At 38.7% G+C, this 72,089-nt stretch overlaps 1 protein-coding gene, 1 non-coding gene and 1 pseudogene across 2 annotated transcripts; 1 reads left to right on the top strand and 2 right to left on the bottom strand.

Moving 5' to 3' along the window:
• Positions 1 to 41,841: 41,841 nt before the first annotated feature.
• On the top strand, positions 41,842 to 48,921 carry LOC133818417 (protein SPA1-RELATED 2-like; annotated as a pseudogene).
• An 892-nt stretch (positions 48,922 to 49,813) lies between these two features.
• Positions 49,814 to 49,920, bottom strand: LOC133820657 (small nucleolar RNA R71). The gene has a single exon (XR_009887060.1). It is a non-coding gene; the product is annotated as a small nucleolar RNA R71 (small nucleolar RNA).
• Positions 49,921 to 68,312: 18,392 nt separating this feature from the next.
• LOC133814662 (uncharacterized) lies at positions 68,313 to 68,771 on the bottom strand. Its single transcript, XM_062247594.1, has one exon. The coding sequence runs from the start codon at positions 68,769 to 68,771 to the stop codon at positions 68,313 to 68,315; it is 459 nt and encodes a 152-aa protein (XP_062103578.1).
• Between the last annotated feature and the right edge of the window lie 3,318 nt (positions 68,772 to 72,089).

Below are 72,089 nucleotides of genomic sequence, written 5' to 3'. Positions count from 1 at the left end.
ATTACTTCTGAAGTTTTAAATGCCTTGTAAACACCCATTTTGGGATCCCATGTATAGACTCAAACTTTTTAATGAAATCAACTAGTGCTATGATCAAAATATTTAAACCCTAATCCATTAATTATCCTTAGTTACATGTTTATATCCAAATGACTTGATTAGCAAGTGCAGCACTATTTAAAATACACAGTGTATGGTCTTGGCTATCTAGGGTGTTACAACTAGGTATCATAGTAGTCTAGGTATAAGGGTTCATGAAGACTAGATGGGCATGTACACTCGCTGCTAAAGACAAGCTCGACTCAGCATTTGGTAACTATATGTGGTTATGTGTTTAACTGGTCAAATGAAATATAAATGCCTTATCTGGCGGTTTATTAGGGAGCATGAGATATACTGATAGGGCATAACCCTTGACTATTATGTGTACATGAAAAAGAATTCTTATTAGCATTGCTACTATATGTTAGTGCTATTGGAATGCCTGTTAGCGTTGTGATTGCATAGTTTTGCTTGATTGTTGGCATTAGACCGTGTGGTGACTTAAAAAACCTGTTATCATTGCCTAATCATTTGAGTCGCTGATTGCAGATATACATGGAGAGTTATGCCTCCAAGGCTACCAATTCTACTAGCCGATATTGAGATCAAGGCTAGAGATGATAACTGCTAAAGGCTGAGTTGTTGATGAGCCCAACTACCTCCATCCTGGATTTTAGAATGGTGGTAGGTAATGACAGAGTTGCTTGTGCCACCTTTATATTATGGGATGATACCCGTATATGGTGGGATTAGGCATCCCAGACTCGAGAGGTTTCTACCACTACAACAAAATAGAGGTTTTATGACTTTAATTGGGAGACATTGGAAGTCTACATTGTCTCCCAATTGGGGAGACGTTGTTGCTAGGGTCATTGTAGGTATATATCCTACGTCTCCCACTGGGAGAGGTGGGAAGTGAGGCACGTCTCCCAATGGGAGACGTGGGAAGTCCCTAGGAGACATCCCACGTCTCCCATTGGGAGAGGTGAGTCACTTCCCACGTCTCCCAATGGGAGACATTGAAAGTCTCCCACATTTAAAAAAAATATATTAAATAAATTTATAATTAATATTATTTTAATTTGATTTAATAATTAATTAAATTGAAATAATATTAATTTAAATTGAAATTATTTTAATCTAAATTTAAATTGAAATTATTTTACTAATCAATTAAATTGAAAGAAAATAATATATTTGTTAGACATATACAAGAAATACAATATTTGTTAGAAATATTCAAAATGAACAAATATTGCATTGTATATGAAGAAAGAGTTAAAAAATAAAAAAAAAACCTATCAACGAGGTCGGTAACTTTGGATTATCGGCAACATATATGTCGCCCATTCTTGTCGCAACTCATCAATTTGTGCCTCTGTATATGATGTGCTTGTTAGCTGCAAGAAATGTAAAGTAAAATATATTAATTAATTATTTGATTACATTTATAGTTTCAAAAATAATTTGTAAATTTTAATTAATAATACCGTTCTCAAGTAATGCCAGGGACTCGCATGTTCAATTAAATCCTTCAACATCCTCATTAAGTAGTATCCACATGCCACATTGTCCGGTTGCATTAGAATATGACAATCGTGAGATTTCATGCCAGTCAGAATACAACTTTTCATGTCTACCAATGACCTTATATTTGAGGAATATCCGTCTGGAACTTTTATATTAAACAAACATCTGCAAATTTCCATTATTTCCTCTTTAGTAAGAGTGTAAGCTGCAGGAGGAAAATATGTTCGTCTCTTATCAAAATCGTAAACTTTCTGTTCATACACAACCATGGGGGTAGATTGTAAATAACAAGCATAACAGGCCAACAACTATACTTACTGCTAAGGGATGCGTGTGGATTAAACCCGTTAGTCAAAGGACCTAGACGAATACTACGAGATTCATTTCCAAAAGAAGGCCACTTCAAATCAACTCTCTTCCAAGCAAGGGTGTCAGCTGGATGTCTTAATTTACCATCCTTTATTCTTTCATTAGCATGCCACGACAAACTTTTAGCATGTTCGGCATTTCTAAACAATCGGATGAAACAAGGAATTGGCGGAAGGTACCACAAAACTTTGGCAGGTACTCCTTCCTTGACATCGTCACCATTTCTTTTCTTTTGCCATCGTGACTCACCACAAGTAGGACACGATTTTGCGTCTGCAAAACTATTTCGATATAATATGCAATCATTAGGACATGCATGAATTTTTTCGTACTGCATGCCTAATGAGCATAACGTCTTCTTTGCCTCATAAAATGAAATTGGAATTTCATTATCTTCAGGCAATAACTCCTTCAAGAAACCAAATAACTCAGTAATGCTTTTATCACTCCAGCCATGTTTAGCTTTTAGATTGTACAACCTAAGAAGCGCAGATAATTTTGTAAATCTTGTACAACCAGGGTAAATTGGTTTCTCGGCATCATTAAGGAGTGTCTCAAACTTATTTGGGTCTACTCCTGATCCATAATGTGCGTCATCAATCATTTCATCTAATGGATCCCAGTTCTCCTCCACTATATTCCTCCTCACTCCTTTTGGTCTACTTGGCAGAGTTTGAGCAATCGGAGCTATCTCCCCATGGTAATACCAAATTGTGTAACTCTTGTCGATCCCATTGAAATATAAGTGTTCTTTAATCTTTTTAAGATCCATCTTTTTAACATTTCCACACTTAAGACATGGACAATAAGTAAAATTTGGGTCTTTCACATTTTCCAAACAAAACCTTAAGAACAAATCGACCCCGTTCCTATATTCCGTAGATAACCTATTCGCTGACATCCACTGTTTATCCATATATTCTCCTATGTCTATGGAAAAGAAAAGAAACAACACTAAATAAGCACGTGATAAAGTTGTATGTCTATATAAAACTAATTTGTTATTATCCTAAATAAAATCGGGCAGCATTTCCCCTATAATAGTGACCTAACCATCTGCATGTGAATATCAAAACAAACAATTCAAACAACATACAATAAGTTTCTTCCTTATAGAATGTCTATATAAAACTAATTGTTTATTATCCTAGATAAAATCGGGCAGCATTTCCCCTATAATAGTGACCTAACCATCTGCATGTGAATAGCAAAACAAACAATTCAAACAACATACACTAAGTTTCTTCCTTATAGCTCCGCAGCACACAGTCAAATTTCTCAGAACCTACTTCACTAATACACACAAGTTCTCAATCTTCCGTTATCACCACAGCACACAATTTTAATCTCAGAACCTACTTCACCGCAGCACACATGGCACGTCTCCCAGTGGGAGACGTTGGATGTGCATGGGACTACATCCAACGTCTCCCACTGGGAGACGTGCCACGTGTCCCACGTCTCCCAGTGGGAGACGTTGGATGTACCCATAAACACTACCCCAGCCTATTTCCAACAACTTCCACCATTTTTAATGTCTTCCAATTGTAGCCATTAATATACACTTTCAATGTCTTACACCATTAGACATTTAAAACCCCTGATAAGTTTTAATGTCTTACACCAATGGTGTAAGACATTGTAGGGAGTCATTGTATATCAAATTTGTTGTAGTGTACCATGATTTGGGATGAGTTGAGAGATCTGTTAAACCAGAAGTATTACAGTAATACGGTTCGAGCAGCGAAGGTGAACGAGTTTACCATTTTGGTGCAGGGCAGCATGACAGTCACTGAGTATGCTCTGAAATTCGACAGACTAGCTAAGTTTGCACCTAACCTAGTGCCTATAGATGCAGCCACGCAAGATAGATTTGTTCGGGGGCTGATTGTAACGCCCTAATTTCTTATAAATTATCGAGAACACAACGTTGTATCATAAAAATAAATGATGCTCTTTCATTGAATGAGGATCTAAGATAAATAAATTAATCCATGATTTTACAAAATTAAAATAATAGTCTTTAACATATTAAAATTAGAAAAATTAAATAAAACCTTAAAAGAAACTATTCTTTAATAAAAATAAAGATGCCTGCTTGATCTTCCTCGACTATATGGTCCTCATGAGTAAATCACGAAGCTCCTAGTTCCCACTCATCACCGACCATTCTATCTTCAATTGTTTGAAACAACAACATCATAAGGGGTGAGCTTCTAAGCCCAGTAAGGAAAATTCAAACAAGAGTTAGTCATATAATCATTTAATCAAACATATCATAGCCTAAGTCATAATCATAAATGATAATCTAAATCATAGTTCATAGTCATAAGTCATAGTTAATAAGTCATAATCATAACTATAGGTCATGGGTTATAATAACAAGTCAGATATAATAAAAAGAAAAGTGCTTATACATGGGTGGCAATTAAGCCCTGGAAATTAACTTAGGTCCATCATAAAATTTTGGCGAACCGAGCCTACTAGACATAAGTTCGTCATACATCATTGGACACCTTAGGTCCAGACACACTTACCCATTTATTGTACCTGAAATGTTAGGTCATACAAAAACATAAACTAGGTCATAAACTAAACTACCTCATTTTCCTTACCAAATCTGGGATATTGAAGACAAGTGCAAGATCAGAAACTCCTTAAACCAAACATAAAGAAACCATAAGTCTTCTAGAGAAAAGAAGATGAAGAGAAGATCTAAACCATAGGAATAAAGACTTACGAAAAAAAACCTTACTTCTCAAAGAAATCAAACACCTAACCAAAAGTCATTATAACGAGTTAGGTTTTGAAATAAAAAGAAAGAATAAGAAGCATGGAAATGGACTAAACCTGAAGATTAAAAGTACCTTAGATAGCTTAGAGCTTCGATCTATACCTCAAACACCAAAATCACACAAAATCTTACTTCCCAAGTGTTTAGAAAATCTTTAGATTTGAAAGCTTTAACCCCAAAACCCTAGTGTTTCTCTCTGGAATGAAAATATGAGCCTGAAGGCTCTGAAAAGTGTTTGAAAGATGATGAAAATGGCTGAGTGAAGGGTCCTATTTATAGAGTTCAAGGAGTGAAACTAACTCTCATTTCAATGAATAAATAAATTATTAAAAACAACATTTTTCGCTCAACAGATGCCCAGAACTCTGTAAAAAACGTTCAAGACCAAGTCCAAGTTATTGAGGGTTATTTCTAGCTCGAATTCCATGGACTTTAAAAAATGGCCGAGGGAGCCAATATATCGCCCCCTATAGGCGATATATCGCATGCCCCATATTCCCGAGCCTCTATGGTTTCGTTCGTGCGAAGTCGACGTGTTTTTCGTATCATCATAAGCGATATATCGACCCTTATAGCTGTGATATATCTGCTTACGCTGATATATTAAACACGTTTTTTCACACTTGAAGTTGTTTAAACTACTTTGACTGAGTAATACGAGATCCTAATAGCTGAGGGAAGGTTCTAGACTTCCTAGACTTATCCATGATTATTTATATTCATCCAAAACCTTAAATATTTAATAAACATACATGTGACAAATGTCACATTCTTAATTATTGTATCTAAACCTTAGGATATAATAAATAATATTCCTAGAACTATTTTCATTAATCAAACCTTATGATAAAACTAATATTTCTAAACTATAGGCTAAAATTATAAAATTCACAACTAGCTCTACGAGTTTCTAACTAAATCCCAACTTTGAACCAATATCCACGAAAACTAAAATACTACAGCGTAAGATAACAATATTTAACTAAGTAAAAATCTAAGGTTCTACATGAATGCTATGATAGCCTTGTATGTGTGGATTACATCAGTACCTGGGGCGACTACTTATGCCCAGGTAGTTGAGACGGCCCTCACAACTTAGGAGGCAAAGAACAATATATGGAAGGAGTGTGCTGCAAGATGGGATATTCAGAGGGCAGTGCCTCCATTTGTGGGATCTAGCTGGGGCAGAGGCCCTAGTGATCAGAACAGGAAGACCCCTAACACCTCGATCACTACAGGTCCTGATAGAAGGGGTCGGGGTGTACAGGGCAGTCACCAAAGTGGCCGTGAGACTTGGAGGAGTTACCTAGTTTGTGCCAGGCTCAGGAAGCACCATTTGGGAGAATTTCGTGCGAAGGCTGCTATCTGTTCGGGGTGGTTGGACATCACAAGAAAGACTACCCGAATTTGAAGAAAGAAGAACCAAGGAAGGCGGACAGCTTGACTCCAGTTCGAGTGTTCGCCCTAACTCAGGGAGAGGGTGAGGCTAGTCCCTCGGTGGAGACAAGTCAATATTCTAGTGTTGGCACTCCATATATTTATTGATTGATTTTTGTGCTACACATTCAATTGTTTCTAGCATAGTGATTTATGGATTATGTAGGCCTTGTGATTATTATACTGCGGGGTTTGGGACTTTATTGCCTACGAGGGAGCTAGTAGTTTCTAGGAGATAGGTTAGGTCATTGCTAGTGATGATGGACAATAGGGAACTATCAGTGCAATTGATTGAGTTGGGTATGCATGATTTTGGGAATGGATTGGTTGGTCAGGTATGGGGCGACTATAGACTGCAAGAAGAAGATGGTGACTTTTGAGCCTGAGGGTGAGGACCCCTTCATTTTTTTTATACTGTGCATGGACCCCCTATTCCCATGATATTAGCATTAAAGGCTAGATACCTATTACAAGGATGTTGTATAGGATTCCTAGCTAGTGTAGTGGAAACCACTAAGGACATGTCGGTGGGACCAGAGGAGACTAGGTTGGTGTGTGATTTCTTGGATGTGTTCCTTGAGGACTTACCGGGACTTCCGCCGCACCGGAATATTGATTTCATCATTGAGTTGGCACCAAGTATAGAACAAGTGTCGAGGGCACCATAGAGAATGGCTCCGGCAGAGCTAAAGGAGTTGAAGGTACAGTTATAGGAATTATTGGATCTGGGATTTATTAGACCTAGCTTCTCACCGTGGGGTGCTCCAGTTTTTTTCGTGAAGAAGAATGATGGGCTTCTGAGGATGTGTATATATTATAGGGAGTTGAACAAGCTGACTATCAAGAACAAATACCCACTCCCTAGGATAGATGATCTGTTTGACCAGTTGTAGGGAAAGACATTGTTTTCATCTATTGATCTTCGATCTGGTTATCACCAGCTGAGGATCAAGGGTGATGATATTTTGAAGATGGCCTTTCACACGAGGTACGGGCATTACGAGTTTCTAGTCATATCATTTGGGTTGACTAATGCCTCAACATCATTTATGGATCTGATGAACAGGGTGTTCAAGGATAATTTGGATCAGTTCGTAATTGTTTTTATTGATGACATCCTTGTTTACTCTCGTTTAGAGGCAGAGCATGAGCAGCATCTCTAGTTAGTATTACAGAGACTATGGGAGCATCAGTTGTATGCCAAGTTTAAGAAGTTCGAGTTTTGGTTACCGCATGTGACATTCCTTGGACAGATTAGTAGTGGAGACAGGATTAAGGTAGATCCGGCCAAGGTGGAAGAAATTAGGGATTAGCCAAGGCCAAGGAATGGATTCTCAAAGACTGCTACATCTTTGACAGAGTTAACATGGAAGAACTTGAAGTTCGTGTGGTTAGACAAATGTTAGAATAGTTTCCAAGAGTTGAAGCGACGGTTGATTATTGCTCTGGTGCTAAGTCTAAATTCAGATAGGGATAAGTTTGTGGTATATTGCGATGCCTCGAGACTTGGGTTAGGATGTGTGTTGATGAAGACTGGGAAGGTCATTGCCTACGCGTAGCGACAGCTGAAGGAATATGAGCAACGTTACCTTACTCATGATTTGGAGTTAGATGCAGTGTTATTTGCACTAAAAGTGTGGCGACACTATTTCTATGAAGAAAAGTGGGAGATATACATTGATTATAAGAGCTTGAAGTATTTCTTCACCCAGAAGGACTTAAACATGAGATAGAGACATTGGCTAGAGTTGGTAAAGGATTATGACTATGAGATTCTTTATCATCCAGGGAAAGCCAATGTAGTGGCATACGCTTTGAGTTGGAGGTCCCAGGATAGTTGTTTAGTTCAAAGCAGATATCAAAGGAATTGGTAGAAGACATGACCAAAGCAAAGATAGAGTTTGTAGTTGGATGGTTGGCCAATATCACTTTGTAGTCTACTCTCTTGGAGAGAATAGAGGAGGGCCAGATGAGTGATTCTCAATTGATGAAGCTTAGAGAAGACGTCCTAGCTGGTGTTGCTAAGGATTATTCCATTACAGAGGCGGGTTCGCTGAGATACCAGGATCAGATTTGTGTTTCCTTGGACATGGGTATCAGATGAGAGATCCTTGAAGAATCTCATACCACATCGTATTCATTACATATAGGCACCATGAAGATGTATCAGGATCTAAGGTCATTGTCTTGGTGGCCTGTGATGGAGAAGGGCGTGGTCGACTATTTGGCAAAGTGTCTAACCTGTCAGCAGGTGAAGATTGAACATGAGCGGCCACCGAGGTTGTTACAGCCTTTAGGTATTCCCGGGTGGAAATGGAAAGATATTATTATGCACTTTGTAGGAGGCTTGCCCAGGACAGTGGGGCAACATGACTCGACATAGGTGATAGTAGACAAGTTAGCTCATTTTCTTCTAGTGAGGACAAACTATACTGTGGACCAGTATGCAGAGTTGTATGTGAGGGAGATTGTACATCTCCATGGGGTTCAAAAATCTATAGTATCAGGTCAGGATCTTATTTTTACCTCCAAGTTTTGGGGAAGCTTGCAGAAGGCTATGGGGAGTCAGTTGAAGTTCAGTACAACCTATCATCCTCAGAAAGACGGGCATTCTGATAGGACAATTCAGATATTGGAGGACATACTCAGAGCATGCGTGCTATATTTCTAGGGGTCTTGGAGTAAGTATCTTCAGTTGATTGCGTTTTCATACAATAACAGCTATCAATCAACGATTGGAGTAGCTTCATCTGAGAAGATTTATGGAAGGAAGTGTAGGTCACCAATTTGTTGGGATGAGATGGGAGAAAGGAAGTATTTGGGTTTAGAGATGGTTCAAAGGACTAATAAGGGTATTGAGAAGATTCAAGCTCGAATGTTCGCCTCACAGAGTAGACAGAAAAAGCTACACTGACCCTAAGAATAGGGATGTGGAGTTCCAGGTAGGGGACCACGTATTTCTGCGAGTTTCACCACTGTATAGAGTAAAATGATTTGGAAAGAAAGGAAAGTTGAGCCCTAGGTTTGTAGGACCTTTCGAGATTCTGGAAAGGATCGGATAGGTAGCCTATAGATTGGCTCTGCCCCCGTCATTATCAGGAGTTCATGATGTGTTTCACATCTCAATGCTTTGTAAGTATGTGTTAGATATGACCCATGTATTTTGATATGAGCATCTGGAGCTACAAACGGTTTTCTCATATGAGGGGCAACCAATTCAGATCCTATATAGAAAGGACAAGGTTTTAAGGAACAAAACGATTCCTCTATTTAAAGTTTTATGGAAGTATAACAAGGTCGAGGAAGTGACCTGGGAGATAGAGTCGATTATCTGGGATCAGCATTCTGCATTGTTCAGGTAAATTTTGAGGACGAAAATTTCAATAGGAGGGGATAGTTGTAACATTCCAAAATTTGTTAATAAGGGTTAGTGCCTTGATTATTATGCTGAGAGGGCTTAATTAGATTTATAAGTGAATTTAATTGAATATATGTGTGGTTAGGTGGCATACATGATTTATATGGTGATATTAATATTTATGCATGTCTATGCGTATAAAATATGCATGTGGGTCCGTTTTAGTTAATAAGGGAATATTTGTAATTTTGACCCATTGAAGGTATAAATGTAATTATATTTGTTATGTGATTAAGACCAGATTATTATGTGGATGTATTTGTGATATTCAGCTTGAGAAGTTCCTAGTGAGTGAGTTAGTAGAAAAGTCACAACACGGTCAAATACTTGGCTTGGGGGTGAGCCTAGGGGTATTTTAGGAAACTTAGTGTGTAGTCGGGATTTATCGGGTGATGGGTAGTCTTGGACTGTCTTAGCCTCTTAGAGACTTAGGAAGCCTTGAGAAAGAACTAGAAAACACAAACACTCTCAGCCATTCTCTCTCCCTCATTTTCTCTCTCTCACTCCCATTTTTGAGACTTTGAAAAATTGAAAGGGGAAGGCACCGATTCTCTGAATTTTGGGGCACGGATTGCTGGGAATTGAAGCTCAGTTGGAGCTGGGAGCTTCTAAGCTTAAGGGAGCAGCTAGGAATGATTCAAATAGAGGTAATTTGAAGTTTTAGGTTCTAAGATTTTAAATTTTTGATGTTTTAAAGTTCCTTCTGAATTCTTAGTTTCTATGAGGTTTTTGTTAAATCTTTAGGTGTTTGTGCTGCTCTGAGTAAAGTATTGAGGCGTAGGGGTTCAATTTTTGCTTTTCTTCTTATTTAGGGTGAATTTTATAGATTTTGGCTAGGGGAAAACACAAGAAAAATGTTGGAAATTTGGGGTTTGTAGGGTCGCGCCGCAGCGCGATTCCTGGAGTGCCACGACCTGCATGAACTCAGAGGCCTAAGGGGGTTCAATCGCGACGTTGGGTGGGTTGCATCACGGCGTGTGTCTAGGAAATTTTGGAAATTTTCTCTCTGACTTGTTAAGGACCATGGCGCTTATGGGGGGCGCCACAGATCAAATAGGGCATTTTAGCCAAATAGAGTTTTTAAGCTCGCGAACTTAAATCTAAAGGCTCGGAAAGGATTCTACTACCTGGTTTAGTGGAATTCGAGATCCAGAAGACTAGGAATTTACACGGAAGCTCTTAAATAGTCTAAGCGATTGATGTTTGTTCGTTATTGCATTGTGAATAGGTTATACCATTGGGGCTCAGGAATAAGGATCGTGCTCGAGATCGCCATACATTCTCTGCTCTGGACTCGAGGTACGAAAACCTCACTCATTTTAATGGATATGATTGTTGTTATAATGTCATTATTCGATTAGGAATTCTTGTATATGCTGCATCTGATTGTGTATTATGCAATCTATATGTTTGATTATATCTAATTTGAAAGCCCGACCTAAGGGACCCAGGGCCGACATCAAGCGGGTGGAACGCAGCTCGGCCTAAGAGAGGCAGACCTGAAAGTCACCTAAATATTCATAGCTAATGATCGCACTTGTCTAACTCATTGATTCTTAAATTGAATTATGTGTTTGCTTGAGCAGATTTTTACTGTTGACCTTATTATTTATATAATGTTTCTTATTTGATTATGTTGATTTAAGTTTTCTTTCCAAGCCTTAGCTCACAGGTGCTTTATGGTGCAAGTAAGGGAAAGGGAAAGTTGGACTAGCCATGAATTGTAAAACTTTAGGGGCGGCGTGTACATTTGCAGTTGCTCAACCACCACAACTGAGGGATCAATAGGGACTAGAAATAAATCTTTATTTTTCCGCTTAGGTCGGCTTATGTTGTAATTATTTTTGAAGTTGTAAATGCCTTGTAAACACCCATTTTGGGATCCCATGTACATACTGAGACTTTTGAATGAAAACAACTATTCCTATGATCAACATCTTTAAACCCTAATCCATTAGTTATCCTTAGTTACAGTTCATATCCAAATGACTTGATTAGCAAGTCCAGCACTATTTAGAATACACAGTGTAATGGTCTTGGCTATCCAGGGCGTTACAACCATGCTTATGACAACCTAAAATCAAACTAATATTTTTTTTTAAAATGACACTAGAAACAACTAAACAACAACATGCAACTAAACAACTAAAAATAACTAAACAACTAAAAAAAATAACTATTAAATAAATGAAAAATAAAAATAAAACAAGCATCTTTCCCTTCCCCACACTTAATTTACGCATTGTCCCCAAGGAATATACTAAATAAAAATCAATCCAAAATAAAAAGATAAGGGTAAGAAAAACTCCCGCAAGTTTGCTTTGTTTAACATCGTTTAGTTCTATTGAATGATGTGGTCATAATTGTTATGGTGGGTCATTTAACAGAACATTTTTCCTATTGTACTTATCAGTAGAATTCAGCATATCAAATTGTATAAATTCACCATCGAACTTCACTTATAGTGCCCATACTTTGACATCCAGCTTTGTACTTCTAATAAGTCGGAATGATCTCCTAAATTGAACCTACACCAAAACATCTTCAACTACCCTTAGGGAATAAACATTAGTGCGATTAGCCTATATTTAAAGAAGCAAAAATAAAATAAGACATAACATTAATAGGTACTCCTAAATCTATCATACAATGATCAAACCTGATTTTACTAATGATGCATGGATTTGTAAACATCCCGAGGTCTTGACACTTGGGTAGCAGCTTCCTTTGAAGAATAGAAGAAACATTCTACCCCCACACTTCTTTTTTTATCAACTCTAAACTTTCTTTTGTTATGTTAGTACACAACCATTTCAAGAAGTTAACAAAGCGAGGTACTTGCTTGAATGCATCTATGAGTGGAATTTTAACCTCTACTTTACGGAACGTTTTAATTACCTTCTTATTGGCCTCCTCTTTGTTAGACTTTTTCAATCTATTCAGAAAGGGCAGAAAAGATACATAGGATGTGACAGTTGGTTTGTATGACTTTTTCTGTAATTATGGACCAACTAAAGTGAGAGTGTCAACCTCCTGTGGAGAGGATCCTTCTTGGGTGAATTGTTGACTTCTTGAGTTGGAATTGGATCAAATATTTTGTCTGGGTGAGGTGATGACTCAAATTATGTACCACTTTGGAAAGAAAGGGTACTATCATTCTCTATTAAATTACTCTCCGTTTCTGTTCGTAATTCTCCAAAATTCTCAACCTTAAGATTATTCAATTATAACAAATTTTCCCATTGTACTCTCTAAATTTTGAAAATATTTTAGATTACTCTAAATAATTACTTGGTTCTATATATTTGATGCCACCAATGTTTTTAGCATATTTGAAATTGATGGTTCCTGATCTTGTTGCATTCATGTAGGAGGTTGTTTAGGAAGAGGCACGTAAGCCTGCTGTGACATCTGTTGAAGTTGGAGATTGTTGGCATCTAATGCATTAATGAGATCTTGAATTGATGGATCTGAATATTGTGGTACAAACTCATTATATTATGATTGAGAGTAGTAATTTGACTCAACATATTGATTTCAATCATAGAAATTATTAGAATATTCCTCCCATTGTGAATTATAATTGTTATAACAGGGGTCGTATCTATTCATTTTGTGAATCATAGCAGGGTTGATAGTGTTGGGGTTTTATGCCCTAATTAAAACCCAAATTCTTTGTAATCTCATTTTATTATCAATAAAAGAATAGAAATCATTTTTTGACTTGGTCAATAACTTTGCTCACATGTTTTATTTTCATGATTATTTGTTTAATATAAACTTCTATTAAATCCCGAGCATATAGCTAATCTTATTTATAGTGACGTAATCACAGTGGAATATAAATATGATTATATGTTCAAAATAAGTTAGTCCTAAGATTAGTCAGTGCACCGGATTTACACTGACTTGCCAATCTACGATATGATCTACTTACACATTACAGTGTTATGTTCTTTCCAGAACATTAGCAAAGTAGATAAGATCGGATGTATATGTTACATCGAACAAGATCGATATTGACAGTTGATAAGATAAGTAAACATGTCGTTATTATCTATTCTAGTCATGTCATATAGTTGACCATAGGTCAATTCAATCTCAATTCTGAGTGGTTAGTATTCTAACTGATTGTGTTATTTGAGTTCTTTGACTTGTTCGTTACCAGCTTACCCTACGGACTAGCCCATACTTACATCTTGGGAACTCGGTAGTATAATTGAGTGGGAGTGTTAATCATAGATATGAACATCTATAGCTTCTGATGAAGAAGTGAAACGATGGTTTCCTTTTAGTTTGGTTCAAGGTGTTAAATGATAGAGATCTCATTTCAGTAATTAAATTAGTTTACTGAAATATCATTTACAAGGAACTAAGTGTTTTAAGGATAAAATACAATGAGGGGTAAAACGGTATTTTAGTCCTATCTCATTGTAGACCGTCTATAGAGGATTGAGTGACAATTATGGTTGTAATAATGGATAATTAATAGCGTATCTATATTTGTTATAGAGCGCTCTATGAATTCAAGAGTGCAATTCCAAGTCTATAGTGGAGTCACGAGTAATTAATAAGTTAGTAAATTTATTTGTTAGATTTATGATAACTTATTGAAGCATGATTTCATAGGCCCATGGTCCCCATTGTACCTTGGATAAAATCATCTAGATAGTCTCAATTAATTGATTTAATCATCAATTAGAATTATCAAAGTTGACCAGGTCAATTTTGGATAGTTTCACAGAGTTGTATAATTTTGAGAAGAAAAGAGAAATTATGGCAGATTTATTAATTAAAATAAATTAGTATCTAAATTAATAAATAAGTTTAAATCAAGGTCCAAATTATAAATAATTAATTTGATAAAGGATTTAAATAATTATTTAATTAATTAAATCGATATAAAATAATACAGGCCTTGATTTTAAGTCCAATGGGCTTATAATCAAATGGGAAATTTCACGGGCCTATAGCCCATGATAATTTCGACCTAGGGCTTCAAAATGGCTGTTATTTTATTGATTTTTTAATTAAATTAAATGGCCTAATTGAGTCTATAAAAGGAGTGCTTAGAGAGAAGATTTTAGAGACGACAGATAAGTCACAAGTCAGATTTTCTGATAGTTTTATATTCTCTCTAAACACAAGTCCTTTTCTAAGCCACTTTGTTATTTTCTCTTCTTCTCTCTATATCTAGCTCATGTGTTGAGAATTGCCCACACTAGTCTAGGTGGTTCTAAGGATACATTGGAAGATCGTGAAGAAAATAGAAGATCGGTTCAGTTTCTTGATAATACTCTGCGACAGAAAGGATACAAGAGTTAGAGAAACTAAAGGAAGGACTCTTAATTCCGCTGCGTATACTGTAAGTATTATATTATTTGTTTCTCTTTGAATTCAATTTTAGAAACATGTTTTAGGCTATCTTGTATTAATTTGTTTAATATTAGATATACATGAAAATAAATAAAGATCCTGTATAAGTTTATCTAACAGATAGTACATTGCCATGTCTCAAACCAAGTTCAATGCAAGCCCTAAAAATATGAACCACAACTAATATATCAAGTTAGTAAAAAGGAAAAAAATGAATAACAAATTAAATAAAATAGTCCTCGGCAATAGTGCCAAAAATTTGATGCGTGTCGTATGCCGTACCAAATTTAATAATATTTATTCCTTATTATTAACTAAATTATTAGTAAAGTGGTAGTAAGGGTTGAACCCACAAGGACTATAATTCAATTTATCATTAAAAAAAACATGAATTAAATAGGGGATTTTGTTTTAAGATTTAATAACATAAAATCAATTAATAAACAAAGGAAAATGGATAATACGATTTTAAAGAAAAAGTTATGAATTATTCTCCACCTTAGACAATCAATCTATCAACAGTGATGAATAATATTCCCTATTACCAATTAAACTATTAACCCCACAGATAACATTTAAGCAGTCAATTATCTCAATCTCCTTATTATAATTAATTAAAGCTAAGTTCTCTTAATTAGTCCTTTTTACCAAGAAATAAATCCATTAAGCATGCAATCTGTTCACCCCAAGAAAAGCATTACATTTAATGGAAACAAGTTAATCTAAGGAACAAATTCATTAAGCATGCAATTCATTTAACCTAGGTTCTATTCTTCATCACAATTAACCCTATCCCCTTTAATTTCCCTTTTAAAAGTACATCTAAAATTTAAAAATTAAGGAAAAATAAATCGCCGGTCACAGCCAGTGTTTTTTGGTGGCCACGACCAATGGAACATTTATTTTCCAGAAAATCGAGTTCCGGCCCAATAAAGGACCTCGAGGACATTCAGTGATAGTTTTGATCGAGGATATCGAAGAGAGAGTTTTCAAGGTCGAGGATGAGAACAACCTAAGAATTGGAGAAGACCAGGATGATCTTGGCCCAATAGAGTAGATCTAGGAAATTCAACTCAATGATAAGGATACCACCAAATTGGTGAAGATTGGGAAGAACCTCAGTAAGGAAGCGAGATAGAAATTAATATGCTTTCTGAGGGAAAATCAGGATGTTTTTGCGTGGTCCCATTAAGATATGATTGAGATTAGTCCCAACATAATTATCCATGCATTAAATATAGATAAGAGATTACCCTCGAAACAACAAAATAGAAGACTCCTTGATGATGAAAGGAAACAAGCTCTGAAAGAAGAGGTTGATATATTAAAGGCAAATCGCTTCATAAGAGATGTGTTTTACCCAAACTGGATAGCCAATCCTGTTTGAGCCCCCAAACCGAATAAAAAGTGGCTAATCTGCATTGATTATACAGACTTGAATAAGGAATGCCCGAAGGATTGTTTCCAATTACCTCGAATTGATCAGCTCATTGACGCGACCTCGAGGCACGATATCATGGCATTCATGGAGGTTACTCTGGATATAACTAGATAGAAATGCAAACTCTCATCTCAGAATACACGAGCTTTTGACAGATAAAGGACTATATTGTTATAGTGTGATGCCATTTGAGCTAAAGAATTGAAGAGCTACATACCAGAGATTAGTAAATCACATGTTAACCAAAAAAATTGGAAACAACATTGAAGTGTATGTGGATGATATGCTAGTAAAATCCAAACACAATAACAACCAAGTTGTCGACCTCACGGAGTGTTTCACTATACTTCGAAAGTATAATAGGATAATTAACCCACAAAAGTGTTCCTTCGGGGTATCTTTAGGAAAGCTCGGGGTATCATCGAAAGTATAGTGAATGCTCGAGGTATCGAGGCAAATCCAGACAAGATAGGGGCACTAATAGATATGCCTTCACCACGAAAGCATAAAGGTTTCTAGAGCTTAACTAGACGAATGGCGGATTTAAATAGGTTCATCTCAAAATCCACTGATAAATGTCTGCATTGTTTAATCTTTTGAGAGGGGGCAAGAAATTTGAATGGATAGAGGAGTGCAAGGTTTCCTTTCATGCTCTTAAAAAATACCTCATGGAACCACCTATCTTATCTAAACATGTCATGGGAGAAATACTGTAATTATATCTCGCCACAACCGAGCATGAAATTAGTGTTGCGTTAGTTTGGGAGGACAAAAAAGTAGAAAGGCCAATCTATTACATCAGTAAATGACTCTTAGGAGATGAATCATGGTACTCTCTAATGGAAAAGCTCATGTTGTGCCTAGTGCATGCATCTTGAATGTTGCGACCTTACTTTCAAGCGCACCCTATACATGTGCTAACCGATCAACCATGGAGGCAAATACTGTCAAAGCTTGAAGCATCAGGTTGGCTACTGAAATGGGTCATTGAATTCGAGTAGTTCGAGGTCACATATCACCCTAGAATAACGACAAAGGGCCAGGCACTACCGATTTCATAGTAGAATGCGCAGGAATATCCAAGGAATAAGTAATAACCCCAGCACGAGAGTTGTGGAAACTTTATGTTGATGGATAATCTAATGAAAATTGACCTAGGACTCGTATTATACTAATAACCCCTTCAGAACACACATTTCATTCAACATTGAGATTTGGATTTTAAGCATCCAACAACGAGGTTGAATATTAAGCGCTACTAGTAGAGCTCCAGGTGGCTTCCGAGCTAAAAGCCAAAGCTATACACTATTACAGTGATTCATAACTAGTGGTCAACAAGGTATAGGGTGAGTACGAGAATCGAGGGGCTAAAATGGCAGCATACATGGAAAAGGTCAAAACAACATTTGAACTGTTCAAATAGGTCCCAAGGGAACATAACTCGAGTGATGATGCCTTAGCACGACTTGCAACAACTAAAGAAGCCAACAAACTCAATGTGTTCCTGGTAGAATTTATACCACAACCAAGTATCATCGAGCTGAAAATAAACGAGGTTGCCATGATTAATTCAGAACCAACATGGATGACACCTATAATCAACTACCTCGAAACCAGGAATCTCCCTAAAGACTAGAATGAGGCTCGAAAGTTAATGTACAAGACTCCAAGATATACTATCTTAGAAGGAAAATTTTACCAAAGAGGACATTCTATGCCTCTATTATGATGTGTAACCCCCCAGAAGCAAAAAATAACCCTCGAAGAAATCCATGAAGATTTTATGGAGATCATGCCGGGAGCATAGCCTCTCAAAAAAATTCATAAGGCAAGGATACTTCTAGCCTACCCTAATAGTCGATGCATTCACTTATGTTAAACAGTGTGATAAATGCCAAAGGTTTTCATCGATACCACAAGCTTCACCAACCAAGCTCACCATGTTAACCTCCCCATGGCCATTTGCAGTATGGGTGATAAACCTCATAGGATTGCTACCAATGGGACAAGGTGGAGTTAAATATGCAATAGCAGTCGTGGACTATTTCACTAAATGGCCCGAGGCTGAACTTTTACCTACAACTATCATCTCGAGAAAGGTCCTTGACTTCGTTGTTAAGAACATCATATAACTATACGGGATATCGAGGAAAATAGTTCCAGACAACGGAACCCAATTTGATAGAGAACTAATCTCTCAGTTTTGCGAACGAAATGGGATTATAAAATGCTTCTTCTCAGTAGCCCATCCCCAGGAAAATGGCCCAGTCGAAGCCGTGAACAAGACACTGAAGAGTTCAATTAAGAAGCAGCTTGAAGAGGCCAAAGGAAAATGGCTAGATGAAGTACCATAAGTACTATGGCTTATAGAACGACAGCTCGAACCTCGACTGGACACACACCCTTCTCGTTAGCCTATGGTTGCAAGGCTATTTTACCAATCGAGGTCAAAGTATCGACACTAAGACTGAAGGCATATACACAAGCCTCGAATCAGATCCAACTCGAAGAATCCTTAGATTTGTTAGAAGAAAAACGAGATGAAGCTCAACTAAAAAATATTGCGTATCCGCAACGAACCATAAGGTACTTCAACAAAAGGGTTCGAGAAAGAGACTTTTGAGTGAGAGATTTAGTACTCAGACGAGTATTTCTAGCCACATGAGACACAACGGCAGAAGTAATCGAGCCTAATTAGGAAGGACCTTAAACAATTTAATCCATCATTCGACCTGGCATCAACAAACTAGCTCGATTAAAGAGAATTGGTCCCACGAGCTTGAAATTGTGAACATCTATGACCATATTATACATAAATTTTGGAAGATGTTTATTTAATTGTCACCAAGCTTGTATTTATTTTTTAGTATTGTCAATAAAGTATTGTTAGTTTTCATTTTTTATTTTGATAAGATTTTTGCTTGCACTCAGTAATCAAACAACCTAAGATTTCACAATCATAGGAATAAAAGGGGGCATATGTTGTATACCAATAGTACCGTAGGCTCAAAAAAATATATCAAAATAAAAGTGCAGGGATAATTAACCAAGAACAAACATGATCATATATAAGTCTAGATTAACTAACCAATGTATTTCATGTTGGAAAACTTTTTGCAACACATGATTTCAACCTCAAAACCATAATTATGGACGAGGAGAGGAAATTGATAATAAAAAGAAATAACTAGACAAAAAAAAAACTAAAAATCATTAAATAATTTTTAAAATAAAATTACTGTATGAGTAGGATTCGACCTCATCAAAAAAGTGGTTGAACCAAGAGCAAAGAACAAACCGTATATGATAATATCGAAGTTCAATCTTAAATCAGACTTTACTTGTATGGATAAAAAAGTATAACAAAAGCCAAATATAAGGAAAGCTCGAAATATTTCTACACATAGAAAATATTGGGCATGATATGAGGGCAAGATTAAAGTAGATATGTTCATGAATTTTCTTGATAAAGAAATTTAAATAAAAAACTACTTTAAAAATTAGAAAAGTAATTACAAAAGCAAGAGATAAAATAACTCGCCGAATCGAGTTGTAAATTGTCTCGGACCCAAGGGCCTTAATTAATTACAAATAAAAAATAAGGGTCGAAGCCTTTGTAACAAAAATATAATTACTCCTTTGAGGCAGGTGCGGACTCAACAGTATCATCCTTCTCCTCCTCAATCCCGACTTCCACAGTAGTCACCTCGGCTTCCTCCTTCTCCGTCAGACGAACTCGCCATTTTGCTAGCGAGGCGTCCTCTTGATCCTCTAGAAAAGAGGTGTTGATCTCGGGATTCACAGACCATATGCGATACATGGACTTATCCATTGAGTGATCCTTCTTCTCCTTGAGTTCCTCCAAGAGGCGGTTCTTCTCCTCCCCCATGATGTCATAAGTCGCCTTCTTCTCTTCTACGAGCTTAGAGACTTGCAACTGTAGGCATTCAATCTCAGGGATCTTGGTGTCAAGTTTGACCCTTGCAACATCGTGATCGGTCTTTAGACGTCCAACCTCGGCCTCAAAAGTTGATAACTTACCTTTGGCCTCTTTAACGGTGTCCTCAGTATTATTCTGAGATGCCTTGGCGTCTAAGGCTAGTTTGTGGCTTATGTCCACCTAAGTCGACAAGAGAGAGCTTTAGCGCAAGGCACGAAGTAAGGCCTGAAATAAACAAAGTGTTAATAAAATAAAAGGGCAAGTTATTTAAAATTTTCAAGCATGAGGAAGATCTTTACTGAGATTCCTAGCTCCACACTCTGGTCAAGAAGATTTGTGGAGTCATCACCCTTCAAGATCCTCCAAATTGGAAAATCAAGGTTGCTGCATGCTCGACCCACTTGAGTCAGTCCAAGGAGAGGTCAGCTCCTAAGCCACCAGCCTCATTGTCTAGTATAAACTCCCCTTCATGACTCAAAGCGACAAACTTGCGAGTCATGGTGGGAGTTAGGGCACTAACTAGCCTCGAGACTGTGAGGTCAGTGACTTTATTCCCTTTGTTCGTTGAGGATATTTTTCTTAGAGGAGGAGGAGGAGGGGGAGGAGTCTCCATTCTAGGGGTTGGAGGTGGAACCTGCTCCGAGGTGATGGAAGGCTTCGACGTAGTGTAGCATCCCAAAACTCCTAATAAGAATTAGTATGTTCATTATTATGCCTGGAGTACATAGTTGGAAATTATATAAGTTATATTATGATATGACTGGTTATGAACATTTATGTGTCTCAAATATGCTTAAAGGCCCACTTTCATAAAAAAAAGGGCATTTTCGTAATTTTGTCTCGTTGATGGTATATTTGTAATTTTTTATACTAAGTACTTGAGACCACATTATTATGTGGATATATTTATGATATTCAGCACGATTCATTCCTTTTGAGAAATTTATCAAAAAAGTCACAACGGGGATAAATACTTGGCTCAGGGGAGCCTAGGGGCATTTTCGTAATTTGGAAATGCTATGAGGATTTATAAGTAAATGGGAATTTATTGGGAGAGATATGTGGGCCTAGAGGATTAAATTTGGAATTGGTGGTGAAATTTAAGGTTTAGCCGAGATTTAGGCAAAATGACCAAAATGCCCTTGTGTCTTGCTAGGAGGGTAAGTTAAGCAAAAGGGTAGAATGTTCATTTAGACCATTACATTAAACAAGAGCCAAAGGGGATGAAGGATCTAGGTCCTTCAGGTTTAGTATACTCTCTCTTTGTTCTAGTTTTCTCTCAAGAGGTTTAGAACACAAAGCTTGGCTTGGAACCATTTCTAACATTTGTTGGAGATCTTTGGTAGAAATTGGAGCTATCAGTGGGAATAGAAGTTGTTAAAGACCACCATTCAACCTAAGTATCTGGAAATTCTTAGGCAATTCCATGAGCTTTCTCTTTAATGGTGTTCTTGATGAGTTTCTTTGAGTTTAGACCCTAAGTGTGGCAATTGTTAATTCTAAGGTGTAATTGGAAGTGTTTATGACCTGTTTATGTTGTATGTTGGCTGCCTAGCTAGTTTGGGGTCAATTTTGGGCCATTAGGTTTGGTTTGAGATTTCTGAAAAAACACAATTCTGGGTTTTCTCGCGGTAGCGCCGCGGTACTTGGGATGAGCGTCACGACTCGCTCGAGTTTCATTGACGGCGAGGTTTGCCCTCTAACTTTTGTGGCGTTGCGACCCTTTCAGAGGGCAAGACGGCGCTAATGTGGGATATTTGGATAGTAAAAGCTCTTTGTCTATTGGAGTGTCGTGGCCCTTTGAAAGGGGATTCTCCGTTTATTTTAGAGTTGCGATAGTTTAGGGGTTCTCCACAGCACTAGTACAATTTTAGGTGAATTTTATTTAGGGTATTGGGGAGTTATCTTGGGAGACTCGAGGGACAATTCCACTATACTGTTTAGTGAGATTAGAGGTACTGAGATCTAGGCTTGGTCTTGAGGCCCATTATCATAATTATTTTCTGATAAGTATATCATTGGTGTTATGACGAGGGTTTCTCAAGGATACGGAAAAGGATAACACCTGGGATCGTTTTACGTGTTGCACAGGACTCGAGGTAAGAAAACCTACACATGCACTGAGTTTAGGTGGGCCCTAATTATTGGACACGGGTATGAGCGTGCCTTCAATTTGTTTAAAGTTAAATGTCTGCTTTATATAATCATTTGTTGTTATAACTGCTTATATTGATTGGTTGTATAACGACCCAAAATGACTAATGTCTGCTTAATGCATGATTTTATGATAAGCATGCTTGTATGATTATATGTTATATTTGTGAGAACCACATTATTATGTGGGTAAATCTGTAGCATGCAACTTGAGGCGATCCTAGGGAGCTAGTTAGCAGGAAAGTCACAACGGGGCCTAATATTTGACTTGGGGCAAGTGAAGGGGTATTTCGGGTACTAGATGATTATTTGGGTTATCGAGTCATGGAAATAAATAATTGGAGATATATTTGAGGTTAGGAAGTTTAGGCGGGAATACTAGGGAATTTACCATTTTGCCCTCGGGGATGTTTCCGGTACCCTGAGCCTCGGGATTGATTTAATTGCTTAAGGGTAGATAGATAAAACTTAGGAAATAATGGAAACTCAAGGAACCGACCCTTTCCTTTCTCTCTCCTTCTCTCTTCTTCTCTCTCGAGGAAATCATTGAAAACTAAGGGGATTTGGCTGGGAATTCAGAGGTTTGAGCTGAGGAATTGGAGGATTAACTCAGTGGAAACTAGGGAATCAAACTAGAAACTAAGGTAAGAAGTGAATTTCATTGTGATCAGTTGATTATGAGGTTTTGGGGCTGAATTCTAAGAGTTCTTAGGTTCTTAATTTCAAGGTTGAATTAAGGCAGAAATCTCGGGAGTTAGCTCAGAATTTTCTTAGAGAAGTGGCTTTGCAGTGAAGGTAAGCTTGAATTTATGATCTAATGTTTTAATTCTGGTGTTTTCATGGCTGGTTTTTATGTTCTTGAGCTTTAGGGTTTCAGAAACTAAAATGGGATTTTGATGAGTTTCTAAGCTAGGTTTTTGCTGGATTATGTTGCTAGGATCATGTTAGAAGTTTTGTGATCAATGGGTTTTGGAATTAGGATGGTTTTGGGTGGTTTTGAGCAAGGTTAGGATGTTAAAAATGGTGGATTTTCTGGGCACGAGGGGCTAGGCCGTGACTCTGTTCTAGAGTGTCGTGGCCCTGCGGAGCAAAGAAGAGCCAAGGAGGCTCTACGGTAGAGAAGCGCCGCGGTGCCACAGGGCAAGGCTGCGATGCGTGTCTGTGATCAAAGAGGCCTAGCCTCTGTTTTACGGGGCGGTCTGCGGCGCAGGTTTTTAGGGCTGTGACCCTTAAGGGAATTTTTTGTTATTTGAAGGTTTTTAGCGCGAGAACCTAACCCAAGGTGCTCGGGATCGATTTCACCACTGTGCTTGGTGGAATTCGATGTCCCGGAAGCAAGAGCTTCACCCAGAAACCTTTATTCGAATATTAATGGAATCCCTTATCTTGGTTGTGACTAGGTAAAAGCTAGGGCTCGGGAGACGGATCGTGCTCAAGGGGCATTTCTCGTGATCGGTAAGAAAACTGCACCCAGTTGTGGATTCATAATGGGACTACGGGTTCCCGATTTTGTATACTTTATAGAGGATGGTATTATGCCATGTAAATAGTAGACAAACGGCCTAATAGTGCCGGAGTTTACATTAGTGGACAGGGCGCGGCTCGCCCACTGGTAGCTGAGGAAAGGTTATTATGCACTGAGCTCGGTTTAAGTGGGCCGGAGTCAGTGGGGTAAACAGAAGGTGCGACCTAAGGGTGTCGACCTTATTTATTGTGTAATTTGGTTGTGGTGGTTGATTGTTGAATATGATATGCTGAATGGCTAAGTGTTAGCTTGTAAATCCATGTGTTATGTCGATAAGTTATATGTTTATTAGGGATTGCTAAATGTTTAATCATGCTTAAAGAGTTTATGATTATTATCAGTACTTGTGTTATGATATTATACTTTCTTGTTGGGCCTTGGCTCACGGGTGCTTCGTGGTGCAGGTAAAGGCCAGGGCAAGCTTGATCAGCCTTAATTTGGAGAGCTCTGGGAGCATAATGTACATGATCAGCTGCTCAGCCGTGACGGTTGAGGGGAGACAGGGACAGAAGAACCATAAACATTTGTTTTTCCTTTAGAATGGCTAGTGGTTGTTTGTGCTCTGTCAATTTTGTAAATTGACTTTTAAACGCTGTTCGTTTTGGGATCCCATGTGTAAAAATGCTTAGTTACATGAAAAGTATCTTTTGAGACCAAAACCTTTTAACCCTAACGCATTAATGATTTTAGCAAACACGTTTTTAACTAACAGACGTGATTAGCAAGTCCTGCACCTTTATAAGTACACAGTGTAGCGGTCTTGGCTATCCAGGGCTTTACAGGTTGTGATTGTGAATTATCGGTCGTTAGACCGTTATCGGGATTACATGCATAATGTAGGCCGTAGTGGCAGGGTTATTACAGGGGTGTGATAGGCATATACTCGGCATGAATCATATACTGATTGGAAAATTAATGTAAACTTGTTGTGATTATGAGTATGTAGTACATGTTAATGTCTATCTGGATATTTATTTTACTTGTTTGGGTCTTCTTGTTGAGCCTTGGCTCACGCGTGCTTCGTGGTGCAGGTAAGGGCAAAGGAAATATGAACCAACCATGAGTTAGAGAGCTGTAGGAGTGGCGTGTACATACTCAGCTTTCTCGGCCACCACGATTGAGATACTTTTGAGGAACAGGGGTTTTGGCTCGATTTTTCCTCTTCGGTCGACGAGTTCTGTTGTTTTTGTTGTAACTGTATTTTTTATTTAAAACCTTTGGGATCCCTTGTATAAATTCAAACGTTTTTAATGAAATTTTTTACTTCATTGATAAAAAAAATTTAACACCTAACTAGTTGGGAATATCTTCAAAGAGCCTTCTCTCTCTAGGCCAGCTCGAAAGATAATAGAATCCATCTCCACCATTGGTTCACATAGGATTACTCTTGAGGTAAAAGGGATAAAGAATCTCATATGCCGAGGGTCCCTCCCACTTCACCTCATGATATTGCGACCCTTGGGCTGCTAGGATTCTATAGGAATCAGACTGTATTTTGAAAGGAGCTATACCAACCTAATTGATAAACCTTTTGAAGTAATCTCTCAAAGGAAAAAGAGCCCCAACTTGCATATGCTCATGACTCTAGGCCGCAAGCTTATATTTTCACTCAGGGTTGCCTTCACCTAGAGCATAGTTGTTCCTCTCGTCAGGATTTGGAGCTTGACAGACAAGCTCTGTGGATAATTTTAAACCATCACAACATACAATGTCTGAAATCCGCTTGGTGGACGTGACCGAGCTTTGGTAATGATCGGTCTTGAAGAATTCTCTTTTTGAAGAGGGAGTGAAGACGCCCAAGAGGCTGAAGACCTTGGATATTTGTCTGAAGAACTCTCGATGATCTTGAAGGGGAGCTCATTGGGGTGGAAGGCTATGGTTACACTGATTTTGGGGTCCAAAGGAACAAGAAGGATGCAAGAATCAAGGTAGAGATGAATTACTAGGCGTAACCTTCTTCTCTTTACCCTCTTCAACCTCAACAATTTGACGTTGAAAATGAGCACTGATGTCTTCATGGTCAGTGCGATCTTCGTACTAATGTATTAATCTTTGATTCTATTGAGGTTAGGGAGGTTGGTAAGGGATGGCAAGGTCGGGCCCCCACCAATTCTTCTTGGAAGACTGCATCATCTAACATTAAATAAAAAGTTGAGTGCCCATTTTTTAAAAAGATGAATAAACTGAGAAAATATCTCAAAAATTCAAGCCTGAATAGGCTCGAAATAACAAGGTTATAGTTTCGATGTAATTGGGCCAATATAGGCTCGAAGTATTGAGGCGATACCCACATAAAGTGTGTGAATAATTTCCAATTTGGACAGTCCCAATTTTCTAGGAAAAACTTGGCAGCTACCCAAAAATGGGTTATCATTGGTTAGCGTGTGTATAAACCCTACGTCTAAAACCCTATTTCTTGTACTACACGATACCCATATCCTACCACTTTATAACCTAGAAAAAATTAAATTTTCGCTCCAAAAATCTCATTATTTCCACAATATCCTTAGAAAAACATATCAAAATACCCTTTTTTTCCAAATATAGAAAGAACACATCAAGAACAAGAAAAGGGAAAAGTTTATAGACATTATCAACAAAGAAACAGTAGATAAACTTACACAAGGGGAGTTTATGATGAAACTATAGAGTGCATTGGAAGAACTTGTTCAGAGAAATCCTTGGGAACTCGTTGTAAAAAGGAGAGTATGTGGGAAATTAGGGTAGATCTGATACGTTCTTCTTCGAAGGAAGCACGCAAAGTTTTTTCTTTTTTAAGAAAAAGATGAAAGTGGTGAAATATGAGAGTTAAGGGGTTTAAATAGGTGAAAGAGGTGATTTCTGAAATGATCTGGGTGTTGTGAGAAATAATAGATATGCTTGCAAGTGCACAAGTCCAACAACTAATAAAGTGGTCGAGAGACCAATATCTTCCCACAAGGATTAAAATCAATTAAACAAATTAAGTACAATGAATACTAAATCCTAACTTTATTTAAGTAATCAATTGTAAAAGATAATAATAAATTTAAAATAAAATATGAATTTTAAAGAACAAATAATTAAACATAAAAATTCAAGATAAGAACAATTGTTAAGGTTTCAACTTTAGTCTCTAACAATTCTAATCCTAATAATTAATGTGCCTAATTCAATCAAATATTCTCAAGAACCTAGAGCGTGGTTTTATCTCTATACCCTCTCTCGAGTGTCGCATAAAGAATGTGCAAGTGACAACTAGCCTATTTCTCTATATGACCATTTATCCCTACCTTCATTAAGTTTCACTCTAGAAACAATTCTAAATATTCCACCTCTCAATTTCACATTCTAAAACTGTTTCACCTACCTAGATTCATGCTTATGTCTCAATCTCACACAACCTAAGTTGTTTTACTCGCTGGAGGATTGTTTAAAAGTTCCCCTCTCGAGTAATAATTCTCACAATCTAAATATAGCCATAATTATAAAAAATACATCAATAAAATATATAAATCATAATTATAGCAACAATGATTCAAAGTAGAACACAAGAACAATATTGGACTAAATTAAACATTGCATTAAATCATAGAAATAGAATCATATCAAGAGATCCATCTACACTCTAACAAACAAGAAAACTAGTCGCACATAATGTGGTTTATAATCTCAAACATATTGTAATTACCGGGAAAAATCAATGAAATAAAGAGGAAATAAAAAAAACTAAAGAACTTCGTTGATGTGGCTTTGATTCACTTCTTAGATCTTCCACATTCGAGTCTCCTACCTTCTATATTTGTTTTTGCCGTGGTTTGGTGTCTAGAAATGTCCTTGGCCGACTTCCCCTCGACTTGGAATAAAAAACGTGTGAAAAAATACAATTTCTAAATTTTGTGGTGCAACAGGCGATGAATCGCAGGTCAACAGGCGACGCATCACATGTGCCAGGCGATGTATCGCAATATGACAAGCACTGTATCGCTTGGGCTTTTCCCAAGTATGTTTTTTTTTTGTCTTTTGGTGATTTGTTACCTCTCGTAAAGCAATCTAATGCCTCCTTCGCTGACTTGAACTCCCACTTAATCAATTCATGCACACTCAAGGGAAACTCTCTTCAACCACTCAATATGTGAATCAAAATGAATGACTAGAATTTCAACAAATAAATAATCAACTGTTAATATCACCATCTCATTGTGTGCAAATCATCTGTAATAATATCAAACAAATATGTAGCTCATGTGTGTTGAGACAAAATAAAGAATAAATCACATACTCAAATAACCATAAGCTTACTTGTTCAATTTATCTTCACTAATGTAAATAAAATACCATGTAAATCAAGAGGAATTTATTCGGTTTATAACTTTTGGCTTGGGTAAATGGTGGACAAAAGAGATACATTTAGACTTAATTTCACGCCATAAACTTTTCAATATAAAACTTCCCTTTCCCAAAACATTGTCTTAAACTTTCATTTTGGGCTTCTAATTTGCCCCAATGAATTACAACTCCCCCAAACTTGTTTCTTTTCATTTCAACATGTTTTTTTTCAAAGATTTTCATCTCTCTTTTTTTCTTCTATTTATATAGAAAAGAAACTTTACTAACAACACAATTGAAGTGAAACTCCCTTTTCTCATTGAAAACACAACACATCATCCCTTCTTAAATCACACTATCATAAAATACTACATCCCCCTCCTTACAACACACTTCATAAATCAATACAATTTAAACCTATTCTTATGTTGTGAAAGAGGGTAAAAGGATAAACAAAAATCAAGTTTAAATCAGTATATCACACGCTCAAGATGTGTTTAAATAGCAAAAAATAAGAAGACAAAATTAGGCTAAAAAAGGGAAACAAAGGGAAAATATAGATATATTGGTTATCTTTCTGGCTCAAACGGTTCAAAGAAAGTGCCTCTTTCATCTCTACATAGGAAAGATCTAGGATTTCGCCTCAACAATTTACTCAAGTAAGTTCTAGTTGTCTTTGTGTCAATGAAAATAAATCAAAGTCTCTACAATACCCACAAATCCACATAGTGAATAAGAATCATAAAAAGACATATCAACAAGAGATAACAACATTAACACCAAGTAAGATAAGCCAATCACACAGTCAATAAGCTTCAAAACACATACCAAGTGAAATCAGAGAGTTAAGCATAATAGTCATCATTGAAGACCACGAGTCATAGAATCAACATCTCAATTAAGTATAGTCATCTAGAAAAACATAAAATCTAAAAGCTAAATTCCACCAAAATTAAATAAAAGAACAAAAAAATAAAACTATATAAACTCTTTCCCCCCAAACCTAATATAATTAGTGTCCACACTGTTTAGCAGGAAAATACAAAGGAAAGAAAAGAATACCCCACCACCTGACTAAGGATCGTCGGTCATATCATCACCGTCATCAGCAATTGGTGCCTCCTCACGCTCTGGAGAGTGATATGACTCATGAATCATGTTCAGAAAAGTAAAAAAATATATTGTCGGGATACTGCTCGTGCCATTGATCATGAAAAGTTGTTGTATAATTATAGAACTAAAACTGACACTCCTGGATATCAGAAACAGGGCGATGAAGACTCTAATGGAAAAAATCTAGGTTAGACAACCGCTGTAAAGACCTATTAATACAGGATTGTTACACCATGTGTTAAAAATAGTGCTTAACTCATTAGGCTTGTCATTTGGGCTTAAAAGTATAATTAAGGATATACAACAGTTTTAGTATTAAAATTTTTGCCGATGATGTTAAACTTTCATTAAAAAGGTTTCACTATATACAAGGGATCCCAAAGGTTTTAAATCAAAAGTACAGTTACAACAAAAGTTATCGAACTACCCGACCTAAGCGGCAAAATCGAGCCAAAACCCTTGTTCCTCAAACGTATCTCGACCGTGGCAGCCAAGCAGGCTGAGTATGTACACGTCACTCATACAACTCTCCAACTCATGGCTAGTCCATCTTTCCTTTGCCCTTACCTCGAGTTCATAGCGATTTAATAAGGCGACCCCTAGTACGATCCTTTCCTCCCGAGCCTAGCAGTAATCCCTAGTCACAAAACATTGAGAAATTACATCAGAAACTAACACCAATAAATAGCTTTGAGACTAAGTCTTAGCCCTCGGGACCTCAGATTCCACTAAATCGGGTAATGTAATTGTTCCCAAGCCCTCTGCTTTGGTTCCCCAACCCAAACTCAAGATATTATTGAATCACATTTAGCGCCGCAGCGCCCCCTAGCTGTGTCACAGCCCCACAATAGGCCAAGAAGCCTCTAAGAAATTATAAGCATTTTGAGCTGCGGCGCCCACCACTTAGGGTCACAGTGCCCCACTGTCCAAGAGTTTGACCCAAAATTTCTTCCCATTTTGAGCTGTGTCACACCATACTAACGGTCTCGTCGCCATGGCTGACTGAGGGAAACCCACCCTCGAAGACATTCAATTGGGTCGCAGCGCTACCGCGAGAAACCCAGAAATTGCGATTTTCAGAAATCGCAAACCAAAACAAATCACCCCAAAACAAGGTTTCAACCAATTTCAAGCCAAATCCCGACCACAATTCAGTAATACAACCTACCAACACTGCAAATTAAAACTAACATATGCCCAAGACCCATCAAAATCACAATTCTTAATAATTTTTTCCCAAAACAAAAATTACTAAAAGAAGGACAGCAAGCTAACCTCAATCACTCAGAAAATCGTAATTCTCACGCTTGATGATATCCCTGGTAGCCTTAATCCTTAACAACAAGCTTCAATTCTCCTTAAGTCCTCCAACTTCTCAAGCTCCAACCTTTTCTTGTGTGTTCTTAGCAAATGGTGAAGAACTAGAAGAAAGATAGAGTGAGGAAGACTGAACGTGAGGGTCAACTTCTCAAGACTTAGCTTAGTTCACTACATCTGATGGTAAGAAAGATCATAATACCCCTTCCTCCAAAGAAACTCTTAATTAACCCCAAAGGGCATTTTTGTAATTTTTCTTAAATCTCCAATAAACCTCAAATTACACCTTAAATCCCCAATTAATTAACTAATCCCCCAGATACTGATATGTTTCTCCAATCTATTTCATATTCTAATAATTCCCGGTAATTCACCAAATTACCAAAATACCCATAGGATCCTAGTAAACGAACCAGGACTTAGGTAAACAATGTGAGATGTTTGTAAAGGAACGCGGACCCTATGTCCGGATAATACAAGCCTAGTCTTCCCTGATGCTAACGTGTCCTCGAGAAATTCGGAGGTTGGTCTCCCTAACTAACCTGCAAAATGGGGTACGCACGAAATGTACACTATTCCTAGGAAATAATACTGCCAATACTCTAACAAATCATGTCCCCCAGCATCCCCTTAGTAGCCCACATGGATCAGTCCATACTAACGAACAAAGGGGAGTTGTAAGGCTCGAACACACCTAAGCCGACCCAATGGGCCAAGATTAACAACATCTAATTATGTTACATTCTTTGAATTATGGCTCCAATAGCGAGCAAATTGTAATTACATCCTTATTTGGCCTGGATTAGTCTAACCCACGCTATTTGACTGCCTATAAATAGGGTCAGTCGTACACTGTAGCGGGGATCCCATAATTTCTCTTGTAAGCAAAAACTCTGCTGAACTTGTAGAAAAACTTAATTGTCAAAACTCCCTAAAGCCTAATACTAGTGACTCGTGGACTAAGGCTCATTAATGCCCCAACCACGTAAAAACTATGATTGTTCATCTTTTATCCTTTCATTCCAGTTTTTATTTCATAACATATTTCTAGTTTCCAAAAATCTCAGTAAACATTTTGGTGCTTTCATTGAGAGTTGAAGAAAGCTTGAGTTAACCTTGATCATCTGTGAAAGTGTTGAACAGGCATACCGTGTTTGATCCGGCTTAATAACAACAACAAGACAATGGAGAACCATTTCCCAATCAACCACTTCCTCAAGACCAACCTGAGGACATGCCTTATCAGGGGCCCTTGCCTGACAAGTCCAAGAACTTTGGGGAAGGGGCTGACTATGACGAAGGATATTATGAGGAAGATGAAGTTGAGTATGAAGATAATGAGTCCGAGAACCCCATTGATCCTTACGAGAATGGATATGGATCCTGAACAGGAGGATCCAGAGGTGGTCCGTTTGGGACAATAGGTCCTGGATCAAGAAGCCAGGATGGTTGAATAACAAGAGATCACCTGCCAGATGCAAGAGTCCCTCCTAGCTCTTCAGGCTTTCATTGGTTCCCAAGGATTAGCAGCCAATCCTTTAGCCGTTCCTCCCCTAGTAACACAGCTATCTGTCCCACCTATGAGGACTGGCATGCCCAACAACACTGCTTACATTCCTCCTCCGGGAAAATCCCTGAATCCCGGAGCCGGTCCATCAAATCCTGCTCAAGACAAAGGGAATGCAAAGATGGGTGATCCCATTGAAAAAGCAAACCCCCAAAAGAAAGTTACTCCCACTCAAAAAACTAGGGCTGACCAAGAGTAATTCCTTAGGAAAGAACAGATGAATTCTATCCCAGGATAGAATCATCTGAAAAATTCATAAGGGAAGCGCCCGTAGGGTACAAAGCCTCGGAACGTCCCCATATAGGACGAGCAGGGAAGACAATTTTATCCCAGCGCTTCCGTGAACAAGGATCACGGAGGGTGCAGACTCAAAGAGGACCTAGAAGCGGTCTGTTTGGGAGATGACTATTCCCAAGTGGATTTGCTAGACGGCCTCAACACTCGGAAGGAGCGGGACCAAAATGAAAAGATCCGCCCTTGAGGAGGCGACTTGAGTAATAACCTCAATGACAGGAGGAATGAAAGGGCTCCCCTGAATGATGGAATGGCCAGGCAGTTCATGAAATAGCTGGCCACTCTCAAAGAGGAAAAGAAGCCATGCGCAAAGCACATACTGGACGTCATGTTACCTAAGGGGTTCAAGATGCTGGACATACCTACCTATACCAGGAACACTAACCTTAGAGTTCATTTGTCCCACTAAAATCGCCTGATGATTGTAGCTCGCATCTGTTACAACGGTAAATTCCTATGTTTCTCAATCACTCTGGCTGGACCCGTGGAAGAATGGTGGAAAAGACTCAAGACGGGATTGATCTAGTCTTGGTCCGGACTGCAATCAGCTTTTCGTAAACACTTCGTGGCCGCCATAAAGCTGGACATCGAAGTCAGTGTGCTAGCCAACATCAAACAACATCCCATAGAGACCCTTAAGGCATACATCAAACATTTCATGGAAGAAGCCTCAAAAGACAAAGGTGGATGATGGACAGTGCATAGTTGCTCTCCAATCCGGAATCAAAGCTGGATTTCCTCTCTGGGACCACATGCAATGCAACAAGGCAACCACCCTTGAAGAATTCATCAAGAGGGCACAAGGTTTCATCAACTAGGAGGAGTCTCGAATCCAAGCCTTTGGGTGGAAGTTAGCAACCTAGTCAACAGCACAAACCTTTCCCGAATACGGAGCATAGTATCCAGAAAATCTCTATCTGGCACCTCCAGCGGCATCCAAATTTGCTGGGACCCTTGGGATGCAATTCATGACCCCAACGGTCTATGGGCCCACTTCTTTGGGATATGCTCTGGCTTCATCCACCTCATTCTTTGGTTACGAAGTAGCACCAACCGGGTATAGTGCCACCTCTGGTGGTGCCCAACTGCCCCAAGCTGAAGCAGTTGAGGCAAGCATAAACCCCTCCCGAGGAAAGAGATCGGTCAAAAGTCGAAACCAATCTGAGCCCTCAAAGAAAGGGAAGAAGGGATACGAGCCTCAATACACAGAGTATATGAACTTGGTGGACACCCGGGAAAATATCTACCTTGTAACGGGAAATGTAGTCCATTACCAAAAACCAAGCCCCATGTTTAAATGGGGAAAGAATTCAAGGGACACCAGCAAGAGGTGTGCCTAACACAAGGATGTGGGCCACATGACTGAGGAATGTCGTAAGCTGAAGGACGAGATCGAGAATCTGATCAAACTAGGACATCTCCAAAAGTGGGTCAGGATGCCAACAGGAGTTCCGGGACTGCCCCCAGCTCCCGGACAACCTTTTGCCCTGGGTGCACAAGTTTCGTACCGAACTTCTTAGGGAGGGTACACTCTTGGATCGGGTGCACAGGCCCCTAAGGAGGCCCCAATAGTGCAATCACTCAAATGCCCTATGGCTCCTGGGCCCAAAATTCCGTACACTCCCAGAATTGCGCTTCCTCGGGTAGATGGCCATGTGGTCACCATATCAGGAGGCCCGCACCTAGGAGGACCATCCCAGAATGATCAAAAGAGATATCTTAGTGAGCTCATTCACGATCATGAGGTGTGTGCCTTGGTCCACACTCCAGCCCAGCGTCCAAAGTAGATGAACGTGCCCATAATGTTCATGGAGGAAGATGCCCAAAACGTTCACTTCTCGCATCATGACCCTTTGGTCATTGATGTCCAAATCTCCAGCAATCTTATGTCCTAAGTGTTGGTGTACGATGAGAGTTCTGTCAAAGTCTTATTCAAGTCGGCCTTCACGAAGATCGTGCTAACGAAGGCGGACCTAGTCTCCTACCTTACATAGATTTACAGCTTCAATGGGGATTCTTTGCTCTCGATGGGAAATATTCAACTCCCTGTGACGCTGGAGAATGAGGTTCGTTGCTCGTTCAAGTACTGCACTTTCGTGGAGGTGGATTGCCCCATGACATACAACGTGATCTTTGGGAGCCCCACTCTAGTCGACTTTGAATCCATAACTTTCATCCACCATCTATGCATGAAGTTCCTGTGTGATAACGGCGGAGTGGGAACTGTACGGGGAGATCAGAAGAGCACCCAGAAATGTTATCACATCTCCACCTGACCAATCTTCATGGCCAGTCAAGAATCTCTCAAAGAGGAAAATGTTGATCCATTCCCACCACCACATCCATCACAGAGGGTCGTCCGGGAGGATGATGACCTGGATTTGCAGATAGATGCGGATAGGGCACTAGAGCCCATGGAGGAAGTTCAGGAGATGTGCATTAGAGACACTGACCCAACCAAAGTGATCCAGGCAGGGAGGAATTGAAGTCGAAGGTCAGAGCTGCCATAATTTCCCGGGTGAAGGAGAACCTGGACGTCCTGGCTTGGTCTCAGTCAGATATAACCGGGATCGATCGCAACGTCATATGTCATGCCCTAAACATTTACGAGAACGCGACTCACATCCGGCAGAAGTGAAGGCCCCTAGGCGCGGAAAGGGAAAAGGCCCTCAAGTTAGAAGTCGAGAAGTTGTCCTCGATCAACTTCATCTGGGAGGTCTTGTATCCCGTTTGTCTAGCAAATCCCGTGTTGGTACCAAATCCAAATGGAACGTGGAAGACTTGCATCGACTTCACTGACCTCAACAAGGCGTGCCCAAAGGATTGCTTCCCTCTGCTCCGAATTAACCAGATGGTGGATGCTACATCCGAGTATGAGTTGATAAGCTTCATGGATGCTTACTCCGGCTACAACCAGATTTTTATGCATGTAGTAGATCAGGATCACACCAGCTTCCAGATGGACAAGGGTGTATATTGATTCATTGTCATGCCTTTCAGGCTCAAAAATGATGGGGCCACATATCAAAGGCTGGTCAACAGTATGTTCTGGAACCAACTAGGGAAGAACATGGAGGTCTATATAGACGACATGTTGGTCAAGTCGAAGACATTGGCCCAACACGCGGACGACATAGCAGAAACATTTTCCATAGAATAGACAGATGGGATGAAGCTAAATCCCAAGAAGTGCACTTTCGGCGTGGCATTTGGGAAGTTTCTGGGCTTCATAGTAAGCTCAAGAGGAATAAAAGCTAACCCGAACAGGATAAGAGCCCTGATCGACATGTCATCACCATGAAAACACAAATATGTTCAAATCCTGACAGGAAGGATAGCAACTTTGAGTCTCTTTGTGTCGAAGTCCACAAACAAGTGTCCCCTTCTTCAACATACTTCGCGGAAACCAGAGGTTGTAGTGGACGACCGAATGTGAAGAGGCCTTCCAAAAGTTGAAGGAACATCTGGCCCAAGCATTAATCTTATCGACACTAGTGGATGAGGAACCACTGTACCTATATTCGGCAGTGTCACAACATCCCATCAACGCCACATTAGTGCGAGAAGAGGAAAAGGTCTAGTTCCTAGTCTATTATGCAAGCAAAAGGTTGTTGGGCGCGGAGTCCAGATATCCTTTTATCAAAAAAATGAAATTTTTCTTATTAACCACCTCCCAAAGTTAAGACCTTACTTTCAGGCCCATGCCATCAAGTTACTGATGAATATCCCCTACGACAAGTATTATAGAAACTCGAGTCATCGAGAAGACTTTTGAAGTGGGCAATGGAACTGATCCAATTTGACATCGCCTATGTCCTTAGAATCTCCATCAAAGGACATGCCCTAGCTGACTTCATCCCAAAATGCACCGGAATAATCGAGGACAAAGAACTTGTCGACCTCGTACTAGCCTTTTGGAATATCTTCGTGGATGGTGCATCCAACGAGAATGGGGTCGGCATTGAGATCATCCTAATATCCCCTCAAGGTCACCAGCTGCAAAGCGCCCTACGCTTCTAGTTCGAAGTGTCGAACAACAACATTGAACACGAGGCCATGCTGAGCGAATTACGCTTGGACCAGGTGGTAGGGACAGAGAACACTAAAGTCCACAACGACTCCCAGCTAGTGGTGAGTAAGATTTCAGGAGAATACCAAACGAAGGGGAAAAGATGGACGCCTATGTGGCGTGAGCATAGGAGTTACTCCAATCTTTCAAAAGACACTTCATCCGTCAAATCCGCAGGGAACAGAACGTGTTTGCAGACACGCTGGCCAAATTGGCCATGGATGTTGAAGTAGAACTCTTCGGGGTAGTCCCCATCGACCATCTACCCGCGCCAGTATTCAAACTCCTGAAATCATCAATTCCATTGATTACCTTACGTCCTGAATGGGCCCACTCATCCAGTATCTAACCACTGGGAAATTTCCCGTGGATAGGGCCTCTGCGAGGAAACTTCAGTACCAGGCTCCCAAATAAGTCATGATGGATGACAGACTCTATCATAAGGGATTGTCCATACCCTACCTTAGATGCGTATCTGGGACTAAAATGAGCACAAGCATGCACGAAGTGCATAAAGGTTTTTGCTGAGATAACACAACCAGACTCAGCTTGTCCAAGAAGATCCTCAAGGAAGGATATTTCTTGCCAACAATGAAGAAGGATTGTGTAGATTACGTCCGCAAGTGCGAACAATGCCAAAGGTACATGAAGATCCCGCGAGTCCCTCCAACGGAGATAACCCAATGACCCGTCCCTGGCCTTTTCCAGTTTAGGGAATCGATTTGGTAGGATCCCTCCTGACTGGGAAGGGCGGGGTAAAATATGACATCGTAGCCGTCGACTACAATACCAAGTGGGTCGAGGCAGAACCAATAAGAACCATCACCTCCAAAAAGGCCCTAGACTTCATCATCAACAACATTGTGTGCCGATATGGCCTACCTCACAAAATTGTGTCCGTTAACGGGAAGCAATTTGATAATGTCAACTTCATCGACTTCTGTGAAAGACATGGCATCATCAAAAGCTTATCCGCAATCGCAAGGCCTCAAGAAAATGGGTCAACAGAGGCCATGAAAAATATTTTGAAGGGGACATTAAAGAAAAAGCTACAAGCCTACAAGAGTAAGTGGCTGGAAGAGTTACCCCACGTCCTATGGGCGTACCGGACCACAGAAAGAACATCTACCAAAAGTACTCCCTATTCAATGGTGTACGGATGCGAAGCGATCATCCCCGTAGAAATGGTGGTCCCATCTCATAGATGAGATACGTATGATCCCGTCTAGAACCATGTCAATCTCCAAGAATCAATGGATTTCATCGAATAGATCCGGGAAGAATCACAAGTGCAGCTGAAGATGTATCAGGTAAAGATTGCAAGGCACTTCAACTCAAAAGTTAAGAGTTAGAGGTTCGGAACCGACAATCTAGTCTTGCGAAGAGTCTTCCCTGCATCTCAAGATCCAGGAGTGGGGGTTCTAGGACCAAACTGGGAAGGACCCTATGAGATCCAAAATGAAGTATGTGCGGGAACATATCGCTTAAAGCAGCTAGACGGAACAGAGGTCCCAAAAGCCCGGAACGTAGAACACCTTCCCCAGTACTATTAGTAGTCTGGAGGATCTAATTCTGCTATTTCTAACATTTTTAATTTCAAGCAATGTACGTCCGAGGGCCATTTCTTTTTAATGAAAATGGTGTGGACAAAACACCATAAGAAATGTTGTAAGAAAAAGAAAACTTCACATCCGTCTTTAATTTTTCCACGAACAAGTGACCTAAGACTACACTCTTTCATCACTTGGAGGGTAAGACCATCTATACAAACCTAGGATTAAAAACAAAAAAACAAGCAAAGCTCATAGCTTAGTCCTGATCCGGACTCGTATAGATTGGGGTTTCAAAACCGAACTCCCAATAATAAAGGATGCAAGGCTCAAAGCCCAATCCTAGCCCAGACCCACATTTTCTGGGAGGTTCAAAACCTAACTTCCAAAAGATTGGTCCAAACCTAACATGGTCCAGGATAGTCCAATCCCTCTTCATGTTTTCCTTAATAATCAAGAACTGTTGGAACTTGAATCTTAGGCTTAGATTCATTAAATTTGGTCTCATACACGGTCCAGGTTGTTGGAACCTAAACCTTGGGTTTGAGATAAGTTAATCATCTAAAATCTAACTAAGTCATATTTTTAATGGTCCCGGTTTTTGAAACCTGAACATCAGAGTCAGGACAAATGAATCAGACGACAGTTAATAAGTCCTTAACGGTCGGGGCCATTGGAACCTGAACCTCGGGTCTGAAACAAGTTAATTAACTAGGTCATATCTGAGAATTCCACAACGGTCTAGGTCGTTGGAACCTGAACCATAAATTCAGGATAAATCAATTATGTTATATTCGGTAAAGTCAAAGACGGTCCAAGTCGTCGAGACCTAAACTTTGGTCTTAAGACAAGGTAGTTTCCTTCTACAATGTTTCCCCTAATCGTCCTGGCCATGGGGGCCAGGACTACACATTTAACCCAAATTCATGCAAAGTTGTAAAACACTTAGTGACTTTTTGAGAAAAAATAAATAAATTTAAAGCGGGAATCATTGTATGATGACAAAAATGGATATATTAACATTAAAGGTAGATAAGAAATTGTGACAGACGCATCTGCGCTTTTTAAAAATAAAAAAGTTTACAAAGATAAAGGAAAGAAAAGAGGGAGCCCTAAAGTAAAATACAAAGGCTCATGCCTAGGCTTCATTTTGATCAGGGACATCCAGAGCATTCTCACCTTGTTAAACCCCAGCAAGTAGCTCCACGTCCTCCATTTCCTTCGCTTCAAATTTGACCCACTTCGTAGCTGAATCCAGATAGAGGAAGAGGTTCATGATTTTATCTTGGAGCCAGGCCATGTAAACAGCCTTGTCAAAAGTGGCCTCCAGCAATTCATCAGCCTGCTCCTTCTCTTTTTGAGCCTCCTCACTCCGCTTCATTTCCCACAGGGCCATGGCCTCCAGATCCTAGTGCTACCTCTCGAGAAATGTAACCTTTTTCCCACTCCTGGCGAAGCTGGAGCTTGGCTGCCTCCAAGAGTGCCTCTGAGTCGTGAGCACGAGATAGCTCCACCTCCAGGGCCTCCATCAATTTCTTGTGCTCGGCATCCCTCTTGGCTAGAGCCTCCTCATGCTGGATCTGAACTCAGGCAGCCTCCTTGTCGAGGGCCTCCTTAAAAAGTCTCCCGGTGATTGACAACCCCCTCCAATTCCATTTGGGTCGTCTCTAGCTTCATCGCCATCTCATCCACCAACTTCGCATTCCTGTTAGCCAACAACTCATCCTGGAACAAAACAGAGTTATAAATAACACAAAAAAGGGTGATAAAGAAAGGAAACCAGGATGGACGTAGGACTTACTGTTGAGTCTAGTTTTTGTCATGTTTTGGTGATGTTTTTAGTAGTCTTTTATTTCATTTTTCTTTCATTTAGTGCGGACTTATGCTTTGTTTTTCTGTCTTTGTGAATATCAGGAAGAATTGAGCACGTGGAAGAAAATGTCAAAGAAAGGGAAGAAATAACCAAGTTATTCATCATATTTCGAGAAAGAATGGTTCTCAACATAATTTGGAAGTGTTGGTGAATTTTTGGGATGAAAACTTGAAGAATTGAGAAATCCCTTAAGAGCCACGGCATGAGCAAAGTGGAGCCGCGGCTAGGTGGGAAACAGAACCAATGTTTTTAAGGAAATCCTCGGGCCGCGACATGGCTAGAGAGGGCCGCGGCATAGATGGGCATTTTTCCTAGAACTCGTCGACGCAGGCCGCGGCATGGCTGACTAATGTCGCGGCATGAAGAGGACCTTTTGCCCAGGAAATTGGACACGGGCCGCGACATAGTGTATGTAGAGCCGCGGCCCACCTCTTTAAAATTTGAAGTCCTAGGTTTTAATATGGCAAAAAAAGAGAAGAGAAACGAGACGTACGGACGAGGGAGAAGTTCTGGTTTTGAAGGCTCAAGCTTAGAGTATTTTTTTACATGTTTTTCTTCTTCTTCCTGATGTTATCTTTAATTTTTGTTGTGATTAGCATTATGATTTTGAACTAATTTTCTGTTTAGGATGTTTAATTGAATCACTTGAATCCCTGTTATGGTTATATTGGACATAATTCTAATTTAGAACGAAAGTATCTGAATTAATTGTGTAACTGTTATTAAGTTGTCGAGATTAATGCTACCTTTGTGGTTCAATTTACCATAGAAATATAGGAAATTGTCACTTAGGTTGAGTTTATAATTCATAGTATGATTATAGGCTACTATATCAACTTGTTAATTGAATTAGGTAAAAAGAAGAAGAATTCACACTTTGCATTAGGGAATAATAGGGAGGATAGTTGATGAGATTGAATATCCTAATTGTTTCTTCAGTGATTAAATTAAAAGTTTTTCTATTAGTGGTTATTCCTTTCAATTTTCAATTATTGTTTCTGCACTTTATAGTTTCTTTTGCTGTATTTACAACAATCAAGAAATTAAATTCATCAAATAGAACAAGAAATTAATTGACTGGTAATTGATAAATCAGTCCTTGAGGACGATACTTGGTTTTACCATTTTATTACGAATTGCGTCTGTGTGCACTTGCATAGCAAAAATATCGCAACACTTACCGCAGTGGCCTGATGACAGATGGCTTGGGAGCCAAAGAGTGCATCCTTGTTAGCCAACGTGGCATAACGCTTGAGCTGAAGGGTGGACATGGAATTCCCCACCTGGGCCAACAAGTTTTTGGCACCGTTGCCGGGGACTGAAAATAATTATCAATATCAGTCTAATTAATTTTTATTCTAATTTGATTTTAATTTCTCTTGCTTTTAATCTATTTAGTTGCTTAATTTGTCTATCTCAGGTGAATTTTGGTATATGCATGGCAGAAAAAGAAAGGACACACTTGTTCCTCTGAATCCTGAGATTGAAAAGTCTTGCAAGCAAATCAGAAAGAACAAGAGGGAGGCCCAGAAATCTGTGAAGATGGCACAGAACACTACAACAAATTTGACTAAATATTACATTAAAATATAACATAATTTTAAAAGCGCTATTGTTGATTAGCATAAAAAACACGGAGAAAGAGTAAAAAAGCGCCAAATTAATTTTTTTTGTTAAAACATCCCGCCTTTAACTTTTTCCCCACTCTTAACTCACTTTTTCATTCTCTAAAATCATAAAACAAAAAAAAAACTCTCCTGAAATGGGTTATCTCTCGCCTCACTCGGTCTTTCTTTCTCTCTATCCCTTCTCTCTCTCTCTATCTCTCGCATGGTCGACGGATGAATGGAAGGGTACAGGGGCTTCCATTTCTCAGCGATGGGCTTCGGGTAAGGACTGTTTGCCTTCCCCTTGTGTTGTTTCTCAGTCACAATAAATCTTTTCCACGGTATATCTCTCTCTCTCTCTCTCTCTACTTGCAATTGCAGAGACAATGTGTGGGATTTGAGCACGTGATGGGCTCCTGAGGTTAGTAGAGATCTTGTGATGATTCTTTGTTCTTAATCTTATTGTGGTAATAATTTTTGTTTTCAAATTCTCTGAAATAATTTTCTCTACTCTCTGGGACTAATAACGTAGAGAGCTAGAAGAAACCATAGCGAGAGGTTGAAGATGATCATCCTTGTTCGTTGTTTCACTTGCGGCAAGGTATTTCTCTCTTCTATTCTATAGCCCCTTCGAACTGATCTCATTTTCTTCTTTACCATAGTTTTGATAGGGTTTATGTTCTTTTTGCATATTCCATTTGGGTTCCAATACTTAAGATGGTCGTATTCTTTTTTCTTGTCGAAATGCTCTGTTAAACCATGGTTGATCAAACCTGAATTATTTGTGGGAAGATTTTTCATAGCATATGGTTAATCTATTTTGGTTTATTGAAATGATTCGTGTAGGTTATTGGGAACAAATGGGACACTTACCTTGATCTTCTTCAGGCAGATTATTCAATTTTATGGTTACATGCATCTTTTTTACATTTTGTGTGTGTTAAAAACATCACTTAACATTTTTTTTCCCTGAATTTAATAAGAGTTGAATCTTAAGTAGAGTTTCATAATTTAGGAAGCAGCCTTATCAAAAAGTACATTTGTCCACTTTTTATCTTTATCCTTGACATCTTTTTTGTCTACTTTGAATGTTTCCAATTTATTACCCAACATTCCATTCCATGTCAGAGAAGTAACTAAGAAAACTGATTTATTCTAGTGCACTTATTTTCCATTGGCTTTTCCTCTGTGGAGATGTTTTAATAATTAAAGTTTTCTGGACCAATAGTTGATAATTTGTTAAGCAACGATAAAGTGAGCTCTGATCCAAGGTCATGACGGTTAGTCTTCCATTTTTTACTTCAATTCTTTCTGCTTTGGTCAGTTGCCATGGTTCACTTAGTTCTTTGTTGCTTGGTGCTTTCTTATTATCTTCTCTGAGTCTGTTTAATTTCTGAGAGGTATTTCTTTTTTATTTGGTCAGAAAATACCAAACGTTGTTAATTTTGAATGGAATAAGAAATTTTAATTCTATTAATTATGGTTTCCTGCTGTTGATTTTAGTTGTATTGTTCCTAACAGATAAGACTGTACTAACGGGTTTTAGAAAATTTCTGCAAGCAGCTTATTTTGTGAATGTTTGTTTTTATTTTGGGCTTTGTTTGCAAAGATCATGTTAATTAATATGTTATTTGTTAGCTATTTAATACATGTGTTTGTGAATGTGGGGATTGGCTGAAAAATCTGATGGATTAATTTGGGTTGTTTCTTTCAGTTACTTGGTCATTTTGATTTGGATAGCACACTTGCCACAGCTATGTCGGATTTGCGCCATAGGATCCTTCCTCCAAATTTTCTTTAGGAAAATCCCAAGGAAGCTGGATTCTGTCTATGGCTACTTCATCCCGAACCATCATCACAACCAACAACAAGGTAGCTCTAAATTCACTACTATAGGTATGGCATACTCGCAGGTCCATTCAGGAGATATTTCAGGCATGCAGCAGTTAGTCCACCGTTTTGGAAACCAGACTTCAAAATTGCCCTACTATGGTTATTGTATTTGTTGATATGCATTTTTCTGGTGCGACTAAAAGGTACACCATAGTCTCAGGTCCCTTTAGGAGATTTTTCTGACAACATTTTTGGAAAAATAGCCTAGGCAATATGGTTTTTCCATTAGTTTCTTGAAGAATAATACAATCCTCTTAACCTTTGTGATTGGATTCTTTATCTATTCATATGGAATTACATTGCCAATTCCTGTGCCCCTGTTAGAAATTTTTGTTTCTTCATGTATTGGAAGTCTTGGACATTTGGTGGATTTAAATAGAAACTGCTTTTTTAGTCTGTACATCAACTGCCTTTACACCATGATACAATATTCTCAGTTGTTGGTTGTTGCTTTTGACTACAAGGAAATCCTGCAATCTGAAGTAGTTAATGGATTACAGGAAGCATGTCCAGAGGAGTTGTCTTTAGCCATTGACCAGGATGATGGTGAGTCAGAATTACTATTGCATTTCCTCAAGTCATTAAAAGAACAGAAGCAGAAGGATGCCTCTAAGTTAGGGGAAGACATACAGTGTTTTGAAGGAGATATTGAAGAAATCGAGAGAAGACACGCTTCCAAACACTTGGCTCATGTTGACTCCTCTGTGCATGGAAAGCAAAATGTATCTGTTCATAGAGAGCCTTCTAGTTCATATAAGCTTTCTCAATTGTCCCCTGTTTCTAACACAAGTGAATCAAGATTGATGAAAAATATGAGTCAGCTTGAAAGTGCATACTTCTCTAGGAGGTCCAATATTCAGCTTCCTGAGACTGATGCAATAGTGCACCAAGATAACGAGTTATTGAAAAATCGTGATAGTTGGTATTTGGCATAAAAAGATGAAGAGAAACAAAATCCAAGTGACTGCCTGGGAGCCTTTTCTGATGGCTTGTGCAAGTATGCCCGTTACAGTAAATTTGAAGTGCGTGGAGTCTTAAGAAATGAGGAATTTAGTAATTCTTCGAATGTAATATGCTCCTTGAGTTTCGACAGGGATGAAGACTACTTTGCAGCTGCTGGAGTTTCAAAGAAAATAAAGATATTTGAGTTTAATTCTCTCCTCAATGATTCTGTTGATATTCACTATCTAGTGATTGAGATGTCAAACAAATCAAAGATCAGTTGTGTTTCCTGGAACAACTACATCAAAAACTATTTGGCCTCTACTGATTATGATGGTCCAGTCAAGGTTTGTATATCTTGTGCTATAATTGTGACTTAATGTTATCGCACAGGTTTTTCATTGTGATTTACCAAAAAAAAAAGTAATATTGTAAGCGTGTTTAAGTAAAGAGCAGATGTTTGTAAGTTTTTCCTTTAGATATTATAAAATGTGGGGATTTCTTTCTATACTTGACACACATCACGCTCAGCTTGTTTTCACCTTAAAATTTTGTGGTATATACTACAACATATATGTTTGTGTTTAGTAATGCCCATACTTTCTCATGAAATGGTTGACTTGAATTTTTAGTTATGGGATGCTAGCACTGGTCAGGTTTTCTCTCAATACAATGAGCATGAGAAGAGAGCATGGTCCGTTGACTTTTCGAAAGTATACCCCACTAAATTAGCCAGTGGAAGTGATGATTGCTCTGTGAAACAGTGGAGCATCAACGAGGTATGCTCTCTCTCTATATATATATATATATGATTTCTCTCTCTATATATGTATATGTAATGAGGATTCTAGCTTTATTGAAGTAGTAAGGTGTCGACATAACAAGGATGAAGTCCATTACCTTTGGATCTTTTTCTTTCTACCTAAAGAAATAGTTTGTGTTTGTATGATACAGACATTATCTATAGGAAATAAAAAAAGGTCCCTACTGGAGTCCTTTCACATGATTATACAAGATGAGCTTTTTCATTCTAAAAAAATGTGAAAGGATCCTGTTGTGGCCAAATATGCCTATTATACTTTGTCACTTTCCTTCTAATTATCCATGGTACTTGAAAGCAAAATTTTACTTTTCGCGTCAATAAAAAGCTTATATATAACTATATATATTTTTTGTGCAGAAAAACTGTTTAGGAACTATTAGGAGCCTTGCAAATGTCTGCTGTGTCCAGTTCTCTGCCCATTCGACCCACTTACTGGCTTTTGGGTCTGCGGATTACAGAACCTACTGTTATGATCTAAGATATGCTAAAACACCCTGGTGTGTATTGGCCGGCCATGGCAAAGCTGTAAGCTATGTGAAATTCTTGGATTCAGAGACCCTTGTTTCTGCCTCCACCGACAACACTTTAAAACTATGGGATCTCAAGAGGAGTCTTTCTGCAAATGCTTGCAACTTAACCTTTACCGGCCATACTAATGAAAAGGTATTTATATATATATATTTACTTTTTGATCTCACTTTCTTCTTTACCATAGTTTTGATAGGGTTTATGTTCTTTTTGCATATTAACACAAGTTGTTTTGTTTTTTTTTGTTTTATAAAAAAAAGAAAGGTTTTTCCTAGCTTCTTTAAAAACAAAGATTCAATTTTGCTGCTTCTTTCAAATTGGCATCTCCTGGTATTTTAATACGAAATATAATAGCATATATGCCTTTTGTGACCTGACAATATAGAAGTTTTTGGTTTAATTTGAGATTTTGGCAGTGCTTTACAATGTCCTGGTTCTGAATTATCAGTTGATCAAAGAGAAAATTGTCCTTACCCCCAAAAATGTGCAGGTATTTTCTTTGGGTTTGTTATTGTGGTACTTGTATTCTGCCTTTACCTTGACCATCTTTATCTGCTTTAATGTTATTCTGAACGTCTGCAAATAAATATTTGGTTTTCTTGATGATCTTTATTCTAATTCCATTTGTTTATTCTACCAGGATTTTTAGGATGATCTTTATTCTTGATGATCTGAGTAATTTTTAGGATGTTCTAGGCGTCTACAGTTTACTAGGCTTTGTAAGTGCTTATAAATGAATGATTGTTTGTCTTTTGGTCTCAAAATCAAATCCTTGACTCACTTTGGAATTAATTCACCGAAAGTAAATGAAACTTTTAGGTAAATGAAGAGTGATTTTAAAATCAATTAATTAATAAATTTATTAACCATATAACTATTGAGTATCCTCTTGCCGGCAACACTTAGTCAATACTTTACTATTTGTATTTGTTAGTGTCTTTAGTTCTGTTAGTATTACTGTTTGGTTTGTTAATATAGACTCTTCCTGTAACTGATTGTAGTTAGTCTCTACCATGGTTAGAATTGCTTGTGTTGGTCTTTTTGTAGTTACCTCTCCTTTAGTCATTTTTGCTGTATTTTTTTTTGTATGAAGTTAGGATTGTCTAGATTTGATTTATGCATGTTCTATTATCTGATTTTATTAAGCTTTTGTTATAAGTGTGATCTGAAGCTCTACTCTTAAAGTTAAACTATGATCATTTGCATATCAGTTTTTGCAATTTTATTTCATTTGCATATTTTAGGTTCTTGATCACAGAAGTGAAAAGAAATGAAATTAGGTTTAAATTTTGCATGTTTTGTAAATTTGTTCTTCTATTTTATTACTTATTTTTTTGCCTGAAATACTATGTTTTGCACACTACCTTTATGTCTTTTTTTGTAATGATGAAATGGAGATCATTGGCACTTGTCTAATTGAGGATATAACCAAATTGGATTGTGAGAATTTGGCCATTTGATAATTGAAAATTCGCTTCCATATGCAGGCAATTTATTCATTCATTTAAGGTTGAATATATAAGAGTTTTCTCCTAATTAATTTCTTATAAAGATATATTCTGATAGCATACTATCAACATTATTACAAATGAGAAAATTAATAACTGATCACAGCTGTAAAATACAGCTGTAATATCACCTAGAATCAATGATAATTTCAACATTAAGTAATAGCAAAGTTTTATGCAAAATGTATTGTGTAGAAATATTATTGTCCTCTCTATTTAACATTTATGAATTGCATTTCAAAAGTTCTCTACATTTATTTTTCCTTCTTTGCATAATGGTTCTTAGATGGTTTTAAATTTTTTCCTTTTCAAGGTTGGCGCTAATCATTTTTTAGGGGGGGCATGATTTCTATTATTCCTCTTTAATGGGGAATGTCTATGCTGCCTAATTAAATGCTTATTTATTTATTTTTAAATCTTAATTAGTCTATGATCTTTAAGAAAGTGTTAGATGGCACTAGATGCATTAGATCAATCCATATGTGTTGTTTTAGGTTCAGATCACTTCCAAGACTTGTCAACCAAACCCAAAGGCATATCATAGAATGTAATGTCTACTTTTATTAGCCTTTTCATTCTTCCTTTTTATACACATTACTGTATTGAAGTCATAGGTAGTCTATGATTTTTCATGCTTACGTTTGATACTTCTATCAGATAATAGTACATATTCTTTGATTGCTTGATTGATGCTTTTGAAAGTATAATACAGATATATTTAATAAGAGCTAATAATTTCATTAATGCAACATGGATGACTATAGCTGCCATTTTAATAAGTTCTAATCTTCCAGTTTTATTAGATACTATATTGTGCAGTGACATAATATATCAAGTGACCGATTACACACATGCATAGGCACACACAGACACCTATACTTGGATTGACTGATAAAATCTTATAATTTCATTACTTCCAACATAGAAACCTAGAATTACAACTTTCATGCATTTTTAATTAATACAAGGCAATTTGGTTTTGTTTTTTTTTTTTTTTATAAAAGCCCTAGAATTACCACTTTAAGTAATTACTGATGTGATTCCATTATTACACTCAAATATTACAGGTGTGTAGATGTGACTGGAGCTTACAGTGCTCTAAAGACGGAGCTTAACATAAGCTTGACAGCAATAGGCCTTTTGTGGACTACAACTGGCTTTATTGCAAAGAGGATTACACATGGACCTGTGGAAGAAAGGGAAACAGGTATATGACAAGTGCACAACAGATGGACTCACAACAAAGACATGTGCACAAAGGATGATGAATTGAAGGATGGAGCAAGTTTCATGCATGGTTTACTTTTGTGTATCTTGTAATTTTTTGTTTTCATTTTTGAAGTAAAAAATGTTCAAGATTATAAAACTTTATTATGTTATGCTTTCAAACTTAAGTTAGAACTAAGATCTCATGAAATAGACACATTCAGAGTTTGAATTAGTTATTGTTTAATGTAATACTTATGGTTTATCAATCTATTGAGAATTATATTTTATGATTAATTTTGATTTGTTTTTATCAAAATACAATAATGAAAATCTTTTAATTAAAAAAAAACTTATAAGTACCATTATCACAATAAAAAACCTTAATACGTTATGATTTAGAAACATATTATAAGCATAAAAAATCGTTATGGTTTATATAATATAACAAATTAAAAATGTTATCAAAATAATCAAATGTAACAGTTGAAAATTGTTATGAAAAAAGTACAAGATTAAATTTTAAATTTATAACCAAAAACTCTATCTAAATGTTATTATTTCAATATTATAGCACCTAAAAATGTGTTATTGAATAGTTTAAGATAACACCGAACATAACATTCAAAAACTGTTATAGAAAAGACTGGACTTTTAATAACAGGGGCTATGTTAGCATTTTCAGAAGTGCTATCAATAGTCCCGGTTAGCAGTTTTTAAGTGTTATGAATACTGTTTTTTCTTGTAGTGGAATGAAGGGGATGGCAGGAATGTTCTAATTCCTGGAATTGTACAAGGGGGTCAGGCTCAGAACAATTCTGAGAGGAGCCTGAGAGATTATGTACTGCCCACTCTGACGGGAGTACAAAATAGTATACGCCCACCAGCTGTAGAGGCCAACAACTTTGAAATCAAGCCTGCTATTCTACAAATGGTGCAGTCCTCTGTGCAATTCAATGGGTTGCCTTCTGAAGATCCTCACACCCATTTGTCCAATTTTCTGGAGTTGTGTGGAACCTTAAGATATAATGGGGTGAGTGATGACGCAATCAAGCTTAGGCTTTTCCCATTTTCTTTGAGGGACAGAGCTAAAAGTTGGCTGAACTCGCTGCAGCCAAATTCTATTGTCACCTGGCAAGATCTAGCTCAGAAATTTTTGTCTAAATTCTTCCCTCCGTCCAAAGCTGCTAAATTGAGGGGAGAGATCAATAACTTTTGCCAGAATGACGGAGAGTCATTGTATGAAGCTTGGGAACAGTTTAAGGAACTCCTGAAAAGATGTCCTCATCATGGCATTGAACAGTGGATGCTAGTACAGAATTTCTACAATGGTTTATGTCCTACAACCAGAACCATTATTGATGCTGCAGTGGGTGGTACGTTTATGAGCAAAAGTGCAACTGGTGCTTATGAGCTGCTGGAGGACATGGCCACAAACAATCATCAGTGGTCTGAGGAAAGATCATCAGGAGTCAGAAAGGTAGCTGGGGTGCATGAGCTGGATGCAATCACTGCTCTAACAGCGCAAGTAGCCTCTCTGACAAAGCAGTTACAACAGAGCAGTGTATCTGCTAATGCGGTTCAGATGGCAGTGAGGTGTGAAATGTGTGGTGGTGCTCATTCTGTCGATCAGTGCCCTATCTGTATGAATAATAACACCCCAATGGATCATGCTCAAGTTCAAGCGGTGAGAAACTTTCAAAGGCCACTCAATAATCCATTCTCCAATACTTACAATCCTGGGTGGCGAAATCATCCCAATTTTTCGTGGAAGAATAATCAAGGCCAACAGTCCCAGTTTCAGGGCCAATTTCATAATAACATGCCTCAGCCACCTATGCATCAAGCTTCGTCATCACAACAGCCCAGGCCTCAACAACCAATGCCTCAACCTGAGAGGCCTAATGAACTGCAAGCTGCCTTGTTGACTCTCACTAATACTTAGACTCAATTTATGACTGAGACCAGATCCTCTATTCGAAACCTTGAGACACAAGTTGGGCAGTTAGCCAATATGCTCAATAACAGACCTCAGGGAAATTTGCCCAGTAATACTGAAGTCAACCCCAAGGAGCAAGTTCAGGCAATTACTCTGAGGAGTGGGAAGCAAACTGAGCAGCCTAGACCTCCACAGGCAGTGGTTCAGAATAAAGAGATGGGTGAACAGTCTGATTCATAAAGGGTTACTGAAGACCATCAGCAGTCAGAACAGAGTCCGCCAGTTGTTATTGAGCAGCCAGTTCGAGTTCCATATCCTCAGAGGCTTAGAAAGACTACACTTGATAAACAGTTTTCTAAGTTTCTAGAGGTGTTTAAAAAGCTGCACATAAACATTCCTTTTGCTGAGTCCTTGGAGCAGATGCCCAGCTATGTTAAATTCATGAAGGAGATTCTGTCAAAGAAAAGGAGGATGGAAGACTATGAGACTGTAGCACTCACTGAAGAGTGCAGCGCGATTTTACAAAGGAAGTTACCTCAAAAGCTGAGAGATCCGGGGAGCTTCACCATACCTTGCACCATTGGCAAGTTTGAATGTAAGCATGCCTTATGTGATCTGGGGGCAAGTATCAATCTAATGCCCTTATCTGTGTTTAAAAGACTTGGTTTGGGGGAGGCAAAACCAACAACTGTCACTTTACAGCTCGCAGACCGATCGTTAACACATCCACGAGGTATTATTGAGGATGTTCTTGTGAAGGTGGATAAGTTCATATTTCCAGCTGACTTTATTGTTCTGGACATGGAGGAGGACACAGATGTCCCAATTATTCTCGGTAGGCCATTTCTAGCCACAGGCCAAGCTCTTATTGATGTTCACAAAGGATAGCTTAAGCTTAGAGTTCAAGGAGATGAGGTGGTCTTTAATGTCTTCAAGTCTATGAAGTATCTGGTGGCTAGTGACAGTTGCTTTAGTGTGGATGTGATAGAAAAGGCAGTCTCCAAGAGAAGGATGAGGAGTGATGCCTTAGAGGCAGTATTATTGGGTGATGAGGGCGATGATGATGATGATGCTGAGATCAGAGAATGTGTAAACTGGATAAACTCTTTCTTACCATATTGGAAGAAGTTTCAAGAATTAGCAGATGCGACTGATAAACCGCTAACCTCCATTCAGCAGCCACCGCCATTGGAATTAAAGGACCTCCCAGATCACTTGCGATATGCTTATTTGGGGGAGAATGAAACTTTACCTGTCATTGTGTCAGATGACCTGTCAAAGATAGAATTGGAGAAACTGTTGAGGGTTCTAAGGGAGCATAAATTGGCCATTGGGTGGACCTTGGCAGATATTAGAGGAATAAGCCCATCGACGGTGATGCATAAAATCTTATTGGAGGAGAATAGCAAGCCATCAATAGAGGCCCAGCGAAGACTCAATCCAGCCATGAAGGAAGTAGTACTGGAGCAAATTCTTAAATGGTTGGATGTTGGGGTGATCTACCCAATTTCTGATAGCGCATGGGTGAGCCCTGTGCAAGTGGTACCTAAGAAGGGTGGAATGACTGTGGTGAAAAATGAGAACAATGAACTCATTCCAACAAGAACTGTAACGGGGTAGCGGATTTGTATAGACTACCGCAAGCTCAACAAGGCAACAAGGAAGGATCATTTTCCTTTGCCTTTCCTTGATCAGATGCTTGACAGATTGGCAGGACATAGCTACTACTGTTTCTTGGATGGGTATTCTGGGTATCATCAGATCGCTATTGCACCGGAGGATCAAGAGAAAACAACCTTTACATGTCCTTTTGGCACATTTGCCTTCAGAAGAATGCCATTTGGACTATGCAATGCCCCTGCAACATTTCAACGGTGCATGATGGCCATATTTTCAGACATGGTAGACCGGTGTATTGAGATATTCATGGATGATTTCTCTGTTTTTGGCCATCATTTGACCTCTGTTTCGGTAACTTGGAGAACGTGCTGCGTCGTTGTGAGAAGGCAAATCAGGTGCTGAATTGGGAGAAATGCCATTTTATGGTGAAAGAGGGGATTGTTCTTGGCCATAAAATTTCGAATGAGGGAATTGAGGTAGATAGAGAAAAAATTTCTACCATTGAAAAGCTGCCTCCACCAGTTTTGGTCAAAGGTGTTAGAAGTTTTCTTGGGCACGCTGGGTTCTATCGAAGGTTCATAAAAGATTTCTCTAAAGTTTCCAAGCCTCTCTCAAATCTGCTTATGGACGGAGTTGTCTTTGATTTTAATGATGAATGTTTGAGGGCTTTCAATTTCTTGAAAGAAAAGCTTATTTCTGCTCCAATTGTGATAGCTCCGAATTGGGAATTGCCTTTTGAGTTGATGTGTGATGCAAGTGACTACGCAGTGGGGGCAGTTTTGGGACAGCGGATTGACAAGGTATTCAGGTCTATCTATTATGCTAGTCGAACTCTAAATGATGCTCAGCTGAATTATGCTACTACAGAAAAAGAGTTGCTAGCTATTGTGTTTGCTTGTGATAAATTTAGACCGTATCTGATTGGTAACAAAGTGATTGTCTACACTGATCACTCTGCCATTAAATACTTGATGTCAAAGAAAGATGCCAAGCCCCGCCTGATTAGATGGATTCTTTCGCTTCAAGAATTTTACATGGAGATTCGTGACAAGAAGGGCAGCGAGAATGTGGTAGCTGATCATCTCTCTAGACTTGAGGTGGAGGAGTCTGAAAATAAGAAAGCGGTGCAAATCAATGATCACTTTCCTGATGAGCAGTTGTTTGGGGTGAGTGAGACTTTAGTTGTCCCTTGGTTTGCTGACATAGTGAATTTCTTGGTTGCCAAGATTGTGCCTCCTGAGATGTCAAAGCAGCAATTAAAGAAATTCTTTTCTGAGGTGAAACACTACTATTGGGAGGAACCTATTCTCTATAGGCACTGCGTTGATCAGATTATAAGAAGGTGTGTTCCTGAAGAAGAGATGCAGTCCATTCTTAATCACTGTCATACTCAACAATGCGGAGGGCACTTTGGAGCATCAAGAACGGTGGCTAAGGTATTACAAAGTGGTTTCTATTGGCCTTCATTATTCAAGGATGCCAATGTTTTTGTCAAGGCTTGTGATAGATGTCAGCGAACTGGTAATATCTCGAGGAGAAATGAAATGCCTTTACAGGGGATTCTTGAAGTGGAACTGTTTGATGTGTGGGGCATCGATTTCATGGGGCCCTTTCCACCCTCTTGCAACAATGAATATATTCTACTGGCAGTCGATTATGTATCTAAATGGGTGGAGGCTACAGCAACAAGAGCCAATGAAGATAAAACTGTGCTTAATTTTCTTCATAAACATATTTTTACTAGATTTGGCACTCCCCGAGCTCTTATTAGTGATGAAGGGAAACACTTTGTGAATAAGCAACTTGATGCATTACTGGCTCGTTATGGAGTATATCACCGAAAAGCCTTACCTTACCATCCTCAATCAAATGGGCAAGCTGAAGTTTCAAACAGAGAAATCAAAAGCATCCTTGAGAAGATCGTTGACAGTTCGAGAAAAAATTGGTCGAAAAAATTAGATGATGCGATTTGGGCTTACAGAACTGCATTCAAAATACCATTACGCATGTCTCCTTACAGGTTGGTGTTTGGTAAAGCATGTCATCTACCAGTTGAATTGGAACATAGGGCATTCTGGGCTATGAAAAAGTTGAATTTTGATTGGAGTGCCGCTAGTGAACGAAGGTTGTTGCAACTGAATGAACTTGACGAGTTCAGAAATGAGGCTTATGAGAACGCCAAGATTTATAAAGAGAGAACAAAGGCTTGGCATGACAAAAACTTAATCAGGAAAGAGTTCCAACCAGGGCAGCAGATACTTCTTTTTAATTCAAGACTGCGACTGTTTCCTGGCAAATTGAAGTCAAGATGGTCAGGGCCATTCACTGTTGTTCAAGTTTTTCCATATGGTTCTGTAGAAGTTCGGGGCAACTCAGGTGATACCTTTAAAGTCAATGGTCAGAGATTGAAGCCCTACCTGGGTGGTAGTTTTGATCAAGCAAAGTCTATCCTCCTTCTGAAGCCTCTCTGAAGAGGGGTTCAGCGTCCGGCTAAATGACGTCAACGACAGCACTTGTAGGAGGCACCCTATGTTTTACTTGTTATTTATTTTACTTTTGTATTTGTAAAAAATGGATTTTTGGTTTATTTTTGGACTGTTAGAATCGTGAAAAACGTGAAAAATCAAAAAAATCTCAAAAAATAAAAAAAATGGAGAATCCTTAAGGGCCGCGACATAGCCATATAATGCCGCGGCATTGGGGGTTCTAGAGGCCCACGATTTTTGAAGTCTAGGGGCGGGCCACGGCATGGATGAGGGGGGCCGTGTCATTGAAACCCAGTTTTTCCCAGAAAATCGAGGCGGGCCGCGGCATAGATACCATGATGCCGCGGCATTCTAGGCTGAAAAATTGATGCGGGCCGCGGCATGGTCAAAGCAATGCCGCGGCCCGTGTACGAAATCTAGGGTAAAAAGCCCTAAATTATCCATATTCTCATTCACTTTCACTTTCACAATCTACCATCCTACTCAAACCTCCTTTTCTCTCTAATTCTTGAGACTTCCATCAGCCAAAGAGACAAAAAGAAGAAGTTTTGTGCCATTCAAGTAAGTGTCTCATATCTATTCTAGTGTTTTTGATTGGAGAATAGATTACATTGTGGTATTGTGGATTGTCCTATGCTTTTCTTGTGAGACATTTAAGGGGTTTGTCAATTGCTTTTTTGGGAATTAGTGGTTGGGCTGTTGATTTTGTTAATCAGAAAGTTTTGGGGGAGTGACACCAAGGGGAAGTTGTACTCAAGTTCTTGAAAACCAATTTGGGGGTTTAGTTTGTTCTTGTTTTGAAAGACACAATGGGCCCTAAGAGAAATCCTCCGAGAGGTACCTCCTCAAAGAAAGCCTCCTCATCCCGCACTCAGCCACCACCAATACCATCTCCCCCGGCTGATTATGACACGAAATTATTTGTCAATAAGGAAGCAGCTGACTTGTTTAAAAATATTCATAAGAGATATGTGTTAAGGGAAAGGGGATTTGAGCTTCATGAGGCCACTGTGGTACAAAACCCTGCCTATGATATCATCAAAGCTGAAATATTGCGACGTAATTGGGGTTTCTTTTGCGACTCTACCTATGTGGGACAAGCCAACTGCTCTCAGATGTATGAATTCTTTGCCAACTTCCCATATCTTGATGCAGAACAGAACAATTTTGTCAAGGGTAAATTGGTGCCTACGACATCTTATTCATCTAACCAATTACTGGACCTCCCTACATTGTCTGCACAAGAGGACGAACATTGGCAGTTGGCCCATTTTGATGAGCCAGACTATGATGTTGTGGCTGCAGTTCTGAGTGTGGAAGGTGCACGTCTCAACTATCATAATGGAAAGCCCAAAGAGTTGTACATGTGGCAGCTCAATCCAATTGCGAAGGCATGGGTTTATTTTGTAAGTTCACGTTTATTGCCGACCTCTCATCTGTCTTCTGTTGATAGAGAGCGCTTCTTGTTGGTTTATGCTATCATGACCCAAATGAAAGTTGATGTGGGCCGAATAATTCGCTACAGTATTCGCAACATCAGCAGATTCAATACTACAGCTGGTGTTGCCCATGGTACTTTCCTCTCGACCCTATGCAACACTTATGAGGTACCAGTCTACCCAAGCGATCTAGTCCGGAGGCCAATGGGGGCAATCAATCAGACTATGTTTACGGCATTCCCTTCGGCCTCTCTTACGCCACCTGCCTCTAGCCAGCAAAACAAGCGTAGCCGGGCTGATGAACCAGTGGACATTGATCTAGCTGAGGAGGAGGAAGCAGATGCAGCAGGTCCTAGTAACCCACCTTCAAATTTGGCAATTGGTGGACCTATTGATGAGCACACGCAGCGCACGCATGATCGATTGGATTACCTTATTCAGCAAAATCAATACTTAATCCAATCGCATCATGCGCAAAATCAGCACTATAATGACTTCATGGTGCAACAAAATGAGTATGGGCGGGATCACATTGAGGAGTTGAATGCTTTAGTAACGAGGTGGACTATGAGCTCTGCTGATGAGAATTACTTCACTCCTTCGCCACAGTACTCTCCATACCAGTGGCCGCCTCCACCACCTCCTCCGCCATACTGATGTGGCGTCAGGTAAGTTCTCTTCCCTTGTCCTTTTCTTTATCACATTGGGGACAATGTGCATATTAAGTTTGGGGGGGAGCTTATTTTGTTTTATTTTTGTTTTGTGCGTTGTTTAGTTTCGTTTTTAGTCTGTTGTGTTATTTTCTATGTTGTTTAGTGTAATTGTTAAACCATCATTCGTGTCTGTTGTTGCCTTGTCTTTGCTCGTGAAAAGGAAATTGAATTCAACTGTGTGCTTGGTTCAATTGTTTTAGAGTTTAATTTAAAAGTTTTGTGGGAAATTTTTATTATGTTTTGAAAATGCAACATTTTGGATTTTATTATATGAGTTTGACTAGGGTTGGTGGAATGACAATTTGAATTTGATAGAACTTGCATTATTTGGCCTTTGAGGCGAAATCCTTGATGACATGTGTTTGGAAAAGTGATTTGGGCAATTTTATTGGATCGATTGTGCCTTTCAAGCCAACCTTGATTTAATTATCCTTAGTTACCCTTTTTGAGCCTTAAACTTGGTTTTTGTTCTTGATTATACTATTTGAGCCTAAATTTCCTAACTTCAATATTTTGTTTCCTTTTCCTTTTTTATCATAAGCATCTAATTTGTGGGAAAGAAGAATGAAAAATAGTGAGGTATTGGTATGATTTGAATGTAGTATGATTGTACAAAAAGAAGAGAGAGAAGTTTTGAGAAAATAAAAAAAATCACTTTGTCACACTCCTTGATTATATATAGAAAATATTAAGTTTGGGGGAGTGTGATTTGAAAAAAAAAAAAAAAAAGGTGATATATAAAGAAAAGAAGAAAATGATGAAAGTGTTGTAATCTCTCCCTCTAATTGTATAAAAGGGTGATTTTTGGTGTGGTGAAGAGAAATTTGGCTAGTTTCAAGGTTTTATGCTTATGGTAACGATTGAGCCTAAATGACAAATTTCATTTTCCCTTGCCTAAGCCTAACACTATAACCTGTGAAAGTCCTTTTGATTTCAAAACACGTGTTATTGACATTAGTGGAGAAGGTCAAGTAATGCAAGCATATTGAAGAATTGGTTTGTGGAATTGTCTGGAATGAGTTGAGCACATATGATAGAGTCCAAATGTTGTAGTCATTTTCATGATATATTATTGATTTCCCTAATTGAACTTTACAAATTGGACTTTAAGGCAATTGAGCTGAAATTCTGGTTATAAATATTGCAGTTGAGATTTCATGAGTTTTGGCAAAGCAGTGTAGATGGTAATGTTGGTTTAGCTTGTTCGTTTTGTGTTTGTTTCTTTTTGTTAGTTTAACTTGGTCTTTACTCGAGGGCGTGTAAAGGTTAAGTTTGGGGGAGTTTGTTGAGTCTAGTTTTTGTCATGTTTTGGTGATGTTTTTAGTAGTCTTTTATTTCGTTTTTCTTTCATTTAGTGCGGATTTATGCTTTGTTTGTCTGTCTTTGTGAATATCAGGAAGAATTGAGCACGTGGAAGAAAATGTCAAAGAAAGAGAAGAAATAACCAAGTTTTTCATCATATTTCGAGAAAGAATGGTTCTCAACATAATTTGGAAGTGTTGGTGAATTTTTGGGTTGAAAACTTGAAGAATTGAGAAATCCCTTAAGAGCCATGGCATGAGCAAAGTGGAGCCGCGACTAGGTGGGAAACAGAACCAATGTTTTTAAGGAAATCCTCGGGTCGCGGCATGGCTAGAGAGGGCCGAGGCATAGATGGGCATTTTGCCCAGAACTCGTCGACGCGGCCCGCGGCATGGCTGACTAATGCCGCGGCATGAAGAGGACCTTTTGCCCAGGAAATTGGACACGGGCCGCGGCATAGTGTATGTAGAGCCGCGGCCCGCCTCTTTAAAATTTGAAGTCCTAGGTTTTAATATGGCGAAAAAAGAGAAGAGAAACGAGACGTACGGACGAGGGAGAAGTTCTGGTTTTGAAGGCTCAGGCTTAGAGTATTTTTTTACATGTTTTTCTTCTTCTTCCTGATGTTATCTTTAATTTTTGTTGTGATTAGCATTATGATTATGAACTAATTTTCTGTTTAGGATGTTTAATTGAATCACTTGAATCCCTGTTATGAACTAATGCAATTTCAATTTTCTTCTTCTTCAATCTTCTTCAATTCCATATAACCTGTTCTTATAGATTGATTATTGATTGGCCATCTATAGTCATATACATATGTTTTTAAGTCAAAATCTGAGAAGTGAGATTTAAATCTGTTGTGGTTATATTGGACATAATTCTAATTTAGAACGAAAGTATCTGAATTAATTGTGTAACTGTTATTAATTTGTCGAGATTAATGCTACCTTTGTGGTTCAATTTACCATAGAAATATAGGAAATTGTCACTTAGGTTGAGTTTATAATTCATAGTATGATTATAGGCTACTGTATCAACTTGTTAATTGAATTAGGTAAAAAGAAGAAGAATTCACACTTTGCATTAGGGAATAATAGGGAGGATAGTTGATGAGATTGAATATCCTAATTGTTTCTTCAATGATTAAATTAAAAGTTTTTCTATTAGTGGTTATTCCTTTCAATTTTCAATTATTGTTTCTACACTTTATAGTTTCTTTTGTTGTATTTACAACAATCAAGAATTTAAATTCATCAAATAGAACAAGAAATTAATTGACTGGTAATTGATAATCAGTCCTTGAGGACGATACTTGGTTTTACCATTTTATTACGAATTGCGTCTGTGTGCACTTGCATAGCAAAAATATCGCAACACTTACCGCAGTGGCCTGATGACAGATGGCTTGGGAGCCAAAGAGTGCATCCTTGCTAGCCAACGTGGCATAACGCTTGAGCTGAAGGGTGGACATGGTATTCCCCACCTGGGCCAACAAGTTCGAGGCAAGTGAGGCCATGTCCTACCCAGATTGGGCCAGAACCCAATTTCAGCTGCTAGGTGATCCACAATCTGCTGGGGGAGTCGAAGGCCTCTGGACGATTGGAGAACTTTACCTTTCGGTGTATGACCAGGTCCTGGGCTACCTCGTCCCATTTATCACGCCCTTCATCCCAAGCTCGAGACACCATTTTCATCCTCCCTTTCCAGAGGATTAAGTCATCCTCCTTAGGAAGGGTCGGTTCATAGGTAGCTTGAGAGCCTCTAGGAGCTCCTGCGTGATGATGAGGCTTTCACCAAAGGAATGCTCCTCGGTCAGGGAGAAATCCTTGGTCTTGGCCCTCTTGACCTGCTTCAAGGACTCTGCGGTGATCAGATTCGTTCTCACCTTACTCCCTCTGCCTTCTTTTGAAGGATCACACTCCAAATTAATGACCTGGAAAGGAGCAAGCTGGATTGGACGCTGCTCTATCGGTGCTGTAGAGACAACCACAGCAGGTTAAACTCCCCCAGAATATCCAGGTCTAGTTGTGAGTCCCCAAGGATCAGCTCGATAATATTCTTCTTCGCCAGAACCTTGGTAGCCTTCTTTGCTGAAGCCTTTGCTGCAGCAACTCTAGTCGATCATCTCTTTCATCTTAGCCATTGGGTTAGACATGTCTGGGTCACCTGAGATGGAAAGAAAAAGAAAATTGATCAGTAATGTAAAGGAATGGGGTTGACAGAAAAAAATAATGGAAACATTTAAGTCTAAAGTCCTCCTGGACAAACCTTCATCCATGGAATGGGCATGACTCAACTCTCATAGTGCGAAAAAATGAATTTGATCCCCTATGTCTTCCGGGTCCAAAAAGCTACCATATTGAAGGAACCAGGATGAGTACATGAGGGTTAGCATGTCTACAGCAATGGGGCAAGGAAGCCCCACCTTGCTAATAATCCCAGTAAAAAAATCCCTGAACTTTTTCCTATTCCTAACTAACCCCTCAATATGACGGGCGTAAGTTAAAACTGGAAGCGTTTTACCTAGCCCCAAAATGCTAACCCCGGGAGCCCCAGTGTTGGGTTGCCTCCACTTGAGAAAGGCATCCAGCCCCTTAGACACAACCTTCTCTGCATGAGCTGCCTGTTCTTTTCTCTTCTTCTCCCCGTCCACCTTGACCGCGGCCTCCACCGCCTCAATGTGAATAAGGGCTAGCTCCTCTCTCAAGGTAGGATCCCTATCGCATTGTAGCCCCCAGAAGCTAGGGGCATCTAGTGACTGGTGGCCAGCAATTAGCTTGACCAACCGAAGGTTCTCTGTGGTCACGAAGCCCCCCACATCCAGCTCATCGGCACTAAGAGTGGCATAATACTTCTTTCAATCCAAGATCGATTTACTGAGATGAGTTTGAGTGTATGATCCTGTTCACAAGAACGTAAGTTTCTAATAAACTAAATAAAGGGTTAGATGAAAAATGAAGAAGGATGACTTACCCACGCGTTAAAAGTCTAGCACCAGGGTGGGGTTCTTCTCGAGGAGGAACCCAGATGTCATTAACAAATAATGTCTGACATCCAGGGGATGTTTCCACATGCTGAATGGAGCCAGACTAATGCCACAGGCCTTTAGCCTATTGAACTCGTCCCATGTCTTGTCCTTAGCGTTAAGTTGCAGCTCCATCTTGTAAAAGTACAGCACCTCCGTGGGGGTAGGTGTCGTGATCTCCTTTGAAGCGCAAAATATAGACCAGACCGCAAATAACTTGTACGCTTGGGGTAGAAGCTGAAAAGGCACGATCCCCACGAACTTGAGGAACTGCGCAAAATAGTCGTCGAGTGGGAGAGTAGATCCCATACTGAAATGGCCTATGCTCGAGGCCCCGAACATGACCACTCCGGTATGAGCTTTCTCTTCTTTCCAGGCCAGTCTATTGTAAAAGAGACTTGGAGTCGACTCTAGTCCAAGGGCCTTCTCCAGCTCATTCAGCATCTGGTAGTTCCAGAACTCGTTCTTTTCCCCGTCCATTTCCCACGTGTTGCCAGTGGGAAGTTTGGTCCCCTCCAGGACTACGGGGCCTACTTGGACAAAATCTTCCGCATACAAAGTAATGCCACGACCCATGATCAAAGACCTGGTAGCAACAAGAAAACCAAGAACCAAGCCGTTAGCACTGAAACCGAAGAAAAATGGTTAGGTGCGTGGATTCTCCTAAAATTGCTTGGACAGGTCCCTTCCGGACTTAGATCTGGGACCGATAGAGATCCCAAGAACATAAGTCAGGAAATAAAGGCCAAGGGTAATCTCTAATAAACTAATTTTCCCAAACAACTTTGACGCGTCCGAGTTCAGTGGTCAGGGAAAATCAAGCCCGCTTCACCAGTCAAACTACCTATGGTATGAGGTGTCATCTAAAAACGCTACTATTAAACTCTACCACTACCACTACTCAGAACCACCCTACATGATGGTCATAACCCTAACAGTTCTACGGTTATGGAAGTAAGACGACAATAAAAATGACCAAAAAGAATATAAAAATTACTAAAAAACTTACTGTGGGATATTGGAGTTGGGATTCATCGGTAGGAGTTCGATCTTAAACCAGATGGACCGGGATAGAATCGTCTACTTTTTTAGTGGAAAAAGGCTTCGTCGGAAACAAATGAACATGAAGAAATGTTAATCGTCGGAGAATCTCATCTACAATTTCGGACATACGAAGCTCTAGCTCTCTGCTCTCTAGATTGAGAAATTGGGATGTGTAAAATGTAGAATTGGTCCTATCGATGTATTTATAGGATAAAACTCCACTATTCAATTTAATAGTCCACAAATAAGATCCCCAGATTATCCCCATCCGACGGTCCCGTGCGATGCAAGGGCATTAATTGACCAAATCGTGTACTAAATCATGGATTCGTCAATCCATAATCCGCTCAACAGTCCACATTGAAAATCCCAAAACTATCCCCATCCAACAGCTCCAGATAGTTTAGAAGCATTAAACAGCCCACTCTAGTACCGAAAGAACCTTTTTCGTACAGATGGGACACTTTGAGACGTGTGCTGAAACCCATTAATCGCCTAGGTAATCAAAGATTCTCTCCAAATTTTGTAAGGCGCGAGTGGTATAGATGCACTATCGACTTGGAAACACGTGTCTAGGATGTTGGAATCTGAAAGGATGGATATCGCCCAATTGACCCCCAAGTAAATGAACCGGGTCTTGGTAAACAAACCGGGACTCAAGTAAATGAACCAGGATATTTGTGATTGACCAGAGAGAATGAACGCAAGTCTCCACCATGCAAACACGGATGAAGACTTGGGGGGGGGGGGGTAAATGTTATCCATATTTTCCACCTTTCACAAGTGGCAGGGCCAAACGGGTTCATGGGCTCTCAGAAGTGGTCCAGGCCCAACCTGGGCCCAGTGAACAACAAATCAAGAAACCCTGACAGCCCAGACCATACTGAGCTCGATGATGGGCAAGTAGCATAAGCACAGTGAGGGGGCCATAACAAAGGTGCAGGCCCATATTGTCTCCTTGACCACTCTCAACCTACATTCTCTGATATATCAAATGATGATTGTCGATGTCTCAATCCTAGAAACTGATCCCATCAAGTGGGATCCAAGAGAAGGTATCGTCCACAAGGTATCCATCTTGGTAAATGGACCTGGATCCTGGTAAACGAACAAGGACTTAGGTAAACGATCCTGTATGTTTGTAAACGAACTCGGACCCTACGTCCGGATTGTAGAAGCCTAGTCTTCCCTGACGCTGACGTGTCCACGAGAAATCTAGAGGTTGGTCTCCCTAACTAAACTTTAGAATGGGGTACACACGGAATGTACACTATTCATAGGAAACAGTACTTCCACTACTTTGAAAGATCATGTCCCCAGGATCCCCTTAGTAGCCCACGGGGATCAGTCCGTACTAATGAAAAAATGGAAGTTGTAAGGCTCGACCACTCCTAAGCCTGCCCAATGGGCCAAGATTAACAACATCTAATTACGTTACATTCTTTGTATTATGGCTCCGTTAGTGAGCAAATTGTCATTACATCCTTATTGGGCCCGGATTAGTCCGGCCCAAGCTACTTGACTGCCTATAAATAGGGTCAGTCGTGCACTGTAGCGGGGATCCCAAAATTTCTCTTGTAAACAAAAACTCTGCTGAACTTGTAGAAAAACTCCATTGTCGAAACTCTCTAAAGCATAATACTAGTGACTCATGGACTAAGGCTCATTAACGCCCCAACCACGTAAAAACTATGATTGTTCATCTTTTATCCTTTCTTTCCAGCTCTTATTTTATAACATATTTCTAGTTTCGAAAAAATCGGCGACAATGATGGCTGAAAAGAAGATTCCATAATAAATTTTCTTATTTTGATCATTACAGTACTTATATTTAGCCTTCGCTTCATCTTTCACAAAAGAATGTTGTACTATAAATTAGGCCTAGGTAGAAGCCTTAGTTCCCTTCTTTTTAAGTCCCATAAGCAACAATTAAATTCACCCACAACCACTCTCAATAGCACCAATCGCTCTAGAACCCAAACTGTCTCTAGCAAAATACCACACTCTCACTCAAACATCAATGAAAACCACCAGTCAATTAAAAATACCAACACCTCTTATGAACTATCTCAATGAATAATTACCAAACTCAATCCCCCCCAAACATGCTAATGTATCTCCAACCAAGAACAAAGCAAACTCACCCACAAAAATCAAGTAAATCTTCAAATTCAATGGAAATTTTTGTTGGAGCATTTTATCAAACACTTGGTAGGTAACCACACTCTTCCAACACCTCAATAAACATTAAATCTCTCCCAATTTTTCATATCATCAAGCAAAATAGTCCAAACCTCAAATAATCAACAAAATAAATCAAAGATTCCAACCATAAGAGAAGAAATAGCCTTACTTGAGATTAAAGAATGGGAACTCTTGCTTTCTCTAACTTGGCTTGACAAAAACATGAGAGATGGATATTAGACAATGAATGATAAAAAGAAACAATGCAAGAAAAGATGAATGTGATGAGAATGTGACTTAAAAGATGATGATGGTGTAGAAGAATAGAAGAGAAGAAAGAGTAGGGAATGGTAAAAATAATTAACAAAAGTACAAATAAATAAAACTAACCACCTAACACTAAAAGAACGTGACCCAAAGTTTTTTAGATTTTTTCATTTTTCATTTTTTTGTAACAGTGGTGATGTGTTGCCACTCACCAGGAGACACATCACGTGGTGCGATTTCTAGGGCCCCACGATAAATAGCTCTAGTGATGCTTCCCCTAGGATAGGCGATGCATTGTCGGGCTCTCTGCAAAAAATGCCTAAAATGCCCAGATTAGCGATGTATCACCACTAGAAAGGTTATGCATCGCCTCACCTTCTTTTTTTACTAAATTAAATGTAAAATTAAAATGAATCCCAGAACAAAAATTTTATAAAAATAAATAAAAGAATGGGTTCTCTCCAATTAAGCACTTAATTTAAACTCTCTAGCTAGACCTTGTACCTTGATTCCGTAACTAGTCATCAACGACCTTAATGCCCTCCATTTGCTCCACCTCACCTCCAAAATAATGCGTAAACTGTTGGCCATAGACTTTAAAATCAGGCTCCAAATGGAAAAGCTTGGATAACTTTGAATGGTCTCAACCAACGAGACTTTAATGTACCGGAAAAAAATTTAAGACGAGAATAGAATAAAAGAACCTTCTCCCTCGGTATAAACACTCTGTGACAAATTTGCTTATCATGCCACTTTTTCGTTTGCTCCTTATAAATCCTCGCATTCTCATAAGATTCATGATGAATATCTTCTAACTCATTAAGTTTATGAAGACTTTTCTCTAACAAAGCTTTCAAGTCTAGATTGAGCTTTTTAATGGCCCATTGTGCATGGTGCTCAATCTCAAACGTTAGACGAAAAAACTCATCAAACACTAACTATTAAGGAGACATGTCGATAGGTGTCTTGAAAGCCATCTTATATGCCCAAAAAGAGTCATCAAGCTTGTTAGACCAATCCTATCAATTTGATTGCACCGTTTTCCCCAAAATAAGCTTGATTTCCCGATTATATATCTCCGTTTGACCATTAGATTGAGGATGGTAAGCAAGGGTCATCTTATGTCTTACTCCGTACTTTCCCATAAGAGCATCAAAAACCTTATTAGCAAAATAGGTACCTTCATCACTAAGTATCTCTCTAGGTGTACCAAAACGGGAAAAATGTTCTTTTGAATAAATTTAATAACCACCCGAGCATCATTAGTAGTTGTTGCAGCAACTATTACCCATTTACTAACATAATCAACTGCTAAGAGAATGTATTAATTACCGAAAGAAGGTGGGAATGGTCCTATGAAATCTATACCTCACACATTGAATATTTCCACTTACAAGATGTTGGTGAGAGGTAATTCATGTCTTCTACAGATATTTCCCACTCTTTGACACCAATCACAACTTTTCAAATAATCATGAAAATCATGGTGTAAAGTAGGCCAATAAATCCCACTTTCAAGGACCTTTGCAGCAGTCCTAACTCCTCCAAAATGTCCACCCACTGAAGAAGAATGGTAGTGGAACAAAATATCACTTACTTCCTCTTCTGGCACACATCTTCTTATGACAAGGTTAGCACATTGCTTGAAAAGAATAGGATCATCCCAAATATAATGCTTGAAATCATGTAAGAATTTCTTCTTCTATTGAGAAGATAGACGCGATGGCAAAACCTTTCATGCTAAATAATTAACAAAATCAGCATACCAATTGATTTTAGTTGCCACCGTAAATAGTTTCTCATCCCGAAAGGCTTCCAAAATTGAGGTACTATTTACCCACTCAAGACGAGATAAATGATTAGCTACTACATGCTCACTTCCTCGCTTATCTCGAATCTCCAAATAGATTTATTGGAGCAATAAATCAATTGAAATCAAGTGAGGTTTAGCATCTTTTTTGTCAAACAAGTAACGAATAGCCACATGATATGTATAGATTATCACCTTAGATCCAATAATATAAGGGCGAAACATGCCACAAAAAAAGACCACCGCTAACATCTCCTTCTCGGTAGTTGTATAATTCTCTTGAGCTTCATTCAAAGTACAACTTGAATAATAAATATCTCTAATCTTGTCTCTTCGCTGTCAAAGAACTACTTGAATCGCATAGCCACTTACATCACACATTATCTCAGATGGCTCACTCCAATCGAGCACAATAAGAACATGAGCTGCTATAAGTTTCTCTTTAAGGATGTTGAAAGCTTTAAGGCATGACTCATCAAAAAGAAAAGGTTCATCCTTCTCCAATAACTTGCATAGTGGCTTAGTAACTTTAGAGAAGTCTTTCATAAATCACCTATAGAATCCAACATGCCTAGAAAACTATGAATTCCCTTCACATTGGTTGGTGGTGGTAAGTTCTCAATAGTTGTGCTTTATCCACCTCAAAGCCCAAAGAAGAAACTTGGTGCCCAAGTATAACCCCCTCCTTAACAATGAAGTGGCGCTTCTCCCAATTAAGAACAAGATTGGTCTCCACACATCTTTTAAGAACTATTCCAAGGTTGCACAAACAAGAGTCAAACATTGAACCAAAAACTGAAAAATCATCCATAAATACCTCCATTATATTCTCCACTAAGTCAGCAAAAATGGCCATCATGCACCTTTGAAAAGTGGCTGGTGCATTACACAAACCAAATGGCATCCTCTAAAAGGTGAATGTACCATATAGACAAGTAAAGGTGATCTTCTCTTGATCATATAGAGCACTAACGATTTGATTATATCTCGAATAACCATTAAGGAAGCAATAGAAATCATGGCCCGCCAAGCGATCTAACATTTGGTCGATGAAAGGCAAGGGAAAATGATATTTTCGAGTTGCCTTTTTAAGCTTCCTATAATCAATACATACTCTCCACCCCCATCATAGTACAAGTTGGAATTAACTCATTCTTTTCATTGGTAACCACAGTCATCCCACATTTTTTTGGCACCACTTGAACCGGACTCACCCAAGAACTATCTGAAATGGCATAAATAACTCTAGCATTCAATAGCTTCAAAACTTCTGCTCTCACAACTTACTTCATAGCTGGATTAAACTATAGTTGATGTTCAATAGAAGGCTTATAAGAATCTTCCATAAGAATCATGTGCATGCAAATAACGAGACTAATGCCTTTAATATCTAAAAGTGACCAAACAAAGGCAGATGAATACCTCTTTAAAGTCTCTAACAACTTCCTTTCATCTTCCTCATTCAATGATGCTGATATAATTATGGGTTTGGTAGATTCATTTCCCAAAAATGCATAGTAAAGATGAGCTTCAAAACAAGCCCATAACTAGTATTATTTTTCTTTGAGCTATTATCAACAGTTGGGGCCTTATAGATTTCTTCCTTCTTTTGTTCCTCATTTTTCACCGTTAATGCCTCTAAAGCAAAAACACTATCAACCACTTCCACATCATTCATGCCCAAACCCATCCCAAGGTCCTCTTTAGAAATTGGCGTTGTCAAACATAATTCTAAAGGGTCATTATGAAACATGTTCTTGAAAAAGTCTCTCAAACATGGAGTAACTACATCCACTCTCTTACAATTTGCTAACTCCATGGGAAACTTCATAGCGTTGCTAATATTGAACTTTACTTCTTCACCATTTCAAGTTACCATCATGGACATCAATCAAAGTTTTTCCGATTGCAAGAAAAGGTATTCCCAATATTATGGGAATTTCTTGGTCTTCCTCCATGTCAAGCACAACAAATTCAACAGGAAAAATGAATCCATCAACCTTCACTAATAGATTCTCAATGACACCTCTAGGATATGTTAAAGAACAATTCGCCAATTGTAAGGAAATAGTAGTTGGTGTGACCTCTCCAAGATTGAGCTTCCGAAAGATAGAGAGAGGCATGAGATTGATACTAGCACCCAAATCATACAAGGACTTCTCAATACGTAGCTCACCCATTACACATGGAATAGTAAAACTCCTCAGATCCTCCAACTTTTCCGGTAGTGGTCTCTTGATAATGGCACTACACTCTTCCATTAGCTCCACCGTCTCAAAATCCTCTAACTTACGCTTCTTAGATATCACCTCCTTCATAAACTTAGCATAGTTAGGAAATTGTTAAGGAGCATCTACAAAGGGAATGTTGATATGGATTTTCTTGAAAATATTTCGATTTTCTCGAATTGCTCATCAATATCCTTCTTATGGAATCGTTGAGGGAATGGTAATGGAGTAGTAATCTTGGGTGGATTATTTGGAAAAGTAATTGAACCTGACCTAACAACCAATGGCTCACACTTCTTGGGGATTTCCTCCACCTTTTCCTTTTCAACAATAGAAGCTTCCAATTCTTTACCATTCCTCAAAGTAATGACATTACACTCTTTTGGATTCTTCTCAATGTCACAAGGAAAAATTCTTGACAATTGATTCTTCATAGTATTGGCCAATTGACCCACTTGTGGTTCAAATGTCTTTATCATTGCCCCCATATTAGTGCAATGTGTTTCAATATTGTTGAGGCGAGTATGATTTTGATCTAGCCTTGCCTTAGAGTCCACTATGTAAGTATTCAGTAACTCTTCAATTGACTACAAAGGCTTTTCCCCCATTTGTCTAGTTAGCTCTTGTAGTGGTTGAAGAACGTTCATGTTGTTGGCATAGGAAAAGATTTCATGATTGCAAAGGCCAAGATGGTAATAAGTAGGCAAGTTGTTGTTGGGCCAAAAATTTTAGTTTCGATTTTCATATTGGCCTTGCTCATCCACCAACCTATTCGAACTAGAAGCTTGAGCAGACATCTGCGCCATAAGTGGCGTTATTTAATCTACTTCAAAAATTCCACCTACCTTCTTAACCACCAATCTCTCACTTTTCCATTGATAACTATTCATGGCCATATCCTCAAACATGAGTAATGCTTCCGCTAGTATCTTTGATAAAATTGTTTCACCCGATGTGACGTCAATATGTGATCTTGTTGGGACCATTGAGCCCATTATAGAATAGTTGGACCTAAAACCAATCCATTATGCCATGTTGAGGAAATTTTCTAAGCATCTCCTTAAATCTATCATATGCCTCATATAATTGCTTGGACTCTATTAGTCTAAATTGAGTACTCTCACCCCTTAATTTTGAAGTCGTAGATGGTGGGAAAAAATTAGTGAGTAATTTCTGCTTGATTTACTCCCAAGTAGTCACATTCCCTGGGGGTATATATTGAAACCAAGCTCGGGCTCTGTCCCTCAACAAAAATGAAAAGAGCTTCAACTGAATAATATATGTCGTGACCCCATTAATCTTGAACATGTCACATATCTCCAAGAAAGTTGCCAAGTTAATATTGGGGTCTTAATGAGCTTGACTAGAATATTTATTTTGTTGCACCATGTTGACCAAAGTTGACTTAATCTCAAAATTGTTGACATTCACTTGTTTCCTTTGAATGCATGATTAATTTTCATTCACAATTGGCCTAAAATAGTCTCTCAAGGTCCAGTTTGCTGGTGCATTCACAGGAGTATTATTATTGTTAACTTGCTCCTTGTTGTTGTTAACGTGGTCCTAAATTTTTCATGATCTAGCTCGTCGCTCACTCCTAATAGATGATAAAGTTCTTTCAATTTTAGGGTCTAATGGTAGGAGATTTGAATGACAAGCTTTGCGCATACACCTTTAACCACAAAAATCTAGAAACCAAAGTTAGTAAACAAATAAAATTAAATACTTAGATTAAAATTCGATATTTTCTTCGCTATATTAATTCTATTTTAACTTTTTTTTAATCCCCGACAATGGTGCAAAAAACTTGTTGCAAGAAATAATAGATATGCTTGCAAGTGCACAAGTCGAACAAGTAATAAAGTGGTTAAGAGACTGATATCATCCCACAAGGATTAAAATTAATTAAATACAGCGAATACTAAATCCTAACATTATCGAAGCAATCAATTTCAAAATATTAACAATAAATATGAATTTTGAAGAACGAATAATTAAACGAAAAAGCTCCACATAAGAACAATAGTTAAGGTTTCAACTTCACTCTCTAACAATTCTAATCCTAATAATTAATGTGCCTAATTCAATTCAATATTCTCAAGAACCTAGAGCATTATTTTATCTCTATACCCTCTCTCGAGTGTCGCATAAAGAATGTGTAAGTGACAATTGGTCTATATCTCTATATGACCATTTATCCCTACCTTCATTAAGTTCCACTCTAGAAACAATTCTAAATATTCCACCTCTGGATTTCACAATCTAAAACTATTTCAGCTACCTAGATTCATGCTTATGTCTCGATCTCATACAACCTAAGTTGTTCTACCTACTTTCGGATTGTTTAAATGTTTCCCTCTGGAGTAATAATTCTCACAATCTAAATACAAACCTAATTATAATAATATACTACAAAAAAATATATAAATCATAATTATAGCAATAATGATTCAAAGTAGAACAAAAGAACAATATTGGATAAAATTAAACTTTGCATTAAATCATAGAAATAAAATAATATCAAGAGATCCATCTACACCCTAACAAACAAGAAAACTAGCCACACATAATGTGGTTTATATTATCAAACATATTGTAATTATCCGTAAAAATCAAAGAAATAAAGAAGAAATAAGAACAACTAAAGAACTCCGTTGATATGGTTTTGATTCACTTCTTAGATCTTCCACAATGAGTCTCCTGCCTTCCAAATGTGTTTTTCTTTATTTCTATATGTGTTTTGGTTATGGCCTACGATAACTCCATTTTAGTGTTGTTTTAGGATGTGTTTTGGTGGTAATCTTGAGTCTTTTTGTTTTTTGTTTTTTGTGCAAGATTACGCTGTGTTTGTCTTTGTTGTAGGTTGGTGCTATGAATTATGAGCACAACGCAAAAGGAAGAAGAAATGGTGGAAAATGGAGCTTTTGGTGGTTCTTCGGATCAAATAGGCATCAAGGAGGAGTTAGAAGAAGTTTTGATGAAGTACAGACTTAAAATGTTCAAGTTTTGGGAAATATAGAATTAGAGTCGCGGCATGGGCTTAAGGGCCGCGACTCTAGGAAAGTTAGAAACTAGTCAAATCTGGCATGAATTAATGTTGCGGCATGATCTTTAGGGCTACGACATGATGCGTGGCAGAGACCAAAGAAAAACTGGGTTTTCACACAGGCCACGGCATGAAAATACAAGGGCCACGGCACGCCTCCCTAAAGAGAAAAAAAATTACTATTTAGGTTTAAAACATTAGATATTAGGTATTGATTAGGGTATTTAATTACGGATTTTCAGAGAGTTCTTGACGACTAAGCATATTTTCTGCATTTTTCTTCTTTAATTTCTTCTTCATGTTTTGGATATTAAAGATGATAAAATTTATTTTTATGGTGTTAGCTACGTTTGTCATGAACT

The sequence above is a fragment of the Humulus lupulus genome, chromosome 2 (genome assembly GCF_963169125.1).
Source record: "Humulus lupulus chromosome 2, drHumLupu1.1, whole genome shotgun sequence".
Classification (NCBI taxonomy): domain Eukaryota; kingdom Viridiplantae; phylum Streptophyta; class Magnoliopsida; order Rosales; family Cannabaceae; genus Humulus; species Humulus lupulus.
This window is presented reverse-complemented; position numbering and strand designations above follow the sequence as displayed.

Coding starts and splice junctions, on each gene's coding strand:
- LOC133814662 (XM_062247594.1), bottom strand. CDS start 68,771: ATGAAGGAGGTGATATCTAAGAAGCGTAAGTTAGAGGATTTTGAGACG.